The sequence below is a fragment of the Rana temporaria genome, chromosome 2, assembly GCF_905171775.1.
Source record: "Rana temporaria chromosome 2, aRanTem1.1, whole genome shotgun sequence".
Classification (NCBI taxonomy): domain Eukaryota; kingdom Metazoa; phylum Chordata; class Amphibia; order Anura; family Ranidae; genus Rana; species Rana temporaria.
Genome location: NC_053490.1, coordinates 221,891,722 through 221,951,176, shown reverse-complemented (window position 1 = coordinate 221,951,176; position 59,455 = coordinate 221,891,722). Strand labels below are relative to the sequence as shown.

Genomic DNA, 59,455 nt, shown 5'->3' with positions numbered 1-59,455 from the left:
TGGTTTATACAAATGTGATCACGTGCACACTGGCTTAAAAAACGTTGCTTCTACGTGAGTTTTGTGTTATGCCTGTAGAAGCAGCTCAATGTTATCCTATGTGTCCATGTACATTAGGACGTTAAGCAGCATATTTTGAGTTTAACGTTTAGAGGCAGAAAAAAAAAACTTCTGAATCGCATTCCCGATTGGAGCTTACTGCCAGAAAAAAAATGTAAACCTCTCCTAAACTCGTCTAGACTTTGTACAAAAAATACTCTATATGAACGTTTTTTATACCCAAGAGAGCAGACGTTTTTTAAGCCCAGTGTTCATGGAACATAAGACGTGACCATTCGGTACTAATTTGATCGTAACAAATGATGTGCAGGAAACCTGAGCATGTTGTACTTTTATCCTGCAGATTTTACAACTGCCCAGGCTGGTGTTGTGAAAAAAGGTTCCACAGTAGTTGGAAGAATGGCCTTAGTAAACTTTTGTGAAATGTCACAGATGAGTGACACTACAATGTCAGAGTTGGTATAGAATTCCGAACAGAGGTGTTGATGCACAACAGCAAAGTTAAGATGTTTTCCAAATGGAAAGAGCTCTCCAGTACAGAAGATTTTCCTTTCGTTAGGAATTGTGGGCAGAGCCAATAAAACTTTCCAATGACTTCCATGGTTCTGGATTTAAAGAAATGACTTCCATGGAAGTGAGGCTATGTGAAAGAATTCTGGGAAAACAATTGCAGGAACACAGTCCTTTTGCATCTGCATATATATATTTGTAATCTCTAATCATTAATCTCTAATTGTAAACAACATAACTTATCACCTGACCTATTACATCAAACTAAGTAAATAATACTTGAGGAATTTAAAGGGTCAGATGTCTAAGGGTAATCATAGACATAGATGACAGTAGGTCAACATGGATTCTACGCAGTGCTGCTGATTTCCTTCAAGCAGCCATTGATTGGGCCGTTTTTCTCATGTACCCACATTTCTGTTGTCCCTGTAAGATATATGCAGAACTGGCAGCATCCGATATCCCCTGTGACCTCTTCCCCTCTCTACTGACAATACTCAACAGCAACATTGTGTTGTATGCATATGCATGTTATACTGTAGGTTTCTGGATTTCGTACAGCACTTTGCATTTGCCATGCATGACCATAAGCCTCTTTAACATTTACATATATATTATCATACACTCTAAATAATTTAATGGTAAATCCACATTCACACATGCATTCTAAATCCCACTGAGTGTCCAATCAGACACCAGACTAGAAAGAGAGTATTTAGATAAATGGTTCAGTACAGATATATAGATATACAATATGTATATATATTATTTTACATCATGTATTATAATGAGGCTATTATATTTGTTAGTACGCAGTTACCGTGATGACATCTTCTGACTACTGGTTAGCGTTCCTTCTTATTTGCAGATGGATAAGTCATTGACTGACTACTCACCCTATCATTTGTACTATGTTCCATTTAACCGTTTTGAGTCCTGCAGTGGCACAGCCAGACCATTCTGACCTTAGACACCCTCACCAAGATTCCTCACTGATTGTTTTCTCCTACTGTTTCATCCTATTTCATTTTACTGTTTTGTTTTCTAATTCATATGCAATATTCTTTACTAAGAGATTGCGCCTTTTAATACTCCATATTGTCCAATATGCGTTTGACATAAGGTCAATATTTTGGTCCATTGTGGACCTACAGTACTTGCAATTGTTATCTATATTTTGTACATCATTATTTCTGTGAATCTTTTGATTATGTTATTTTCTTACTCTTTAATAGAAAAAATTATTGCAAAAAAATAATAAAAAATATCATAACCTGATCAGTAATGTTAACCTACAATAAAATGTCATGATCTGAACTGATGTACTTTTTGCCTATGATCTCTTTCTCTCTCTCTCTCTATATATATGATTTGACACTTGCAGGGTTTGTCTTCCACTCCCAGATATAACAGTAAAAATATCCAGCAGCAGCAGCAGCAACGCTGCAGCATAGCAAGCTCATGTACAGAAGATAAAGGCTGGGGATGGATAGAGGGGGAGGGAGGGCAGGGATGGGTGGTGAGCAGTATGTTTCTCCTGTATGCAGCTCAGTGACACAGCCCTATTGGAGCAGCAGCTGGTGCAGCATTGCAAGTGCACACACTGATAAACCAGTATGAAATTCCCTGGCTCGGTGCTGGTATCAGTCTCTCTGTTTGTGGCAGAGACAGTGACCGCCCTGTACATAAGCAGCACATACAGATCGGCCGGAGACCAGATCTGGCAGTCCCTGACCCTCCTCTTCTCCCTCCTGCCCTGTGTGCTGGTGCAGATAAGTCTCATCTTCATTCACAGGGACCTGAGCAGGGACAGACCGCTGGTGCTGCTGCTGCATCTACTGCAGCTGGGACCTTTAGTCAGGTGAGGAGGGGGGACATGGCAGGCATCAGGGTGGATCATGGTTTTGGCCTCTACTATAGGACCACATATAAATCACATGACTGATTGATACATACTTTGTTATATACTATCAGTAATATAAAGTACCACTGACTTGGCTTTCTTACACATGCTTTTATTTATAGCCTACCCTATTGCAGCCGGTATCATTACAACCGTATTAGGCTTAGACTTTGTGGGCATTGATCAAATGTACATTGCTGCACTAAATTGGTGACATGATAAAGGCCTGGGTGGGTTGTTTGTCTGGGCTACACCGGAAAGAAGCATGTGCAGCATAATTTGGTTTGCTTGTGTAATTGGGATAAAAGATATCAGGCTATGAAATGTGATTGGACAGAACTCTATATCTATGTTTGTATGTATGTATGTATATGTGTATCTATCTATCTATCTATCTATCTATCTATCTATCTATCTATCTATCTATCTATCTATCTATCTGTCTGTCTGTCTGTCTGTCTGTCTGTCTGTCTATCTATCTATCTATCTATCTATCTATCTATCTATGTATCTATCTATCTATCTATGTATCTATCTATCTATCTATCTATCTATCTATCTATCTATCTATCTATCTATCTATCTATCTATCTATCTATCTATCTATCTATCTATCTATCTGTCTGTTCTATCCATTGAGCTAAACGTTAATTGATTCATTATAACCAATATGAAGCACTGTATATTAAATAAATGAAAACTCTCTAGACATTTTTGTGAATGCAATTTTCCTAAATGTTATTGCTTTATTGTGCTTTATTGTAGAGGCTGGTGCATAAAAAGTATGCTAATATTAACATTTGTTGTTGTTTTTCGTTTGCCCCTACCAGAATCCTTGTTTCACTTAGACCTGAAATGCAGGAAGGGGTAGTTGGAAAGAGCGGGGCAACTAGAAAACTTTCCAGTGGCATACTTTTCATACATGAGCCTCTTAGTCGCTTTAACGAGTGTATGAAAAAAAATGATTCTTTTATTTATGTTCTAATTTTCAATAGGAATAGTGTTTCTGCCACATATAAAGTAAAAAATGAGAAATATCTGCATGACAGTATTATATTACAGTAAGGCAGGTCTGCACTTAGAAGTGAAGATACCGCTCATCCAGCTCCCCCGCCCTAACACAATGGAAGTGTTATTTTTTCGGGGAATGGGTAACTTTTTTCGACAGGTTTCCACTTACAGTTTTTCTCTATTGGTTTGGCTCATTTCTTGAAACAGAAATGACATTCTCAAAACTCTAAGATCATTTGGCAAAACAGTCTTACAGTTCAGCACAACACTATAACTCAGGTGCAAAAGCTCATATCTCTCCCAAAACTGTTCACTCATGCTTCAAAACCATATTCCTTTCCCATATAAAGAGTCAGTGCCCTCAAAATGGCAAATATTTTTCTCAATTGCTTTGGCTCATTTCTTGATACAGACCGGACGTTCTCAGCTCTCTTGGTACTTTTTCCAAAATAACCTGGATGGTTCGGCACAACACCATGGTTCACCTTCAAAAGTTCATATCTTTCCCAAAACAGTTCACTCATGTGTCAAAACTAAATTTCTTTCTCATTCAAATAGTCAGTGCCCCCAAAATGCTTCATCCCTTTGGCATTGTGTAAGCACTGCAAGTCAAAATGTTTAGATGTTTTGTCTCTATGGCAGAGGACCATTGAAATATCTAACTGAATACAATTGTGTATAAAACTGAAAAAAAAAAAAAAATTGGGGTAAGGGTCGCCTCCAAGGTTTGACATCACACATTGCACTCATACTGCCAAGGAAAAATTACTTTACAGTATTGTAACCATTATCATTCACACACAAAGTACCGTATTTATCGGCGTATACCGCGCACTATTTTGCCCTAAAAATCAGGGCAAAATCGTGGGTGCACGGTATACGCCGATACCCGCTTTCCCGCCACGAGTTTGAATACTGCGCCGGCAGTACACTCGTGTATCTTTGGGCAGTCTCGGCGCCTCTCGCGCTGACGTTCTGAGTGTACAGGACGTCAGCGCGAGAGTTGCCGAGCCTGCCCGACGATACACAAGTGTACTGCGCTCGGTATATTTCGGCGCAGTATTCAAACTTGGCGCGGGAAACGAGCGGGGAGGACGCGAGGACGCCGCAGAAGGACGCCGGACCCGACGAAGAGGACACCCGAAGCCGCAGAAGGACACCGGACCTGACGAAGAGGACACCCGAAGCCACAGACGGACGCCGAACCCGACGAGGCCGCCGCGCAAGACACCAAAACTGTAAGTAAAAAAAAGGATTCGGGGCAACTTTAGGGGTGCGCGGTATACGCGGGAGCGCGTTATACAGCGATAAATACGGTAACTTCCATACTTCAGAGTAAAAAGAAAATGTATACAGCATAATATATACAGAAATATAAATGCACAAACATGAAACAAGGAAAATTACATGTAGCCTACAATGCTGTAAATAAAGCTGGAGTTTTACAACTACTGTAACATCTCTTCACTGGTCGCTGTCCTCACCCTCCGTCTCCTGTCCACCGTCCTCACCCTCCCTCTCCTGGGCACCGTCCTCGCCCTCCCTCTCCTGGGCACTGTCCTCACCCTCCCTCTCCTGTCCACCATCCTCACTCTCCTGCCCATCCACATGCTGCTGTCTGTCTGGCCACAGATTTTCGTCAACATCACAGCGTATATTCTCCCTTGCGATGCAACGAGGGAAGAAACAGCGTGCATGTTGCAACCATCCCCTACACTGATCTCCTGTAATATCCTCACAGGCAGCGTCCATTGTATGGAGCAGGGACCTCTGATCTTGAGCCCGATGCTCATACACTCTCCACCTCCAAGCGGAGAAAAACTCCTCAATAGTATTGAGGAAAGGAGAGTAAGGTGGTAGGAACACCATATCCATCCTTGGATAAGCAGTGAACCAGGCCCTGATAAGCGGGCCATGGTGAAAATTCACATTGCCCCATACAATTATATTTTGTGGTAGGTAAGGCCCTATGAGACCTCTCTCATTTTCAGGGATCAAATCCAAATGAAGGTGGTCCAAGAAGATGAGGAGCTTCTGTGTATTGTATGGGCCAAGACTGGGGATGTGAGTGGCCACACCATTCTCAGAAATGGCAGCACACATAGTTATATTGCCCCCTCGCTGTCCTGGGACATCCACCGTGGCCCGGTGGCCAATAAAATTACGGCCACGTCTTTGGCCCTTGGCCAGGTTGAAGCCAGCCTCATCCACATACATGGGTATGTGAGAGGTCTCATTTCCTTCCAGTGCCATTATTCTCTACAATAGAGTAAAAAAAGAAAACATCAAATCAGTCATACAGAAGAGTCATACACTAGAGTTACAGACAGCTACATAGGAATGTTCCATGTTCCACAAGTTCAATATACTACTGGCCAGTATTCCAGTGGTTCCAAACCTGGGGTACATGTTCTTCTCAGAATTGGGGACCCAGTCGAATACTGGGGCCCCGCCACAGCTTTAAATTTTCAGGGCCAACATGGTCCCGGAACCAGGAACACTGCGTGGCACGCGCACCCCTGTCTGGTAGGCCATCTTGCCCGGGGGCCGTGATGTGTGGTCACCCTAAAGGTGGGTGCCACCTCAGGAAAAGAACCCCGCCTCAATGGCGTCTGCTCCAGAAGTACCCTCCCCCAGCATGCCCCGCGAGAGAAACTCCCTCCCGATTGGCTGCTGGCAAGAGGCACCCCAGCCTGGACTCCACTGTCGCCCCGGGGTGGTATGACACCCCAGCAACCACAGAATGGACCCGCAGCACAGCCCAGCTGAAACAGAGACCCTTTGTAAAATTGCAATCAGAATCAGAGTCAACTACACTTTGATTATCCCTTAACTTTTACAGTAATAGCACCGGTACTTGGAAGTGCACAGGCGCTACATCTACAATATTTTTCTTGTCATTGTTAGTATCATACGGAACATCCCACTGAGGTAAGATACTGTTATACTGTAGGCCTATCACACACACTAAATGAATATGTAAATGAATAAACATATTTGTTGCTCTATGCACAGTGTCCTGCCCTATACATTATATAATTCCATCATTGATTGTGAGGCCATGGCTGATGACATGGTCTATAATTGTGGCCCGAATTTCATCAGGGACAGCATGGTGTCTTCGTGCTCCTCGGCCTCTTCCCCCTATTCCACCACCACACACCCTTACTCCTCCTCCTCTTCTTCTTCCTCGAGCAGACAGTTGCCATTGTTCATTTACTTGGCCAGGTGACTCCATGTTCAGAAATTGTACTGTTCCTGCATGGTCAAGCTCTATATATACATGTTTGGCAGCATTCACAATCATGGACAGCACCTGTCAGGTACAGTAACTAAACATACTGTTTGATTGGTCATCTGAGACCAACTCCAACTCCTCCTTCGTTAGTCAAGTTCTAGTTGCACCTGACTGTCAATTGCTGTAATCATTTTATCAAATGTTCCAAGAGATTCATATATGGTATTCATGGTATTATGTTCCTGAATAATTTTGACAATTGAACAGACTATTGTGCATGTGATGACTTAAACAATGAAATGACGCTGACAGGTTTTGGAGAGAACGACCATTAGACTGAAGAAATGACAATCAGTTTAGATCAACAAGATCTATTCAATTGGAAATTGTGCTAAATGTAGGCTACTTGTACTAAATCATTTGAAAAATGTACTGAGACAGTGAGACATGTACTGAGACATTTGCAATTTGATGAAATGAATGAGAAATGCCATTCAGTTGTGAACAATTGCGAAGTGGTTTGGAGATTTGTCCATGTTGTTTTGAGAATGTCATTTCTGCTTCAAGAAATGAGCCAAAACAATGGAGAAAAACTGTAATGCATCATTCCGAAACATAGTGCATTCATAATTGTATCTCATCCATGTAATTGGCTCTACTGAGCCCTCAAGGATGTACAACCACCAGGGGTATCACAGTGACAAGCATATGTTGCACGAGTGATGAGAAATGTAACCATATGCTTTAACAACTGTAACCAGGCTAAGCAAGCCATACGCTGATTTATCAGTGATTCGACAGCGGATGATATCACTATTAGTGCTTATGAGAGTGTTCTATGATGGATGTATGTAAAGTCCAGGAGCACACTAATGAACTCTTGTTGTAACTCTGAGAAGCCTAAAGCCTCGTATACACGATCAGTCCATCCGATGAGAACGGTCTGAAGGACCGTTGTCATCGGTTAACCGATGAAGCTGACTGATGGTCCGTCGCGCCCACACACCATTGGTTAAATAACCGATCGTGTCAAAACGCGGTGACGTAAAACACAACGACGTGCTGAAAAAAATGAAGTTCAATGCTTCCAAGCATGCGTCGACTTGATTCTGAGCATGCGTGGATTTTTAACCGATGGTTGTGCCTACTAACGATCGGTTTTGACCTATTGGTTAGGAATCCATCGGTTACATTTAAAGCAAGTTAGCTTTTTTTTAACCGATGGTTAAATAACCTATGGGGCCCACACACGATCGGTTTTGACCGATGAAAACGGTCCATCAGACCGTTGTCCTATGTTTAACCTATCGTGTGTACGAGGCCTAAGTAGCTCAATATGTCATAATCATATTCGTATTCCAACCAAAAGTAGTTCATGCATTGTTTTATGAGCAGCATATAAGGCTCTTGATCTTGCCTGTTCCCACTGTGTGTGAACCAAGTCACTGACAGATAAATTCACGTGGTAGAATCTCAGTAATAACACCAATGTGTGAGTCAGTGGAACAATACCTTGAGCTCGCAATGAGGGTGCATGTTGGGGAGATAGAATGTAAAAGGGTAGGAATAGTGGCGCTGCCTAAGTGTATTGCTACACCTAAAGGTCCCGGTGCGGGTCTACCTAGACCAAAAGTGGTAAACGTGTGCTCCACTTAGTGCAGTATGGACTGAACTGACTAAGGTCTATGTTGGTAGGGGTCCCACAGAGTCAGAGGACTAAGGGAGCATGAGCTCAATGGCCAACAGCTACACTTAGAGTGCTAGGGAAAGGGTGTAACTGGGTGTAAACCCAACAACTGTGCACTGGAAGTGTGCTGCTGATCAGTGGGGTGTCTGGGCTAGTATACCTCTATGTTGTGAACACTAACACAGTATGCAGACATCAGTGAATAAACACACACAGATTGCAATAGGTGCTAATGAACAAAAGCAAATAATGTGAGCCCTATATTAGTCCAGCAAACATTGTATGTGCAAATGAACACTGTAAATAACTAAAAAAAAACACAATCTAGCAGTAGCCAAAAACAATTGCATAAATAACACATGCATAAATGTTGTATAATCAACCAACAACACCGGTCCACCCTGTGGTCTGCACAGGACGATGCTGAATGGAAATATATGCGGCTAGCTGGCAGCCTATGTGAGCCAATAGTATACAATGTCTATGAATATCCGAGAGGAGATAATATTAAAATGTGGAGATCTTGATGGAATAATTGGAGTCCAGTAAAGGGATCTGGATGGTGGAAAAGGGGTGCTCCTATAACACACTCCGGCGTGCTCCCGGTGCTCCCCTCCAGGTTCCCCACTCACCAGACAGAGGTCCCCTCTTGGGGTAACAGGCACGTATTTAGACGTTCCTCTGCTCCAATTTTTCTCCTTCCTTCCGATGGATTTCAGGCTTCCAGTGTCTCCACTCCTTAGCTGTCTCGATTCCTCCTCTGCTGCCTCTTCCAGCAACGTCTTCTCTCTAGTAGTAGAGAGAAGAGAGAAGACGTTGCTGGAAGAGGCAGCAGAGGAGGAATCGAGACAGCTAAGGAGTGGAGACACTGGAAGCCTGAAATCCATCGGAAGGAAGGAGAAAAATTGGAGCAGAGGAACGTCTAAATACGTGCCTGTTACCCCAAGAGGGGACCTCTGTCTGGTGAGTGGGGAACCTGGAGGGGAGCACCGGGAGCACGCCGGAGTGTGTTATAGGAGCACCCCTTTTCCACCATCCAGATCCCTTTACTGGACTCCAATTATTCCATCAAGATCTCCACATTTTAATATTATCTCCTCTCGGATATTCATAGACATTGTATACTATTGGCTCACATAGGCTGCCAGCTAGCCGCATATATTTCCATTCAGCATCGTCCTGTGCAGACCACAGGGTGGACCGGTGTTGTTGGTTGATTATACAACATTTATGCATGTGTTATTTATGCAATTGTTTTTGGCTACTGCTAGATTGTGGTTTTTTAGTTATTTACAGTGTTCATTTGCACATACAGGGCCAGATCCTCAAAAGAGATACGCAGACTTAACTGCTGTTCAGTCTGTGTCTAACTTTGGAAACGATCCTCAAAAGGCTTTTTCCAAAGTTAGGCAGAAGATCAGGCATGTGTAATTGAATTACACTGCCGAATCTTAGGATGCAGTACCGCATCCACCGCTGGGGGCATTTCGAGTCGAAATGCCGTTTCTAGTATGCAAATTAGCACTTAAGGCGATCCACAAAGCTTTCCAGCTTCGTTTTTTCGCCGTAAGTGTTATTTTGCAAGTGTAAAACTAGGGCTGATGTTACAAAGTGTAAACTAGTCACACCATGTAAAAGCCCATTCCAGCGACGGCATTTGGTATGCATTCCTGAGGGAGAACTCCATGCCAATTTTCAAAGAAAAAACCGGCATGGGTTCACCCCCCAGGAGCATACCAGGCCCTTAGGTCTGGTATGGGTTGTAAGGAGACCCCCCTACGCCGAAAAATCGACGTAGGGGGTCCCCTTACAATCCATACCAGACCCGTATTCAAAGCACGCTACCCGGCCGGTCAGGAAGGGAGTGGGGACGAGCGAGCGCCCCCCCCCTCCTGAGCTGTGCCAGGCCGCATGCCCTCAACATGGGGGGGTTGGGTGCTCTGGGGCAGGGGGGCGCACTGCGGGCCCCCCCACCTCAGAGCACCCTGTCCCCATGTTGATGAGGACAGGACCTCTTCCCGACAACCCTTGCCATTGGTTGTCGGGGTCTGCGGGCGGGGGCTTATCGGAATCTGGGAGTCCCCTCAAATAAGGGGGCCCCCAGATACCGGCCCCCCACCCTAAGTGAATGGATATGGGGTACATCGTACCCCTATCCATTCACCTGTAGGCAAAAAGTAAAAGTTAGTAAACACACAACACAAGGGTTTTTAAAATAATTTATTATTCTGCTCCGGATGCCCCCCCTGTCTTCTTTATTAGCTCTATTAGCAGGGGGGGCTTCTTCTTCCACTCTCCGGGGGTCTTCTCCGCTCTCCGGGGGGGGTTTCTTCTTCCGCTCTCCGGGGGGGGCTTCTCCGGACTCCGGGGGTGTTCTTCCATCTTCTCCCCTCTTCCGCTGTTGACTCGGCGAACCCCGGTTCTTCTGCAGATGTCCGGTGCCTTCTTCTTCAGCGCTGGCTGCCTGCTATCTTTGTGTGTTAGCTCAATTTCAAACAGGCAGCCGGCGCGGTCTTCTGTGACGTCAGGGTCTTCTCTTCTGTTCTTCTCCCCTCTTCCGATGTTGCCTCGTCGCCTGTTGTCGCTGTAATGATGGAAGCGCGCCTTGCATCCCATTTATATAGGCATCACCGTCCCATCATGCTCCGGCAGGTACCCACGTGGTGGGTGCCTACCCACGTGCACCCACCACGTGGGTACCTACCGGAGCATGATGGGACGGTGATGCCTATATAAATGGGATGCAAGGCGCGCTTCCATCATTACAGCGACAACAGGCGACGAGGCAACATCGGAAGAGGGGAGAAGAACAGAAGAGAAGACCCTGACGTCACAGAAGACCGCGCCGGCTGCCTGTTTGAAATTGAGCTAACACACAAAGATAGCAGGCAGCCAGCGCTGAAGAAGAAGGCACCGGACATCTGCAGAAGAACCGGGGTTCGCCGAGTCAACAGCGGAAGAGGGGAGAAGATGGAAGAACACCCCCGGAGTCCGGAGAAGCCCCCCCCGGAGAGCGGAAGAAGAAACCCCCCCCGGAGAGCGGAGAAGACCCCCGGAGAGTGGAAGAAGAAGCCCCCCCTGCTAATAGAGCTAATAAAGAAGACAGGGGGGGCATCCGGAGCAGAATAATAAATTATTTTAAAAACCCTTGTGTTGTGTGTTTACTAACTTTTACTTTTTGCCTACAGGTGAATGGATAGGGGTACGATGTACCCCATATCCATTCACTTAGGGTGGGGGGCCGGTATCTGGGGGCCCCCTTATTTGAGGGGACTCCCAGATTCCGATAAGCCCCCGCCCGCAGACCCCGACAACCAATGGCAAGGGTTGTCGGGAAGAGGTCCTGTCCTCATCAACATGGGGACAGGGTGCTCTGAGGTGGGGGGGGCCCGCAGTGCGCCCCCCTGCCCCAGAGCACCCAACCTCCCCATGTTGAGGGCATGCGGCCTGGCACGGCTCAGGAGGGGGGGGCGCTCGCTCGTCCCCACTCCCTTCCTGACCGGCCGGGTAGTGTGCTTTGGATACGGGTCTGGTATGGATTGTAGGGGGACCCCCTACGTCGATTTTTCGGCGTAGAGGGGTCTCCTTACAACCCATACCAGACCTAAGGGCCTGGTATGCTCCTGGGGGGTGAACCCATGCCGGTTTTTTCTTTGAAAATTGGCATGGAGTTCTCCCTCAGGAATGCATGCCGAGCGACGCTGTCATTTTTTTTTTTTTTCCGACGCAACTTTTTTAAGCCGTCGCGATCCTCAAAACTCGGCGTAACGTAAATTCGCGCATGCGCAGTACGGCCGGCGCGGGAGCGCGCCTCATTTAAATGGGACTCGCCCCATTTGAATAGGAACGCCTTGCGCCGGCGGAATTTTAGTTACACAGCCTGAAATTTCTAGATAAGTGCTTTGTGGATCGGGCACTTAGGTAGAAACTTTAAGGCAGTGTAACTTAAATGGGATTTTTTAAGTTACGCCAGGTTTTTGTGGATCTGGCCCACAATGTTTGCTGGACTAATATAGGGCTCACATTATTTGCTTTTGTTCATTAGCACCTATTGCAATCTGTGTGTGTTTATTCACTGATGTCTGCATACTGTGTTAGTGTTCACAACATAGAGGTATACTAGCCCAGACACCCCACTGATCAGCAGCACACTTCCAGTGCACAGTTGTTGGGTTTACACCCAGTTACACCCTTTCCCTAGCACTCTAAGTGTAGCTGTTGGCCATTGAGCTCATGCTCCCTTAGTCCTCTGACTCTGTGGGACCCCTACCAACATAGACCTTAGTCAGTTCAGTCCATACTGCACTAAGTGGAGCACACGTTTACCACTTTTGGTCTAGGTAGACCCGCACCGGGACCTTTAGGTGTAGCAATACACTTAGGCAGCGCCACTATTCCTACCCTTTTACATTCTATATTCATTCTGCCCTCTAGGGGACAGTCTTTTAGGAAGGCAGCAGCCTCTTAACCTCAGATATCCCAGCGCAGGTTTCTTTACATGCATGTTGGGGAGACTCATTGTTTTGCTGGCCTGGCTTTGCTGGAACCTGCTCCGTTACTGCAGTTCATCCTTTCAAACCTGCCCAGCTGGGGGATGCTGTCCGTCCAAGTTGCAAGAGTGAACATAGTCAGTGTGAGTCCTCTGCACTCCAGTTTCAGCATTGAGTCCGCACATGCATAATGGGTGTTGCTCTTGCCAATCACTACACTTGGTTATGACACTTGTAATGCCTTTGTGGGGGTCATGGAGAGACCCCAGGGCCCCGTGATGTGGAACCTGCGGTTAACACGTTTTGCCCACTTCTGAATCTAGCAGGCTTCTTCAGAACTTTAAGGAACACTTCCAGGTAACACATATAATCATTCCCAGACCCAGTAGATCCACTTAATTCACCTTTATTGAATTTCATACATTTTTTACCAACCTGCAGGACTGCAGCCTCTTGGATATTCTTGTGTGCTTTGTAACCTGCCTTCCTTCAAGTCATGTACTTGAGTAAATACATTTTTTTAAAGGCTTTTTTATTGGTTATATTAGTAACAATCTGAATTGCCCTTGAACCTCTTAGTAACAGTCAACATCTAGTTCAATGAGAGCTTATTATATGTGCATTTCACTTTCTTTTTATCTTTCCACATCATTTTTCCTTATTCCAAACTTCAATGGGATATTTAGCATTTTCGTAGACATTATCATTGTTGCTAGGCAATGAGCACACAGTCTGTCACTTCGCTTTCCTTTATATAAGCATGTGAAATTTAAGTTTTAAAAAAAAAAACACATATTGAAATAATAAATACAAGTTAAAAAGATTGTTCATTTTAGATAGTAGAATAAATTGAAATGGGTAAAAGAAACTATACTGGTTGGCCCAACTAAGGTGAGGATTTAAAGCGGACCTACTTCCGTCTCCTTTTTTAATTAAAGACCAAAATCAATGAGATAAATATGAAGACATGAATGTATGACATACGGGAATATTCCCTGAAAATTGAATATCTGCATTTTGGAATACATCTATACACTATATGCAAATGTACACGAGTATACCTGAGTTCAGATGTGTTCTTTCATGTCTATCGGTGGCTGTACACAGCACCCGGGCTTCCTGGGCCCAGAAAAAAAAAGAGTTTCATGCTGTACTACCTTAATGCACATATGTGCATGGAGCCTTACTTTTAAGAGCTCCAGTATAATGGGTTCACCAATGAACATTGTGAAATGCATGCAAATGTGCTTTTTATGCTTTGGAGGGAAAAGATACACTTTAATAGGTGTGTGGTTTTATCATTATTTATTAATGTTTTATAGTACTGTTCAGACAACATTGTAATCCAATTAGACAGATTTTTGTGCTGCAATAAGGGGCTAAAAAAGACCTGTGGTTTTTAAAGTGCAGTGATTAGCATATTTCTTTCACTTTACTAAGTGTAAAGCTCCCCTAACCTGCTATATGCAACTGTATAGGGATCAGTGCTGAGCAGGGCCGCCATCAGGGGGGTACAGGCAGTACACCTGTAAGGGGCCCGGATGGCAACCCACTTTAAATTTTTTTTTTTTTTTAATATATTTTTATTTTATTTTTTATTAAAGGGTCGAGAGGTATAGAGGTATGGCAACCCCCATTTTTTATATAAAAAAAATTACATTGTTTTATATATTATTTTATTTCTTTTTTTTTCTTTTTATTTCTTTTTTTTCTTTATATATATATATATATATATATATATATATATATATATATATATATATATATATATATATATATATATATATATATATATATATATATTTTTTATATATATTTTTTTTATATATATATTTTTTTTTTATTAAATGGCCTAGACGTTTCTTTTTTCGTTTTATTAAAGGTCCCGGATGGCAACCCTCCTTTTTTTGTAATTTCTTTTTCTTTTTCTTTTCTTTTTTTTTTACACACATATATATATATATATATATATATATATATATATTTTTATTAAAGGGCCCAGAGGTCCCCAGGGCCCTGGGTGGCAACCCCCCTTTTTTGAAATATTTTTTTATATGATTCTTTTTTATTTTTATTAAAGGGCCCAGAGTTTCCCAGGGCCCCGGATGGCTACCCCCTTTTTTTATATTTTTCTTTATTTCTTCTTTTTTTTGTAAAGGCCTCCCTGCTTCTCAATTTGTGGCAGCCCCCCGCTTCTCAATTTCAGACGGCAGCATCCCCCCCCCCCCCGGTTCTCTGCTCCAGGGGGCCCATGCCTGAAGCTGTGTAAGGGGCCCCATAATTCCTGATGGCGGCCCTGGTGCTGAGGCATGAACAGCTCTATTGCCAAACGTGTGCAGCAAGGGCGGATCCAGAGTCTAGTCTCGGGAGGGGCACTGCCAGAAAATAAGGTGTTGCTTACAGAACTCAATTAGGTGTCCGATGTGTCCGCTGCAATGTTGCAGTACCGCTAAAAAATCAATGATCGCCGCCATTACTAGTAAAAAATATTTAAATATAAATGCCATAAATCTATCCCATAGTTTGTAGACGATTGTCAGGGACTGCAGACATGGTACAAGAGATGGTCAGAGACTGCAGACATGGTACAAGAGACGGTCAGAGACTGCAGACGTGGTACAGGAGATGGTCAGAGACTGCAGACGTGGTACAAGAGATGGTCAGAGACTGCAGGCATGGTACAAGGGATGGTCAGAGACTGCAGACATGGTATAAGAGATGGTCAGAGACTGCAGACGTGGTACAAGGGATGGTCAGAGACTGCAGAAGTGGTACAAGAGATGGTCAGAGACTGCAGGCATGGTACAAGGGATGGTCAGAGACTGCAGACATGGTATAAGAGATGGTCAGAGACTGCAGACATGGTACAAGGGATGGTCAGAGACTGCAGACATGGTATAAGAGATGGTCAGAGACTGCAGGCATGGTACAAGAGATGGTCAGAGACTGCAGACATGGTACAGGAGATGGTCAGAGACTGCAGACGTGGTACAAGGGATGGTCAGAGACTGCAGATGTGGTACAAGGGATTTTTCAAAGACTGCAGACGTGGTACAAGAAATGGTCAGAGACTGCAGACGTGGTACAGGAGATGGTCAGAGACTGCAGACGTGGTACAGGAGATGGTCAGAGACTGTAGACGTGGTACAAGGGATGGTCAGAGACTGCAGATGTGGTACAAGAGATGGTCAGAGACTGCAGACGTGGTACAGGAGATGGTCAGAGACTGCAGACGTGGTACAGGAGATGGTCAGAGACTGCAGACGTGGTACAGGAGATGCTCAGAGACTGCAGACGTGGTGCAAGGGATGGTCAGAGACTGCAGACGTGGTACAAGGGATGGTCAGAGACTGCAGACGTGGTACAAGGGATGGTCAGAGACTGCAGACGTGGTACAAGAAATGGTCAGAGACTGCAGACGTGGTACAGGAGATGGTCAGAGACTGCAGACGTGGTACAAGGGATGGTCAGAGACTGCAGACGTGGTACAAGGGATGGTCAGAGACTGCAGACGTGGTATAAGAGATGGTCAGAGACTGCAGGCATGGTACAAGGGATGGTCAGAGACTGCAGACGTGGTATAAAAGATGGTCAGAGACTGCAGGCATGGTACAAGGGATGGTCAGAGACTGCAGACGTGGTATAAGAGATGGTCAGAGACTGCAGGCATGGTACAAGGGATGGTCAGAGACTGAACACATGGTACAAGAGATCAATGCAGCCTCATCAGTGCCCACCATTGCAGCCTCACTGTGCATATGAATGCAGCCCCACCTTTGTGTATAAATTCAGTCCCACTTTTGTATATCAATGCAGACCCACTTTTGTATATCAATGCAGACCCACTTTTGTATATCAATGCAGACTCACTTTTGTATATCAATGCAGACCCACTTTTGTATATCAATGCAGACCCACTTTTGTATATAAATGCAGCCCCACTTTTGTCTATGAATGCAGCCCCACTTCTGTCTATGAATGCAGTCCCACTTGTGTCTATGAATGCAGTCCCACTTTTGTATATGAATGCAGTCCCACTTTTGTATATGAATGCAGTCCCACTTTTGTATATGAATGCAGTCCCACTTTTGTATATGAATGCAGTCCCACTTTTGTATATGAATGCAGTCCCACTTTTGTATATACATGCAGTCCCACTTCTGTATATGAATGCAGCCCCACTTTGTATATGAATGCAGCCCCACTTTTGTCTATTAATGCAGCCACACTGTGCATGGCACTCACCATGGCATTGCCTCGATCACACACAGCAGGTATCTCCTCTCCCGAAGTGTGTCATGGAACAAACAGGAGCTGTAGGTCTGTGTTCGGCTCTAGCAAAGTCCCACCCTAGACGGGCTTGTGTGATAGACAAAACACTGATTCAATCAGTGTTCCATCTCCATCTACTATCACACAAGCAGATCTAGCACAGGCAGCACAGCCGAACACAGATCCAGCTCTCACACACAGCAAGAGATGCCCGATGTCATACACGCAGGAGAGAGGGGAGTGCTGCAGTCAGCTACAGCTCAAAGCAGCCTCAGGACAGGCCTGGTGATGAGAGAGGGAGCGAGAGTTAGAGACTCGGCAGCGGGAGCTGCAGGCACCGCAAAGCAGTTTAAAAGCCAATGTGACATGATTGCCTCGGGGGGGAGAGCAATTGCCATGTTGCCATGTTGCCCCCCCCCCTGGATCCGCCGTTGCCACAAAGCAGTTTAAAAAAAAATAGTAAAAAAAAAAAAAAAAAAAAAAAATTTTTTTTTTTTTTAAAGCCAATGTGACATGATTGCCTCAGGGGGGGAGCAATTGCCATGTTGCCCCCCCCCCCCTGGATCCGCCGTTGCCACAAAGCAGTTTAAAAAAAAATTGTAAAAAAAAAAAAAAAAAAAAAAAAATTTTTTTTTTTTTAAAGCCAATGTGACATGATTGCCTCGGGGGGGGGCAATTGCCCTGTTGCCCCCCCCCCTGGATCCGCCGTTGGTGTGCAGGGATTTAAATGTACTTTCCTAAGAATGAATGTTCGCTTAAAGCGGAGCTCCACAAAGAAAAAAATCAAAAATGTTGCAAAAAATTAAAACATTTTTTTTTTTTTTTTTATACATACCTGAAGTGCCTGTTGCTAGGCAGATCGTCCTAATCTGCCACTTCCTGATCCGCAGTCTGTCTTCTTTCTTCTCCTCCTCGCGCTGCCTCCTGGGGAATGGGGAAGCAGTGTCTTCTGGGACCTTGTGTGTGTCCCAGGAGACATCGCCCATTCACATTGCACCGCGCAGCTTGCGCATGCACAGTAGGGAATCGGGTGTGGAGAAGCCGCAAGGCTTCACTTCCTGATTCCCTCACAAAGATGACGGCAGAGCAGCCAAGACCCGAGCGATTGCTCGGCTTCGGCTGTCGTCATCGCGGGCACCCTGGACAGGTAAGTGTCCTTATTAAAAGTCAGCAGCTACAGTGTTAGTAGCTGCTGACTTTAATTTTTTTTTTTTTAAACTGGACCTCCGCTTTAAGGTAATCTCCAGGAATGTCACATATTTACTCCCAATTTGGTAGCTTTTCCCTTTATGTCCCTACATGAAACCTTGTATAGAGCAGGGCAAATGGGAATTGAGTCACTTCTTTGATTTATTGAAATGTCTATGTATTCTGAGCTTCAGTTATTCAGCTCTGTAAACAACATTTTTTTTCAGAAATCAATTAAACAACACCACCTGTTGGGCACAAGTACTACATATTAAGTAATGTGCAGTATTTACCTAACTAAAAGTATTGAGATTTTTTTTTTGACCTACACATAAATAAAGGGAAAAACAAATCATATAATGTAGGGGTTAAAGGGGTAGTAAAGGTTTGTTTTTATTTTCTAAATAGGTTCATTTAAGCTAGTGCATTGTTGGTTCACTTACTTTTTCCTTCGATTTCCCTTCTGTTTTTTTTCTTTGTTTTCTTTGTCTGAATTTCTCACTTCCTGTTCCTCCTCAGTAAGCTGTTCAGTAAGCTGTTCTGGCTGACTAACCACTGCTTGGATGATGGAGGCAAGTTTACTGAGGAGAAACAGGAAGTGAGAAATTCAGTCAAAGAAAAAAAACATTTAGAAGGGAAATTGAAGGAAAGGGTAAGTGAACCAACAATGCACTAGCTTAAAGGAACCTATTTAGAAAATAAAAAACAAACCTTTACAACCCCTTTAGGGTTTAAAACACCTGTCTGATTTTTTCTTTCTGAACAATTTGAAAACTAATGGGAGCACCATAAATCTTTCATAGAGTCTAGGGAAAGTATGTTTAATAATTCTTGATTAGTCAATTAAAGCGGAAGTCAGCAGCTACTAACACTGAAGCTGATGACTTTTAATAAGGACACATACCTGTCCTAGCCGTCAGCGATGTCGGCCCCCGCCGAGGCCGATCCTCAATCCTGGCAGCTCCAAGCGCCGCCATCCACAGTAAGGGAAACAGGCAGTGAAGACGTACGGCTTCACTGCCCGTTTCCTACTGCACATGCGCGAGCAGCACGGCACTTTGTGAATGGGCCGGCTGCTTTCTGGGACACACACAGTTCCCAGAATGCAGTGGGCCCCATTCACAAGAAGACACCGAGTGTAGGAGGAGGAAGAGAATCCACCGCGGAGGATGAAGAGGCAGATTCGGCAATTCCGCATAGCAACAGCTATTTAGGGTAAGTAAACATTTTTTTTTTTTTCATTTTTTTTTTCATTTTTGGTGGGAAAAAAAATTCAGATGTAAACTCCACTTTAAAGTGAAGGTTCACCCGAAAAGTAAATTTTTAACATTAGATTGAGGCTCATTTTGTCAAGGGGAATCGGGTAGTTGTTTTTAAATCTAAGCAGTACTTACCGTTTTAGAGAGCGATCTTCTCCGTCGCTTCCGGGTATGGGCTGCAGGACTGGGCGTTCCTATTTGATTGACAGGCTTCCGACGGTCGCATCTATCGCGTCACGATTTTCCAAAAGTAGCGGAACGTGGGTGCGCAAGCGCCGTATAGAGCCGCACCGACGTTCGGCTTCGTTCGGCTACTCGTGACGCGATGTATGCGACCGTCGGAAGCCTGTCAATCAAATAGGAACGCCCAGTCCCGAAGACCAGACCCGGAAGCGGCGGAGAAGATCGCTCTCTAAAACGGTAAGTACGGCTTCGATTTTAAAAAAACTACCCGATTCCCCTTCAAAATGAGCATCGATCTAAAGTTAAATTTTTTTTTTCGGGTGAACTCCCGCTTTAAGAAGATGGTTTGAAAAATTGTATGGATGCTTTATTTGCTGTTGTGATTTTTTTGTCAATGATATCATTATTCTGACCTGTCCAAAGCTGTTTCAGGAAAGATTTATAATTGTATTTTCATCCTACCTACAATGATAATGAAACCTGGAGAGAAAAGCAAGGCCAAAGGTCCCCAGATCATAAAGACACCCTTGACCACAGTTCTTTCTGGTATCAAACTCTGGCCAATCTACATGACCTTTTGATCTATCGTGGCCTGTATAAGAGTGCAGTTGCCTGTCTTTAAAGGGTCACTAAAGGAATTTTTTTTTTAGCTAAATAGCTTCCTTTACCTTGCTGCAGTCCTGGTTTCATGTCCTCAGTGTTCGTTTTTGCTTTGGTGTTGCTGTAAATCCTCTCTGTTTTGGACACTTCCTGGTTGCCTGTTTCCTGATAACCACAGTACTGGGAGATTTCTCACGGTGGTCACTAATCAAGGAGGTGTGATTACTGTGTGTAAAACGAAACTGGATTGGTGCTGAGGAGTTTTAGACAAAGTATCACTGCTCTCTATTGGCTGACTGCCCTCTAGTGGCTCTCTGTACATCAGAGAACCAGCAAACAACAGCAAAAACGAAACTACACTGCAGGCACATTATATGATTGTTTTTTTATCTATTTGTAATCATTTTTAAAAGGAATCAGTTAACTATTATGTCTTTATGCCCTGTAAACAGTCATTTCAGCTAAAAAATTTTTTTCCTTTAGTGACCCTTTAAATTGCAATGGCATGGAACTTCAGTACACAGCAGCATGTGATCATGTGAGCGGTGTATGAAGCAGCATGGGAACCTATAAGAAAGAACAGTAAAAAGCTCCCTGCACAAACACTTATATCCCTCCACTGCCAACTGGAGTACCTTCCAAAATGTCTCCATTTCCTTATAGTGGAGATTAGGTAGGCCTTTCACCTACATGCTACTTGGCCCAGCAATCTAACCATTGTCAGCTGGGGGTTAAAGGACATACCTATGCGTATGTACATAAAGATCATTAGAGATAACTGGCAGTGCTACTAAAGCCCCACCAGCTTCCACCAGCAGGGTGCCTCACAGGGAGAGAACTTGTTCCTGCTCCCTTCATGCAAAGTGAAGGGCAAAAGAAAGCAGTTGCTCTCCAAGATATCCTAAGCACAGGTAAGTTTTCTATTCAAGTGGATGACGTGTACCCTTCTGGAATATCACTTTCTCTAGCAAGTCTTGTAGAAACGATTAAGTCTATTTTGTATGAAACCATCATACAGAAATCCGCGCGTACACGATACGCGGTGACGAGGCTGCGCCGTCGCCGCGACGATGATGCGGCGACGTGCGCGGCCCTGGAAGTTCAATGCTTCCACGCATGCGTCAAAGTCATTCAACGCATGCGAGGGATGGCGGCCACTCGGACATGTACGGTACGTCTGTACAGATGACCGAACATGTCCGACGGACAGGATTCCAGCGGGCATGTTTCTAAACATGTTTAGAAACATTTGTCCGCTCGAAAATGGTCTGGCGGACAAATGTACGCTGGAATCCTGTCCGCTCGGCTGTACAGACGACCGAACATGTCTGCTGAAACTGGTCCGCGGACCAGTTTCAGCAGACATGTTCGGTCGTGTGTACGGGGCCTTAGTGGGATGCATGTTGTGCACTTGAAAAATAAGCATACCTGTGCTTGTCATGTCTCAGAGTGTGGACGATGTATTTTGTCCTTTGGTACTGTATTAGCATAGCTAGTCCTGTAGGGTTTTAAGCATTACTGGTAGGCATTATTTCAAAAGACATGGCTGCCTCTAGTTTGAGTTTTTTTTTTCTCTTCTACAGTTTTTTATTTTTACAAAAATACAGTAACACTTTAAATGGAGACTGAATATATGTCCTAAGACATAATTTGACCTGCTTTGTTATTCTACAGATGTATTGAAGTTCTCTTCATATACTTCACTGCTGGTAAAGTTGAGGAGCCCTATGTTAGCATCACCAAGAAGAAGCAGCTGCCCAAAGGAGGTTGTAGTGATGAAGTGGAGAAGGAGCTGGGTCAAGCAGAAAGAAAACTATATACACATAGGTCTGCCTTCAGCCGAGCATCCGTCATCCAAGCTTTCCTGGGATCAGCACCTCAAGTGACGCTTCAGCTATATATATGTGTATTGCAGAGAAATGTCACAACACCATTGTGTGAGTAAACAGTTTTCTTGCAGGAGTTCATGTGCCATTTTAAATCTGTAATGAGACATTAACAGAGGATACCATTGCTAACCTCTCCTTATGAAAATACTATTTGCCTGGCTTCCATGCTGTTTGAGTTCCTGATAAAGAACTAGTAATAAGTAGGGCTGTTACTGATTACAATTTTTGTGTTCGATTAATCGCTTTTTTTTTTTTATCGATTAATCGACTAATTTCGATTAATTATAACGCACATACAGATCCAACTACTTTTAGCTGATCTCCTTACAGGCTGATTCCCAGTGCAGCTACCAACCACTGGAAAAATGGATATCAGGATACAAAAAACACACAAAGGCAGCGCTCGATGGGAATAACATTAAAACATTTATAGTCTTCAAGTAGGTAGCAAAATAAATATTGCACTGGAGATAAAATCGATGTAGCTACATAAACTGTAAAAATGGTGTGAGTAATACCAAACGGTAGCAAAAACATGTAGCTAAGTATATTACTGGTATAAAAATGTGTACAATGATACCACTGCTAAATCCAGATGAGGAGAGGTTAACATTAGTCCGTCGGCATGTAGATGTCCCGCAAAGGGAACTATCACAACTCCCAGTGGATGGTTATAGAATCCCAGGTTGATAGAGGGAAGTGATAGAGGGAAGTGTAACAGCCCCTTGCGTGTGGCAGATAGTAAGGTCCTGCCGGAATGCAGATATGAAGGCACAGCAAAGGAGCCCTTCAGATGGACACGGCAAGCCCCGCCGGTGTCATCACCGGATCTCCGACGGAACTCCCTGAAGGCCCGGAAGCCGGTGGAGAGGTGAGTACCAATCAAAATAATTTTGATCGATCAAAAAAATTAAATATTAATCGATGAATTAATAGTTAATTTCCACAGCCCTAGTAATAAGAAGTTCTGGCACTTTTCTGACACTCAAGCCCTGTAAACACGGCCAGAATCTCGTCCAGAAAAAAACGTTGTTTTTCCTGATGAGATTCTTGGCAAGAATCTCTTGCCGCCCGAGTGTACAGACACTCCTTTCAAAAGAACCGCGGTTCCTTAGAAAGGCAAGAACACAGTGACGTTATTGCGTACGACGAGCATGCGCTCGTCACATTCGATGCCGTCGCCGCCATCTTGCTGCACCCTACCTATGCCTAATGCCGCGTACACACCATCACTTTATGTGATGAAAAAAAATGACGTCTTTAAAAACGTCACTTTAATTGACTGTGTGTGGGGGAAAACGTCGTTTTATGTCTTCTAAAAAACGATCAAAAAAAATTGAAGCATGCTTCAATTTTATGTGTCGTTTTTCAAAAGTGCACTTTTTACTTCACAGAAATTGACCGTGTGTAGCAAAAAACGTCGTTTTCTAAGACGTTTTTTCATCCACGCATGCCCAGAAGCAAGCTTCAATGGTAAAACGTGGTGGAACGTAACCTCACTTTGCAAGATCATTGTGAGAAAACGATGGTGTGTAGGCAACTTCGTCTTAGAAAATTGAAGTTTCAAAAACGTCATTTTTTACTTCACAGAAAGTGTCGTTTTTTTTCATCACATAAAGTGATGGTGTGTACGGGGCATCAGAAGCTACCGCGCATGCGTCAATTGGAGCATGCACAGGTTTCCATGGCGACAGGTAAGTATACACAGTCTCGGGTTTCTCGGCAGGTTCTCTATTTTTCTCGTTGAGATTTTAGTCAGTTTTCTTGACAAAAAAAACTAAAAGCCTCGTAAACACGCTCGGTTTTTGCAGAGAAACCGACTGTGTGTACGAGGCTTCACAGTATTTGCTGTATGCTTTTTCCCGGTTAGACTCAAAAGCAATAAAGTCAGAAACAGAGAGGCATCTAACATTTTAAGAACAAGGCCAGCAATGGCAGCTTATAGGTATCCAAAAAATGTCCAGTATGTTTATAAACTATATAATGTTTTCAAACCTCCAGAAGGTTTTAATTGCTACAATGCTTTAAATGAGAAGCAAACATCCCGCATGCATAGCATTCTATATCACAGATACTCGAGGCATCTTCAGCATTGATATCTCACTTATGTTAAAGTGTTTGTTAACCCCAAAAAATTAAATAAAGATCCTGCTCCTTTAAAGCATTTTATACAGCTTAGAGCTTGTGCTGTGTCATTTGGCCCTCTGTATAACCTGAAAAACCTCCCTCCCCTCTGTACGCTGACCGCAGTATATTATGGCTGCTGAGCCCTGACACCATGGTCAGCGTACATGCCTCTGTCAGCCACAGCCATGCTCTCTGCTATCCTGTGTCTCCCTTTGTTCTCCTCCCTGCCTGTCAGCTCTGTGTCATGCCCCCCCCCCCTCCAGTTGCTTAAGTAACTGTTAATGCTTTGCATAATCCTCCACTTGGCAATCACGTGACCAGCCGCCTCTTTCCAGCCGGCCGGTCACGTGATCGCTGAGTGGCGCATTAAAATCTGGTATATACAGCATTTTTTTAAAATAAACCACAGACAGTGGGACACAGGCTTAGGAAACCAAGAGGATTATGCAAAGTCTTGACAGTGGGTTAACAACCACTTTAAGGAGATTTACTTCTTATAATTATGTGCTAGTACGTGATGCATGCTAGCACATTATGCCTTTTCCTTGCAAGGAGAATATTTTTTTTATAAATAGTTATTTTATAAGAACACCTATGCTTATTTTGTATCAAAGTAAAAATACTTTGTTATATAAGGTGATTTACATATACATTTTTTTTTAGCAAGTAAGAAAGGGGGCACTTGTATTGGTTCCAGGAAACCTGTTTTGAGATAAACCTGGAGACCATAATTATTGAAAAAAAAAAGGAGGGCGCACCGACCTAGTGCATTACCACTTAAAGGAACTTTATTGAATTAATTAAAACAATAGTCATACTCACAAAAGGAGTTAAAGACAGCGCTTATCAGATAATGGAACTGGTACATAGTATCGCCTAACGGACACGGTGACAACACGGATCAAATGGCATCAAACCGGCATACGCGTTTCAGAACCTCCTTCATCAGAGCCTTGATGGTCAGTAGTGACCATAATTATTGACCACTCCTTGTGAAAATGTTAGTCATCTTACACTCAGTCCTGATTGTTTGCTTCAATACTTCAGGGTCATTGACTCATAATAAGTTGACACATAACTATATGTGAGCAGGGTTCAGCCTGGTGTGGCGGGCAGTAAACACACAGAATCCAAATTAGTTAATAGCAATATATTGTAGAAAGGTTCAACACAATACAGTTAGGACTGGTGGGTAGGTACAACCATCCGGAGCCATTTACAAAATGTAATAGTGGTCTGTTTAAAGACTTGAAAGATGCAACAGCATCTGCAACACATAGCGGAATGTGGCCTGGCTGGTCCACCCCAGAAGGAGAGGCTTCCTGAAGAAAGGTAAATGTAGTTCCTGTACCTTCCCTACTCCTCCAGAACCTTTTCCTACCACTAAGCACTGTCCCTGCCAGATGGGGAACCTGTCCCTATGCTAGCCACTCACATAATGTGTGCTAAACCCGGATGCTGGAGTCTTAAATAGCCTCTGCCAGACTCAAGATGGCCACTGGAGTCATATGGCGTGCCAATGTCCAATAAGACAGCTTCCTCTCTGTGACCACAGGAAGTCATAGAGAAATCACGTTTCTCACAACTTCCTTCCCCTTCTGCATTGCCTTTTCGTTTGAGCGCCACCTGCAGTGGGGAGTACAGATTGCACCTGCCTACAATAATCTGATGTTCCTCTGAAATTCTCCATACTTAACAGTGAACATATCAAAACCAGTGGGTTATTATAACATTCGGGCAACCAGAATTTCAAAAGGAGGCCAGCAAGACTTGAATTTCAGGCAAGACAGATTTATGTTGAACCAAAAAAATGTTTTATAATATTATTGCATAAATGCATACAATATCAAAAAGGGTTCATATAAATATTATTTTTATCAGGTTATACAAAATTTGTTAATAAACTCATAATTTATTAAGGTCTTATTGCGTAAATTGAAACACATGTCCATTTGAATTATTTTAATTGAGGATATATGTTAGAAAGTATAACTGTTTTTCTTAACCATTAATACTGGAATCTATCATCATTTATGTGTGCATTCAGAGAAGTAATACATATTGTAGATGGAGAAAATTCTAATACCTGTACTTCTATTTCAGGTGTTTTTATGAGCATCTCCTTACTGTCTATTGTTTATGGAGCAATGCGCTGCAACATTCTGGCCATAAAGATCAAGTACGATGACTATGATATCAGTGTCAAACCAGTTGCTTATATCTGCATATTCCTGTGGAGAAGTTTTGAGATTGCCACTCGAGTGATTGTCCTTGTTCTGTTCAGCTCTGTCCTTCAAATATGGACATTACCGGTGGTGTTATTAAACTTCATCGTGTTTTTCTTTTACCCATGGATTCTTTTTTGGCAGAGCAAATCTCCCTTTCCTGAAAACATCGAGAAGGCTTTGTCCAGGGTTGGCACTACTATGGTACTCTGTTTCCTTACTTTCCTGTATGCCGGCATCAATATGTTCTGCTGGTCTGCTGTTCAACTGAAACTTAACGACTCAGACCTAATCAATAAGTCCCAAAACTGGTATCGTATGGCTGTTTATTACATGGTGAGATTCATTGAAAATGCTGTCCTACTTCTGCTGTGGTATATGTATAGAACAGAGGTGTATATGTATTTATGTGCCCCACTGGTGGTGCTGCAGCTTTTGGTTGCTTATTGTTTGTCAGTTCTGTTCATGCTCATTTTCTACCAGTTTTGCCATCCCTGCAAAAAACTTTTCTCCACAAGTATTTCTCAGGGGCTCCTATCCTGCTTCAAGTTCCTGTGCTACCTTTGTATACCCTCTAAAGCTCCAAACAAGGGGGATAAATTTGGAGCCAAACTGTCTGATAGCTCTGATATGAGTGAGCATATGAGCGGCAAGGCTGTGGAAGTTCAAAATGGAAACCCAGAGCTGGGTGCGTCTTCCAGTCCCTAAGTGTGGTCTTGTTGATTTTTTTTGATGTCACTATACTTTCATCCTCACAGGATATATATGCATTTTTTTTTGCCTTAATGCATGTAAGTTACCTTATGTAGGTATTGCACTCAAGGCAATCTAAAGGCGGTATCTGTTATTGCTAAGGAGCAGGTCTGTTTCATACATTTCTTATGCTACTTACACACAAACGTATTTTCTGTTGGAAAAAAAAATCGGATGATTTTTTCGACGGAATTCCGCTCAAGCTTGGCTTGCATACACATGGTCACACTAAATTCCAACCGTCAAGAATGCATTGACGTATAACACTACGACGAGCCAAGAAAAATTAAGTTCAATGCTTCCGAGCACGCATCGATTTTTTTTTCGAGCATGCGTGTTTTTTTCCCGTCGGAATTCCATATAGACGAACAGAAAAATTGAGAACCTTCTCTATCTAAGTCCGTCGGAAATTCCGATGGAAAAAGTCCGATGGGGCATACACATGGTTGGAATTTCCGATGAAAATCTCCCATCTGACTTTTTCCATCGGAAATTCCGACCGTGTGTATGCGACATTAAGCAGATATGAGAGACATATGAAGATACATTCACAATAAATGGTAAAAATTCACAAAGCTGTAGACTAGAATTTCGTAAATTTCTTCCAAGTTTATAGACGCTCATCGGCATCATCTTGCCATTGCTATGATTAAGGAAATGGATAAATGTGATTAAAGGATACACATATTTATACTTATATATATTATATACACTTGTATCTTGTAAATAGGGCTTCTGGGAATTGCTGAATGTAGCACATTACTACTGTTTGTTAAAAGCAGACCCCCTGTTCCAACAGGCCTGGTTGTATGGCTACATCCTTAGCTGTACTACCTAAAAGGACTAGAACATTGAAAGCTGACTATGTAGGGTTTATGCCACTGATAGAGAGTAATCGTCATCGTTGTCAAGATGTTGTTTTTTCTGCCTAAACCTCTTTCCCATTGCCCGGAGTCATACTAGATTGTCAGCATTATGTAATGCAATAATACCTGATTGGCTCTGATAACTTCCCATTGTAAGCTTGATTCCTGCAATTTTAGTGGATTACTAGTATGATATAAAACATGGGTCTCCAAACATTCTAAACATAGGGCCGGTTTATTGTCCTTCAGACACTTGGAGGGCCAGACTTTGGCCAGCGGGAGTGGAAATTTTCCTGGCATCAGTGGGAGTAAACATCTGGTATTAGGGGGAGGAATAGTGCCCCATTGCTGGTATCATAAGAAGGAATAGTGCCCCATTAGTGGTGTCAGTGGGAGAAATGGTACTCCATTGTCGGTGTCAGATGGCAGAATAGGGTCTCGTATCAGTGGGAGGGATAGTGCCCCAAGGGCCTGATAAAGGCAAGCAAAGGGCCGCATCTGGCCCTGGGGCCGCAGTTTGGAGACCCCTGATATAAAATATAGAATTTAGGTAGTTATGATAGCGTGTAGTTATGCTAGCAGTATTTTGAAACACAATTTTAAATGACTTCTTAATTGGAGCTAGATAGTTTTTATATTTGCTCATTATGCATTACGACTGTTATTTATTTTGAAAAATGAAAATAATGTACCCGATTCATGTAGATATTGATTATTTATAAATATTAATACTAATACTATTATTATTGATGTAAATATTTCCTAATTTATTATTTATAAATGCAATTTCAAAGAGAAACTAGTCACATCAAATATGGTTTTGACTAACTAAATCAGGACTGAACATTAGCCATCTCTTTAATGATGGCCAAACCTATGCATATCATTTGTTCTAAATTACAGATTTATACACAAATCCAATGCTCATTTATAGAATTGTGATGTATTCCTTACACAACAAATATTCTTTTTTTATAATGTCATTTTAGGCAATCCTGGTGGATCAGTAAAACTGCTAAAATAAAATTACTAGCACTAGCTTGTTGTTTCAGTTTCGTCTTCCCCTGTAGCAGACCTGTAATATCCCTACATTTTACTTACAACATCCCAGCATGACTAGCCTGTTGGAAGGGCCTAGGCATTCCCATGTGGAGGTGCTCCAATGCCAATTCTGGCAGATAAGGACTTCTGGGCCCAGATTCACAAAGGACTTATGACGGCGTATCTCCAAAGTACGCCGTCGTAAGTTCGAATGTGCGCCGTCGTATCTTTGCGCCTGATTCATAGAATCAGATACGCCTCACGGTTGGCAAGATACGAGCGGCGTAAGTCTCCTATGCCGTCATATCTTGGGGTGCATATTTACGCTGGCCGCTAGGGGCGCTTCCGTATATTTCCGCGTTGAATATGCAAATGAGCTAGATACGCCGATTCACGAACGTACTTGCGCCCGTGTATTAAAATACGCTGTTTACGTAAGGCGTACGACTGGCGTAACTTTACCCCTCATAAAGCAGGGGTAAGTCCTGTTAAGGTATGGACGTCGGAAACGTCGGAACAGCGTCGTATTTGACGTAGTTTGCGTAAGTCGTACGTGAATGGGGATGGGCGTAGGTTACGTTCATGTCGACTAAGCATTGAGCCGGCGTAATTTAGGGAGAAAATTTGACGTGATACTGAGCATGCGCGCACATGCACCATTCGTAAGGCGCGTCATTTACGTGGGGTCACGATTCATTACCATACACCACGCCCCCTACCAGCCTACTTTGAATTAGGCGGGCTTACACCGGCCCATTTACGCTACGCTGCCATAACTAAGGACGCAAGTTCTTTGTGAATACTGCACTTGCCTGTCTAAGTTGCGGCGGCGTACCGTAAATAGGATACGCTACGCCCGCACAAAGATGCGCCTTCCTACGTGAATCTGGCCCCTGATGTTACTTTGACTTGTCTTCTGTACATCCATATTTAGGCCAGGTCAAGGAAACTATTATTTTCTGAAGGAGTCCATCATATTTTTATTCTATTATTGGGAGGAAATACAAACCATGCTGTGCCTATGTCTGTCTCTGACAATGCCCACTTTCATGGAGGAAAACAATCTGCTTTTTTTTTAGTTTTTCCACATGTGCCTGACTGTTAGTATCTTCAACACCTCCTAAAATTTTGTACAGAAAATGTATTCATTCTAAAAATTTCTCTGGATTTAGAGTGAAGTTTTTCTTTTAGCTGTCATGCTAGAGTATATTGAAATAAGTCAATTATGATGTAGTATGGAGGTATAGGCTCTTTTTCTCTGACAATTAGATATGGGGTGCAATCATGTGCTGCTTTGTACTTTCCAGGCTATCACTGCCTGTTGTGTTGGTGCAGTTCAGTATACCTTTTCCATGATTCCAAAGCAGGTGTTTGGAGTAGTAGTCCCAAGACAGAGTGGAAAATGTTGACGCTGAACTTTTACATGCTACAGAGGTGCCTAAATGCCTAGTCTGCCTTATATTACACTAACACTGCATTCTCAATAGCCATCATTTTATTATTGCTTCATCTGATGACTTCATGAAAGGGAGTACATAACTGGAGGGGATCCCCAAGAATATAATAAACCTTTCTATGAAACTAAGAAAAAAAATATTTTAATATACATAGCAATAAATACATTACCAGGCTGTTAACAAATTGATTTGATTCGTACAATTTGTATTTATACATTAAAAATATTTGTAGAATAAAAAAATATAGTAATAAATGAAATAATAAGTAACTGTATTATATATATATATATATATATATATATATATATATATATATATATATATATATATATATATATATATATTCAAATAAGATAAGAGTAGTATGTGGAAATAATATGATTTCAATTCTATAACAATATTAATAATAATAACAAATTAATAGCTAATAACTGGATAGTAGATTCAGCTAAATGCTGTACATATTTTAAGTGTGGAAAATTCATCACAGTGATTGTACATGGAGTCACATATGCTGCCTGAGGCAGACATTTTTGCCACCACCTCCCCCATGGTCACTGGTTACTAGGATGCTGGCGGCCAGGCTGCAAAACATCAATAGTTAATAGGATGCAGGTGGCTGGGCCGCACAGTGTCCTTGAATGTCATGACTAAGCACTAACAGTGTGCGAAACGCGTCGGCTGTCCCCTCATGTGACTGTATTTTTGGATTTGCATGTCCAGTTTTTATTAATAAAGACTACTTCTTCAAGTTCCTTTGGAGTGCGGCTGTCCATCCATTTCCACTTTTTCCATGTTTGCCTTGTGCATTGCCAGCACCTTGGACTCCTGAGAGGTTCCTCAAATTGTCTGCTTAGATCCACCTGGAGCGGTGATTCCTTTCCCTTTTCCTTGAATGTCATAGTGTAGATGACTGTCTGCACTATATAAACACAATGTGGCTCAGGGGCTGAACATGCACCAGAAATGGAACATCTGGTAGGTATGGACATCCCAGCCTCAGTGAGTGTACAGCTTGTATAACAGTATAAATTTGCTGTCCCCTCAAAATAACAACACACAGCCATTAATGTCTAAACTCTCCGCGGTGTCGGCATCACTACTGTGGGAACCCAGCTGTGACAACTTGTGGCTTCACAGCCAGGTGTGCACTGCATATTCGCGAGTTACGCTGCACATCCTGAATGGCCGGGCAATCTTCTGGGACCTGTGACTTGTCCCAGAACATTGCAGGGAAGGAGGGGCCACCTGGGCGGCCCAAAAGGAAGTGGAAGCTGGGTACCGGTCAAAACTAGGTACCCGCTCCCCCCCCCAACAAAAAATTCCAAATGTGGCATGTCAGGGTGTCAGGAGTCCTTAAAGCGGAAGTTCCACTTTTGGGTGGAACTCCGTTTTAAAGATATTAAATGTATTTTACCTGCTGTGTTTTGCAAAATGTTACCTCCTGTCTTGTCTAAAAAAAAAAAAAAAGAAGTTACAGTAAGAATTATTGATCTTCAAGTGCTAAGCAGATTCTAAATATGGGATCTTCACCTTATGTAAACAGGACTTTATTTATAGCCTGTTTTTGGTTAACCTGCCAAGTTCTACAGATATTACTGCAACTGCGAAAGCAGAACTCAAGTGGCCAAGACTATATTTAGAATTGAACAGGATTTGGAAGGGTGAGAACCTCTTATCAGGTTTTTTATTACTGTCTGTGTGCAGTTTGGGGAGATTTCTACTTTCTGTTGTGACAACTGTACAATACCTAAGAATATTCCCATGGGGAACTGAAAGCAATAAAAGTGCTTTTACTAGTTAACTGGGGAAAAGCTACAGTAGAACCTCTGTCAGCAGTTTGTTGCTTTGTATAAAGATTGGGGAAATTTCCGACTTTTTGTTTTGGGATAGGAAGTACGAGTGAATTCCTGCAATGGTGTTACAGGCAGCAACAAAAATGCAAGATTGGGTCTAACCTTTCCCCAATGAAAAATATATCCAGAGAACTGCTTTCAAATTCCAGCTGTGCATTGTTCATTTTGTATTGCATCTAGAATTAATTGGCTACATGCATTGAAAACTCACTAACAATAAATATACTTTGCCATGAACTGTGGTTATACGTATAAGAGAAAAAAAAAGGTTCAATTGATCAGCAAGTAACCACAAACTAGTATTGACTGTAATCATTATTGAAAGTATTATAGAACATCTATGATCTTCTCACTTTAAATGTCCATTTAAAATAAAAAGTATTTACAAAAGAAACAATGTGTCTTCTTGCTTATACATAACAAGTAAAAAATGTTCAAAAAAAATGCTCAGAAAAAAATCAGCATACATACTGTAATTAATAATGGAAGATACATTTTCCCAATTATGTTGTTTCTAAAGCTGGATATACACGCAGAGTTTTTTATTCAACAGAATGAAAAATAAACTCACCGATTCCTGCATACACACAAGTGATGTGGATGCACAAATCTCCCCCCCCCCCCACTTTGTAACTGTATTTTGCTACCAGGGACTCCTCCCCATGTCAGAAAATGACTGCAACAGCTGATTGAATGCTGATTTTCCAGCAGGTACGTTCAATAGAAGTTGATCTAATGACCGTCTTTTTTTGAACAGAGGGAGGGGTACACGGACTGAAAATGGGCCGGTTCCTGCTCAACTGGCCAAATTTTGATATGTGTATACTCAACTTAAGATCTTGCTCACTCTACTCTTAAAACTGAACATGTTAGTATATTTCTGCATTAAAGGGTCAGTTCACCCTAAACCGATATTATAGTTTATGGTAGATACTGAAAAGTAATCTGTTGACAATATTTTTCCGAGACTCTGTTGGTAAGATATTTGTCTTTGAGATTTAGGTCTGCACACCTTATATAGCCAATATAAGGGGTTCCTGCCATACTTATAGGATTTCTAATCAATTTCTAATATAAAGAATGCAAGAGAAGATGTTGAAACATGCAAAAGTAGGTGGAAACACCAAAAACTCCCAGCTGGACAGTAGCAGTCAGGAATGGGGAATTAAGGAAAGGAGATTTCACTATTTGAGTCCTCAAGACTAGAGATAAACTTGGTCATGTTTGGATGCTCTACTGAACCCATGTGGTTGTGCCTGGAAGATGTCACCAGTAGGGATGAGCTTTATGTTCGAGTCGAGCATGAGTTCAACTTGAACATTTGCTGTTTGCCCGTTCGCCAAATAGCGAACAATTTGGGGTGTTCGGGGCAAATTCGAAAGCCGTGGAACACCCTTTAAAAGTCTATGGGAGATAGACGGCCAGGTCCCCAAACACTTTTTATGACAATAATTTGCATATTAACCTTTAAAATAAGCACTTTAGATTTTTCATGTTCGTGTCCCATAGACTTTAATGGTGTTTGCGTGTTCGAACAAATTTTTTGCCTGTTTGCATGTTCTGCTGCGAACCGAACCGGGGGGTGTTTGGCTCATCCCTAGTCACCAGCAATGGACCAATCATCTTCACAGGTTCATTCCCCCCCAAAGCCATACATACAGTATATGTGGGATGGGGAGAGCGTCAGCTGTAGATGATTGGCCTATTACAAGTGGTACCATGTAACATTATAAGTTATATCTTATGAAAAAACAATATTTTATCAATAAAGATCATTAAACAATAGTCCAATATGTCCATATATTCTCATTAAATGCGCTTTCCCCTTTATGTGGGGTCACAGCTGTTACCTCTCACTCCAACACCCAGATTTTCCTCAATCCGTCTCCATCCTCTACAATTCTTTGGTCAATATTCATAATTTCATAGTTAGTAAGGTTGAATAAAGACACTAGTCCAACCAGTTCAACCTGTGTGCGTGTATGTGTTCATATTCGTTAGGAACTGTAAAGAGTGGAGACCAGTGGCTAGAAACTTCAGGCTAAGCAGAGTTCTTAGTGAAAGAGGAATCAAGTAGTCCAGATCACAGGGCACAGAGTCAGCTTTATGGTCACAAACTAGGGTTGGTTTCGGAGTAACAGGCAGGATAATCCTTTTTTCTTCTCTGTGATACCTCTATTTCTGCTTGTTATCAACCTTGGCATTTGAGCCTGACAATATTTCTCTGGTACCTGCACTGACCCCAACTTGTGACCTCAACGACTGGGTTTATCAATTGAAAACTGCCTTCTTCTATCTTTTAATATTCTGACATAAGGCAGTGCAGAGAAAATACTTTTTACAGTCATTATTTATCTCCTCCACTTGCCTCTTTCTGCTTATCAGCACACAGAGGGGGGTAGCAATTGTGGAGGAACGCAGAGACATAGGTCAAACTAAAATAGCTTCTGTTTTATTGTTCATGTCCACATACTTTTTATGAGCACTTGACCAATATTTGTTGAGGGCCTATTATTTTTAAAATGTCAGCAACATTTTGTTACCTTTAATTAAATGTGTGCAGTATGATGAATGTTGCATTTCTGCTCTAAAATACAGTAGCTTACCACAATTCTAGGATAGACAACTACTTGGTATTTATAGACATTAGATCAGCCATTTAATCAGCTACAAAAGATTGTTCATACAAAATATAATTTGCAGATGAATGTTGCAAATCATTGTGCAAATCTGTAATTTATATGGAACAATCATTTTTAAGCTTGCCAAGGACTTATATTTAGGGACGGCTCTAGCGCAAGGCAACATGGGCACTTGCCTTACGGCGCCGTCAGGGAACAGGGCAGAAAATTTCACCCGATCGAGGCCGTCTAACATACTCAAAACGGCCGCTGTCTGCTGACGTGTTTTTATTTTTTTATGCATGAGGTCGATCTTGGCAGCTGCTGATTGGCTGTGTTGCTCCCGTGCTGCATTCTGGGAGTTGTAGTCTGGACCGTGCTCAAGTTCCTGGTGGCGATGGGTGGAAAGAACTGAGCAGCGGCACGCAGCAGCCATAAATTACAACACCTGCAGACGGAGTCTTCAGAGGCAGGCAGAGGGGGGCGTGACTCACTGGCTCAGGCTGGGAGCTATATGGCTGGAAGGAAGGGCGGTACAAGGGGTTGGAGGGGGCACCAGGTTGTGAAAAAGAAAATCTGCTCACAAAGTCTAGTTGTGACACTTGTATGCCCCTCTTGCCAGCCCAAAACAAAATTTGTGCCCCTGCTCGTTGCTCTGTGGCAGCAGATACACCCATTTCCAGGCTCCCTTCTTGAGTTCCTGAGTCCCCCCCCCCCCCCCAGATCAGAGTTGGTACAGTCCCTGCGGGGAAAGATGAACCTCACACTGCAGCATCAATCATTGGGTCCTGCCCAGCACACAGCAGAGACCTTCTCCAAGATTGTGTACAGCACAGAAGGGAGACTGGATCCTCTTCTACTTACTGTTAGGCCGCGTACAGACGAGCATACATGTACGATGAAACCGGTCCGCCGGACCGTTTTCACCGTACATGTCTGCCCGGGGATTTCTGTATGGTGGCTATACTCACCATCATACACAATACGCGGGGCATGGCCGCGCCGTCGCCGCGACGATGATGCGGCGACGTGGGCGGCCCTGCCAGTTCAATGCTTCCACGCATGCGTCAAAGTCATTCGACGCATGCGAGGGATGGCAGGCGCTCGGACATGTACGGTAGGTCTGTACAGACGACCGAACATATCCGAGGGGACAGGATTCCAGCGGGCTGTTTTAAAACAAGTCCGGAAATATTTGCCCGCTGGGAAAAGGCCCGGCGGGCAAATGTATGCTGGAATCCTGTCCGCTCGGGCCTACACACGACCGAACATGTCTGCTGAAACTGGTCCTGACATGTCTGCTGAAACTAGATGTAATCCACATACACATTATATCTTCTAAAAAGAATGATTTGTAATTAGATATAAGGGGCTAGATTCAGATAGGTTAGCGGATCTTAACATACTTAACATAGGATACGCCGCATATAGCAGGGGTAACTATACGCCGGAAAAAGCCGAACGCAAACGACGTAAAAAAAAAGCGCCGGGCGGTCATTTGTTTCTGAATCGGCGTAACTCCTCATTTGCATATTCCTTGCGTATACAAACGGAAGCGCCACCTAGCGGCCAGCGTGAGATTGCAGCCTAAGATCCGACAGTGTAAGTCACTTACACCTGTCGGATCTTAGGGATATCTATGTGTAACCTGATTCTATGAATCAGGCGCATAGATACGACGGCCTGACTCAGAGATACGACGGCGTATCAGGAGATACGCCGTCGTATCTTCTTTCTGAATCCGGGCCAATATGTGTATGTTGATTACATGTATGTAGCACCTGAAATGTCACAATAATTCCTAACCTGTTCAAGAATATAAGAACACACAGCAAAGCATGTGATGATATCCCAGCCCAACTCCAAGAAAGTACAGAAGTCCACTCTTGCAGTGTAGGGGAGGGGGAGAAGGGGGTATAGCCTTTTTTTTAATGTTCAATTTGTCTGAAAATTTGGGGGTGGGGGGTTCGGCAAAATGCACCTTCGCCTAAGTTGGCAAACATCCTTGCACCGGCCCTGCTTATATTTATAGATTGACTGTTACAGCCCAGTTTACAAGGTTGAGTTAGCTATGAATAAGCACTGTATGAGAGTGTGAAGCGCGTTAGCCCTTTTCCTGATTTTTTGCTGTGACATCCATGTTGTGACCAGTTTTTATTAAAAGGAAAAAAAAAATATTTTTGGAGTGCGGCCGTGCCGATTCTTTCTTATATATTTTTGCGTTGAGTGAGATCTGTCGGCAAAATATTGTAGCACACCCCTAAAGAGCCACAAGTAATTTGGATCCCCCACTCCTGCAAAGCCAGGCACACAATGCCTACTTGACTTCAGCAACAAAACGTTGGCAACATATTCAGGGACATCTTCCTATATGTAGTCTCTATATACAGCTTAAACTTCCTCCAGCACACACTTGCTTGTTCCAGCTATGTCACTCTGATGATCTGACAGGCTCCAGTCAGATGTAGCAGTGGCCCATTACAGGCAGGAGCTCGCAGCCCCTATGAGTGTAGTTTAGTAGAGTGACACAGCTTATACTTTCACATCACTTCCTCCCTGTGGTCACCGAGCCCAGCACCACACCTTCAATGCCAACCCTCCTGGCTGCATCTGCCCCTTTACACCAATCCACCCAACTGACTTTTCATCAGCCCACCCGGCTGACTCTCAGGAGATCTCTAGGGAAAGACTGAAGACTTAAGCACACTTCGATCGAATCTTTTCTCTCTATAATGTCAAGTCTTTTCTCTCTATAATGTTGAATCTTTTCTTTCTATGTCGAATCTTTTCTTTCTATGTAGAATAATCTTGGACTAATAGAGTTAAGGTTAGGCACATTCGACCACAGGTTCGATAGACACAGATTGTTATTGTCAGCGTCATGTCGAATCTCCTATCTATATCGAACTGTTGTAGCAACGAAAACGAAAATAAAGCATTTGTTAATGTAGGATCTTTTGTTTTTCGTATTCTGCGCATTTGTTTTCGTTTGTTAAAACGATAACGAAAATACCTGAAATTCAGACGAAAATGCATTTGGACGAAAATGAATGCACATGTCTACTCTGTCCTCTCTTGCTCCTGTGCCTCCAGGAAGGGCTTCCTCCCTTGTGTTGTAGATGGATCCTTCCAGCACCTGAGCCCCGGCCCAAGGTCACCCCCCCCAGACTAGGGAGCACCCTTGAGGGCCACCGACAGCCTCCTTAGCACTGCATTTTCATCTTGCAAGACTGCCCCTGCTGGCATGGCCCATGTCTATTTATGAGGTAAATTCTATCCTATGCCAGCCCACTCCTGGGAATTGGCTAAGGCCTCATAAATATTCCTGGAAGCTACTCCAATGTTCCAGAAACAGGAGGAGGTACCAGGGGAGCTCTCAGTGTGAGTCATCCAGCCCTGACTCACTGAACCCTGACCAAGATTCACAGCTCAGGCTTAGCCCTTAGCTAACTAAATTTAGCTACACTAACAACGCCTATACTACTTCTAGCACAAACTAGAAGGTGCTACAATAGTAATGAAAGGGTAAGTTTACCTTTTCATGGCAAATTAAAAAGTGACTTTGAAAATCTTTATGTCCTACTGTTTTTTGTTTTCACCTTTCATTTTTCCAAAGTAACTTCCTTAAGTTTCATTTGATACTAGGCATGACTAATGCCGCGTACAGACGTTCGTTTTTTGTGATGAAAAAAAAACGACATTTTAAATCATGAAATAAAACGACGTTTTTAAAACTTCATTTTCAAACATGCTTGACGTTGCCTACACACCATCGTTTTTTCAAAATGCTCTAGCAAAGCGCGGTTACGTTCAGCACTCTTTTCCATTGAAGCTAGCTTCATAACTTGCTTCTGAGCATGCGCGGGTTTAAAAACGTTGTTTTAAACGTCGTTTTGCCCACACACTATCATTTTAATTGACACAAAAAACGACGTTTTGAAAAAAGACACCAAAAATTCAAGCATGTTCGATTTTTTTTTTTGTCGTTTTTCAGAAGACATAAAACAACATTTTCCCCACACACGGTCATTTTAAATGACGTTTTCAAAAACAACGTTTTTTTTCATCACAAAAAACGACCGTCTGTACGCGGCATTACTGACTACCAAGTGAGTGAAATTGCTCTAACATTATGTGCTAGTATGGCCCAGTACTAATGCTAATGTGGCTCCTCGTTGATTATGTTTACCATAGAGACAGAACATTTATGGTTAACTATATAATTGTATATGTGTAGCACCCTCTAATATGCTATTAGTTTAGTGCAGGCAAATGTATTGACTCATGGTAAGTGTGAGTCTGGAATTGCGTCAGGGTTTATTGCAAGTCAGGCTGGATTACTCAAAGAAGAAGGTCTCTGGCACCTCCCGATGGGTATGGAAGTTTGGAGAAACTTTTAGAAGTTAGTGGGCAGATGCCAGGAGGACTGATCTGCATACTTGAGGGAACCTGGGCAATACCCAGACAGAATGTTCTGGCAAGGTGGCTGAGTGAGCCCTTAAATTTAGTGGAGCAATGCCAACAGGGGAGTCTGGTAGAAAATGGATTGCTGAGGAGGCCATCGGTGGCCTAGGAGGGTCCCCTCCGTCTAGGGGGGCCTTTACCTTCAGGCTGGGTTTGGCCAGTCTTAGGGAGATCCTTTTAGCATTACAGTTTGAACAAGATTCTTTCCTTGAGAGCAGTGGGAGGCAGAGGACAGAGTGAGTACATCAGCACACCTAGGGGTTCCCAAAGGGAGAGACTTCCACATGTAGCAAGCTTAAAAAGCACTGTTTTTAACCCTTTAACCCTTGTCCTGGTAGAACAACGTTGGAGAAACTTGGAGATACTCCTGCATGCAGCTTTTCAACATACTTTGCAAGGGGCTGAGAGCTCCTGTCTGTAAGGGACTTTGCCACTGATCCAAGAGTCTGGGTGTTTCTAACATGGAAAGCAGTCTAGGATTTGTTTTCCACTGTAAACAGGAAGGAACTTGTCCTCATCTGTTGTTCATCAAGTCTGGTTGGGAATCCCATAATTCCCATACCCTATCCAAGTTGATTTCCTCAATGAAACAACAAAAACAAGCCCATGGACTGATTTATTGTGCCTGGATGCAAGTTGGAAATGCATGTCACCTGGCTGTGCAGGAATAGGGGAGCCAAGTACCTGCAGCCCTTGGCGGAATTAGTGCTACATATGTATCTGTTTTTGTTTACTGCAACCACCATTGGTAAATCTGTGAATTATGGCCATTTGTTTATCACAGTAGTAAAGCTGCACTGCAACAAATTGCGAGCAGGCAGACTTTTTGTTGCACAGGAGACATCCAATGTCTCCTCTGTAAATAATGCACCTACTGGCCTGCTTGTTGTCTTCTCCAGCGATGTAATTTGAGCTACTCATGTGCAGTTCAGTTTACAGCATTGGCCTCGTCTCTGTGTACCAGAATGATGGCCTCTTGTGCATACAGTGGAGTGATGTCATCCTTTGCCAGCCAAAAAAAACAGACGAAGACTGGCACACAGGAGGGACAGAACCATTGGAGGATAGGTACGTTTCAGCTCATTTTAGCTCTTCCATAATTATTAATGCTTATATGTAGGCTATTTAAGTCTGATTCACACCATTGATCAATGCAAGCCCAACTCTAATAACAAGTAAAAATACATTGTTTTTAAAGTGGTTGTTACACCTACAGGTAAGCCTAGATTAAGGCTTACCTGTAGGTGCTTGCAATATTTCCGAGACCTACACGGTCTCAGAGATATTTTCAATTTCCCTGAGTGACGACTTCAACGGCGCAAGCGCTGTCTTGAAAGAGCTCCAGCCAGTCAGAGAGCTGGAGCTGGCATCCCCCAGAAGAAGAGGGGTGAAGATGGATGCTTGCTGCCAGCATGGAAGACGGTGACATTGCAGGTTTCTACTGCAGGTAAGTGTCACATAATGGGCCACTATGCGATGCATAGTAGCCCATTATGCTTTACCTTTGCAGGGAAAGATAGAGGAAGTAATACCCATCAGGGTTCATGTTGGTGTGCATTGTGTGAAAATAGAACATGCTGCATTTAAAGTGGTTGTAAAGCGCTGGATGCTTTTTTTTTTTACCCTGCAAGGTTATTATAGGCTTACCTATAGATAAAAGGGATGCATAGAAGTAAACTTCCACTTTAAACACAGTACAACACACTGTGACACGCGTTAAGTAAGTAAATAAAAAAAAATATAACAAAACAATAACAAAAAAATAACAGCAATAAGAAAAAAAAATTTGGTTCCTGCTCTGAAAAAGAAAAAAGAAAATAAAAATGCACAGCAACACATGTACAATGCAAGCAATATGCATCCCGGGTTGTTCTAAAAACTGTCTGCTGTGAATACAGATTAAAGCCTAAGCGCAGTCAAAATAAAATCACAAAATTCAGTACAAGGGGCATCATTTACAGGATAAATATAGAAATGAGAAGTGACAGGCCCTCATCAAAAGAGCTTGACTATGCCACCCTTTCCACCCACCTCTGCCATTCAAAAAAGCTGTAAGTACAGCTTCTATGAATGAAAAACAATCTATGAATGGAAGATGATTGAAAAGTCCACCCCCTCCATTAATGGATCACATTTCATCCATGATGAGTGTCTGTCACCGCTCTATTAACTCCACCGCACTGGAAGATTATGGCGGTGGGCGGGGTAGGAGTTGGGGGATAATGTGGCATCAATAGAACATGATTAGAGCTAAAAAGAAGAGACACATCCTATTGACTGTAAGTTATGTCCTTTGTAGGCAAAAATTTGTTTTTCATTTTGGATAGGGTAAGAGAGGGCTATAATCCCTGTCAGAAGGCTGTTCACAAGGTTTAGGAGTGTGTCTATGGGAATGTTTGACCCTTTTTCCAGAAGCACATGAGACGAGAAGGCTTGGCTTGCAGTCTCTGTTCTAATTCATCCCAAAGGTGTTCTGTTGGGTTGAGGTCAGGGTTGTGCAGGCCAGTCGAGTTCCTCCACCCCAAACTCGCTCATCCATGTCTTTATGGAGCTTACTTTGTGCACTGGTGCGCAGTCATGTTGGAAGGGGCCATCCCCAAACTGTTCCCACAATGTTGGAAGCATTAAATTGTCCAAAATGTCTTGGTATGCTGACGCCTTAAGAGTTTCACTGGAACTAAGGGGCCAAGCCCAACCCCTGAAATACAATCCCACCATAATTGCCCCTCCACTAAATGATTTGGACCAGTGCACAAAGCAAGGTCCATAAAGACATGGATGAGCGAGTTTGGGGTGGAGGAACTTGACTGGTCTGCACAGGTCATGACCTCAACCCAATAGAACACATTTGGGGTGAATTAGAGCAGCGATTGCCAGGCCCTCTCGTCCACATCAGTGCCTGACCTCATAAATGCGCTTCTGGAAAGAACAGTCAAACATTCCCATAGACACACTCCTAAACCTTGTGGACAGCCTTCCCAAAAGAGTTGAAGCTGTTATAGCTATAGCGGATTTACCGACTCCTACCGCGCTCTCCATCCTGACATTTCCAGAGGGTGGAGGAGGAGCACGGAAGGGGAGAGAAACATGGCGGGATACACGGGATACACGGCAGCATACACGGGACACAAAGCGGCATACACGGGATACATGGCAGAATACACAGGATACATGGCGGCATACACGGGATACACGGCAGCATACACGGGATACACGGCGGGATACATGGAAGGAGGGAGACAGACTGCAGCAAAACGGAGGGGGGCTAGAGGAGGACAAGGGACAGTCAGCGGTGATCGTGTGTGGAGGAGTTACAAGCACCGATCACCGCTGATTTTAATGCAGCTGAAAGCCGCGCGGGGGGAGGGGTGTAGAGAGAAGCGGAGAAATTAATTTTATATCTATACAGCGGTGATCGGTGCTTGTAACTTCCCCACGCACTGATCACCGCTGACAGTACAAGTATCGGGGGAAGCATCGGGAGCAGTTGCCCGAGTACAAGTACTCGGGCAAATGCTTGGTATCGGTCCCGATACCGATACTAGTATCGGTATCGGGACAACCCTACTTCAGACAGGTCTCATCGGATGGACTGATCGTGTGTACGAGGCTTAAGGTGGCAATTCCTCTGACTGATCAACAAAGTAAGAGTAATTTTCCCTACTGACCCCTGATGAATTGACTTTAGTAAGGATTCACAGAGACCTGAAACTTATTTAGGGGTTCTATGGGATAAAAAAGATAAAAAAAATAAATACTGATTTAAATTGAAAAAAAAAAAAATGGTTTTTAACATCCAAAACTTCTACTGTTTTTTTTTTTTTTTTTGCTGCTTCTTATACATATGTCAAATTAATTCCTTAAGGTTATGTCGAAGAGCCAAATCCCTGAATGATTTTCTAGGAGGCAAGAGGTGGAAGAGGTTGGGAAGATGGGGTGGTGTGGGGGGCACTTCTAAACAGCTCTGTTAGTTGCAGCCTTCCAGCAGGTATACTTCTGTTTTTCACAAGATGTTTCACTTACAAGTATGTTTTATATCCACAGGAGGGAGCCAAATCCACAAAATCAAATGCAACCATTCATACATTATACTGAATTGTTGCTGCCAACAAAGTTAATGTGCCAGCACAAGCACTTTACATGTTACACACTCGTAAATGGCCAGTTTAATATTCCATCTAGCTGAGGAAAAAGAAACACCTTATAGTGACTATATTTTTTTATTTAAAGACATGCTTTTACCTAACCCCAATGACTTAGGATAAACACAAATGCTTTATGCACAATGCATATGAGTGAGTGAGTAACTTTTTATAGCGATACAAATGCGAACTAAATCGCCTCAAGGCGCTGTAACCAATGTGATAGTCCAGCCATGCTTCAGAATATATGAGTCTTAAGCTTTTTTCTGGCTGAATGTTGGCTCAAACTTGTGTTGCATACAAACGGTCACACAAATCTTGTCTGAAATTCCGACCGTCAAGAACGCGGTGACATACGACAAGCCGAGATCAATGAAGTTCAATAGGCAGTTCGGCTCCTCTGCATGATTCTGAGCATGCATGTTTTTTTGCGCGTCGGAATTGCATGCAGACGAGCAAATTTTCGACAAGAATTATTTCCGTTGGAAAAATAAAGAACCTGCTCTCAATCTTTTGCTGGTGGAAATTCCGACAGAAAATGTTGGATGGAGCATACACATGGTCGGAATTTCCGACCAAAAAGCTCACATCCAACTTTTTTTTGATGGAAAATCTGATCGTGTGTACAGGGTATGAGTAAAAAAGCAAATTACTTAGCGTTATGAGCATCTCTTTCTTTTTTTTTTCATTTTCCGATCACATTTGTTATGTGTTTTTATGCTTTTATATCATAACTCTGACAGCAAACCCATTGACATTTTGTTTAGATTTTCATTTGTTTGACTTTCTTCTTCCCTACTCTATCCAAATTTGGATTTATACAGCATATATAAGCAAAGAAAATGTTTTTTTTTGCGGCAAATGGACCATCGCGGTACCAAGACAGACTTTACAGCATATTAAGTGTTAAAAAACAGTATTCTTTATCACAAAGTATATCATTTAAATTGCCTAAAACATAGTTACATGTTGCAAAGAACTCCCTCACAGTTATGCCGCATACACACGATCAGTCAATCCGATGAGAACGGTCTGATGGACCGTTTTCATCAGACCAAACCGATCGTGTGTAGGCCCCATCGGTTATTTATCCATCGGTTAAAAAATGTGAAACTTGTTTTAAAATCAACCGATGGATACCTAACCGATAGAAAAAAAACGATTGTTTGTAGGCACGTCCATCGGTTAAAAATCCATGCATGCTCAGACTAAATTAGGGGACGGAAACGCTCGTTCTGGTAAAACTAGGGTTCGTTATGGAGATGGCACATTCTACATTTTGAAAATTAGTGCCTCGTTTATTGCAGCACATTTTTTTCTTCGTTCTATTGCTAGAATTAAGACATTGTTTTGCTGATGTTATTTAGAGATTTCTCCCGTACTGACTTCTTTTTGTTTCTCATGAATAATATCCCTTTTTAAAAAAAAAGCCAGATCTCCAAAATAATTTTTTGCACTCCACATCTCTTTTTTTTTTTTTTTATCAAGTTATCAAGTTTTTTTAATTCCCCCCCCCCCCTCAAGGAGGTTGTGTGCTTTGTTAATTACACATTGTATTTCTGAAATGTTTTAGGGCTATTCACCAGAAAAACACAATAGACAAGTATTTAACTTAAATTAAATCTCCATTTATTCTGGACCAAAAAATTAAACATGAAGGGCAACAATTGAGCAATCAGCCAAATATATGCAGGCTTTGGACCCCAAAAGCAGATTTCACAATGATAAACAACAAAATCAATAACATGAGGAGTCCCTCTAATTGGGGTCACAATGTGGTCCCCAAATCCCAGAAATCAGAAGCAGCAGCAGATGTCATACATAACCCCAAGCTGTGGTACTACAACAACCTCCGTTTTCTGGCAGATCAGCTTGAAGCCAGGGAATTACTTTCTGGTCTTCCTTGAAGCCTTCCTTTCACGGCTCCCTCCACGGCCCCTTGCAGGTGGTGAGAATGTGGCAGCAGGAGGAGGAGGAGGAGGAGGAGGAGACTGGGCCGGGTCACTGAGTTGTGTGGTCTCAGTCAGCATGCCCCTTCTTCCCCTCTGAATCACAGATGCAAAAAGACCCTCTGCCAGGCCCTGTTGTCGCTCCTCCATATTTTGCAACTGGTCAGCAAGGTAGGAGCTGTAGCTCTCAACAGGATTAAGGGGGGCCAAGCCAGTATGGCCAGTGTCCAGGCCAGTAAGGTTCTCTGATGATTGTCTGGCCTCAGGCCCAATGTTTGAAATGTAGGTCTCAGAATGACTGCGCAAAAAATTATGAAGAATGCAGCAGGAAAAAATTACAGTGTTCAGTTTGTATTCCGCCATGTGTATGGCTGTCAGGAAAAGGCGGAACCGGCTGGCCATTATCCCGAAGGCATTCTCGACAACCCTCCGGGCTCTGGCTAGCCGGAAATTCAAAACCCTCCTCTCCGGAGTGAGGGTCCTCTGGGGAAACGGCCTCATGAGGTGTGGTCCAAGCTCGAAAGCTTCATCCGCGACAAACACGAAAGGGAGTCCCTCCACATTGTCTTCATCCCATGGCAGTGCCAGACCACCAGTCTGGAGACGTTGGGCAAACTCCGTCTGCACGAATACTCCGGACATCCGGCCGTTCTTCCCCACGTCCACATACAAAAACTCATACTGTGCCGACACCACCGCCATCAACACAATACTATGAAAACCTTTATAGTTGAAATAGTATGACCCCGAATGGGGTGGTGGCACTATGCGGACATGTTTCCCATTTATTGCCCCTCCGCAGTTAGGGAACTCCCACCGCTGGGCAAATTGGGAAGCCACAGTCTGCCATTCCTGTGTCGTGGGAGGAAACTGTGAAGTCAAACAAAAAAAAAAATTGTACTTTTGCACATAAACATTGCAAGCACAATACAAAAGACATCCTTGTGCAACATCAGTATAACATTTATTGGAGTGAGTATTTCATGCCAAAAAAAAAAAGCCCACTTATCAGACTCCTCACCCCTCTGATGGGCCATTGAAGTTTTAAGGGGGGGGGGGGGCAGAACTACAATGGAGCAGGCAAAAAACAAGTTGTAAACAGACTAGGTTAGGTGTGTTTTGGCCTAGGATAGCATGCTGGACAGGTTAGTGAAGGAAAATAAGTATGTAGGCCAAAAAAGGAGCTTACAACATGCATGGGGACAAAGGAGACATTCACAGCATATTACAATCATGGTAATTAGGGAATGGTGCAAGAAATACAAGACATTAGCATACATTCAAGACATAAATTGTGATGTTAAAGGAGAAAACTTACCTTAATATAGTCCTTCTGCATCACTTGTATGATGGCAGAACACGTCTCCGGGATGATGATCCCAAGCGCCTGGGGGGAGATGCCTGTCGAGAACTTTAGGTCCTGCAGGCTTCTCTCAGTCGCCAGGTACCTCAACGTGGCAAAGAGCATCTGCTCGGCCGTGATGGCTTGGCGCATCACAGTGTCCTGCCTCGTGATATAGGGGGACAGAATATCCAAAAGACGGTGGAAAACGGCGTCCATCATACGGAGAAAGTTCCTGAAATCATCAGGGTTATTCTCCTGGATTTCCCTAAGCAAAGGCATATGAGAGAATTGGTCACACTGGCGCAACCAATTCTTGGCCCATAAACTCCTCCTCGCCCTGTTCACGGCCACAGATCAGGAAAGATTATGAACTGCAGAAGACAGCCCATATGAATGAATGAATGAATGAATGAATGAATGAAAAACTTATAAAGCGCGGCGCATGCGAACTGAATCGCCTCTGGGCGCTAGTTGTTAGTGTCTCATGACATCAAAAGAGCAGAGTTTTGATCTGTCTTCTGAAAGTCAGGTGGTTTTCCTCCAACCGAATGCTGGTTGGTAAAGCGTTCCATAGTCTAGGACCCTGAAAAGCAAACCTTCTTTCTCCTTTGGACTTGTATTTGGTTTTTGGTACCCTGACCAGATTTTGGTCGGTGGATCGCAGAACGCGATTCGAATTGTGAGGTTCTATCTTGTCGCAAAGATATTGCGGAGCCTTCCCATGGATGCACTTATGTGTCAGGCAGAGTGCTTTAAATGCAATTCTGTCTTTTACTGGCAGTCAGTGAAGGGTTCTCAACGAAGGTGAGATTGATTCCCATTTTTTTTTCCCAGTCACCAGTCTGGCGTTTTTTTTTTCCCAGTCACCATATGCAGCATGAACTCGAGAATGAGAACGCACTTCCAACATGGCTTCAAACCGGTCGGCTGGTCAGAACGCACTTAAAACAGAAAGCACCCAAGTACAGCAAGGCCTGTAAAGAACGACCTGAAAAACAGAAATCGAGTGGACAGGAACGCACTGCAAAACAGATATGACCTGACTGCAAGAACTGAAAGACAGATACGAACCCACAAGCACAAACTGAATACGAGAAAATTATCTGCAAAGCACACAGACTGAAAAGCGCGAATCGGCTTGAACCAAACTTTTACTAACACGCGGTAACACGGAATCAGCAAAAGCAGCCATTGGATTTGAATTTCGCCTTTATAGTGCTGTCGTACGTGGTTTACGTGACTGCGTTCTGACACGATCGTTTTTTTAACCGATGGTGTGTAGGCACGACTGACCATCAGTCAGCTTCATCGGTTAACTGAGGCCGCGTACACACGGTCGATCCATCCGATGAGAATGGTCCGACTGACCATTTTCATTGGTTCACCGCTGAAGCAGACCGATGGCCTGATGTGCGTACACACCATCGTTCCAAAAACCGATCGGGTCAGAATGCGGTGACGTAAAACACACAACGTGCTGAAAAAAACAAAGTTCATTGCTTCCAAGTATGTGTCAAATTGATTCTGAGCATGCGCGGGTTTTGAACCGATGCTTTTGTGTACTAACCATCGGTTTGGACCTATCGGACAGCGGTCCATCGGTTCGATTTTAAAGCAAGTTCTCTAACTTTTGTCCGAATGACAAAAGACTGATGGGGCGTACACACGGACGGTTTGGACCGATGAAACTGGACTTCGGTCCGTTTTCATCGGTTTGGACCGATGGTGTGTACGCGGCCTGATGGAAAAATCCATCAGACCGGTCTCATCGGATTGACCGATCGTGTGTACAGGTCATTAGGCTATTTTCATAAAAGTACTTGCCAGTTCCATATATTTGTTATAGACGAAAGACATCCACAGCGCGGCTCTCAAGTGGCGAGTGGACGTCTTTGGATGTCCTGTTGTTGACATTCCCCAATGCGCCTCGCTGGGGGCGCGCAGTGGGGAAACAACGTGCCCGGCGCATCGCTGGGAAGCCGATGCGTGTGCCTGGCGGCTGCGATGTCCGCCAGGTACCCGCGATCGGCGGTGACAGCAGGAACGTGGAGCTCTGTGTGTAAACACAGAGCTCCACGTCCTGTCAGGGAGAGAGGAGACCGATCTGTGTCCCTTGTACATAGGGACACAGATCAGTCACCTCCCCCAGTCACCCCCCACACAGTTAGAACACACCCAGGATTTAACCCCTTCCTCACCCCCTAGTGTTAACCCCTTCACTGCCAGTCACATTTATACAGTAATTAGTGGATTTTTATAGCACTGATCGCTGTATAAATGTGAATGGTCCCAAAATTGTGTCAAAAGTGACCGATACGTCCGCCGCAATATCGCAGGCCTGACCAAAAAATCGCAGATCGCCGCCATTACTAGTAAAAAACAAAACAAAAACATAAATCTATCCCCTATTTTGTAGGCACTATAACTTTTGCGCAAACCAATCAATATACGCTTATTGCAATTTTTTAAAACAAAAATATGTAGAAGAATACGTATCGGCCTAAACCAAGGGAATTTTTTTTTTTTTAATTGGGATATTATTATAACAAAAAGTAAAAAATATTGTGTTTTTTTTTCAAAATTTTCTGTCTTTTTTTGATTATAGCGCAAAAAATAAAAATTGCAGAGATGATCAAATACCACCAAAAGAAAGCTCTATTTGTGGGAAAAAAATTATAAAAATATAATTTGGGTACAGTGTTGCGTCAGCGCTGAAAGCTGAAAATTGGTCTGGGCACGAAGGGGGTTTAAGTGCCCAGTAATGAAGTGGTTAAATCAAATGTATAAACACTGGTAAACAAAACTAATTAACACCCCCTAGTAACTTTCTAAACCACCACTGCGCACAGGATAAACTTGATTACCTACAGCTGCTACCTAAATAGAAATGTATATAGTGAATCTTTAGTGAAAAAAATAGTAGCGCTCTGTTTCATAAAACAGTACTAGTAAAGCAGTGCTTTAACTGGGCCGGAACGCGGCGGTACTCAGTACCGCCACTTCCAAAAATGGCCCTGGAAAGTACCAGCACCTCTCCGTGCGCCCAGTAAGTGGGTTTCCCGTACTGGAACGCAGCCCCAGGCCAGGAATATGATGATCAGTGGCGGAACTACCCGCGGGCCCGCAGCCGAGTGGGGCCCGCTGATGGGGAGGCAGATCGGTGCGCTTTGACAGTTACAGAACCAATGCTGTGTATCTCTCCCTCCTGTCGGCATCATTTCTGTAACTGTCACAGCGCACCGATCTGCCTCCCTGTTCTAGCCACACGTGATCCTCATATAGGACACTGTGAGAGCGGGGGAGGGCTTTCCTGTCTTAATGCACAGGCACTTCTGTGAACTGCCCAGGGGTCCTAGGTGCATGGGGGGCCTTTGAAGTTTCCTCCCAGCAGGTTCGGGCAGCAGTGGTAACAGGTCTCCTCACGTTGGCTTTACAGGTCAGTTCTGGCTGTGTCTGCAATGCTCTCTCTCTCTCCCTGGCATCTTCCTCCCTTCCTCAGCCACTATCTGGCCGGCCGTCCTGCTCCCTGTCGTCCTCACACAGATCCATTCATCTTTGCCTGTCACACTGCTCCTCTCAGATGGTTGTTATATCTCCCCCTCCCTTCCCTGACTTTTCCCTGCAGACACTTTACCTTCACACATGTGTGTGTGTGTCCCAGGATCTACAAACATTACAAATGTCTGGAACAGTGGCGGCTGGTGCTCAAAATTGGGGGGGGGGGGGGGGGGGGAAAAAAAAAAAAAAAAAATGAAGCCTCACTGTGCCCATCACATGCAACCACTGTGCCATGCCACCAAATGCAGCCACTGTGCCATCAATTGTCACCACTGTGCCATGCCATCAAACAGCAACTGTGCCATCAATTGTCACCACTGTGCCATGCCATCAAACGCAGCTACTGTGCCATCAAACGCAGCCACTGTGCCATCAATTGTCACCACTGTGCCATGCCATCAAACGCAGTCACTGTGCCATGCCATCAAACGCAGCCACTGTTCCATCAATTGTCACCACTGTGCCATGCCATCAAATGCAGCCACTGTGCCCCTCAATTGTTGCCACTGTGCCAATTGTCACCACTGTGCCCTTTAATTGTCACCACTGTGCCCTTTAATTGTCACCACTGTGCCCTTTAATTGTCACCACTGTGCCCCATGATGCCACTGTGCCCATTGTCACCACTGTGCCCCATGATGCCACTGTGCCCATTGTCACCACTGTGCCCCATGATGCCACTGTGCCAATTGTCACCTCTGTGCCCTTTGTCACCACTGTGCCCCATGATGCCACTGTGCCCATTGTTGCCCCTTTCCCTGTAAAAAGCACTTACCTGAATTTAGCATTTATGTTCAGTAGCTCTTTCTACAGTAGCTCTTTTTCAGGGTACTTTCTAAGGGTATTTTCATGTTCAGTATTGGGGGGGGGGGGGGGGAGAGCACCGGCGCCTAATAGAGTACCGGCACCTCTTTTGGCCCACTTAAAGCACTGTAGTAAAGTGATTATATTAAAATAACATAAATGTTAGTGGTTATATTAAAACACATACAAATTAGCACATAACAAGTGAAAGTGAATTAATAGTGCATGTGAATGATCCATAAACATATAAAGAAAGTTGAAAAGAAAATAAATTCATATAAAAGTGTCCATAAATCACACCAATCTTCAAGTGATTAAGCAGTGATTGATCAATGAATGGTATCTTTCTTGAAGAAATCTTGATACAAACTTTCCACCACACCTCATGTGCTTGTGAATCCACTCCCAAAGGAAAAAAACTCACCAAAACAATATGCCTCACATTCACATGTTCGACACAATAGCTTGATAACCCACGCGAGTTGATAGTCAATTCCAATGGTGATCACAAATCACGAAAAAATTAATAAAATGCTTCCAATGGTAAAGTATGTAAAACCAATTTATTAAAAAGTGCTCACAAATCCTCACTCATTGTACTCACATGTTATAAAATTCACACAGACACTTCAATCAAAAAAGTTCTCTAATGAAGGAGACTTGCAGTAAGAGATTAGGTTATTGCGGTCACAGCAGACACAGAACACCAGGGCCGGACTGGCCTACCGGGATCCCGGGAAATATCCCGGTAGGCCGTTTTCATTCAGTCCCCTGAGGCCGCTTTTGCCTGCCTGTCACCATTCAAAAAGCAGCGGCAGGCCGGAGAGCTGCGGCCGCCATCGCCGCTGTACTGCATCTGATCTGGCGCGCGCATGCCTGAGGAGATGCAGAGTGATCATGTGCCCGAGGGGAGGAGCCGAGCAGCAGAACGTCAGAACGCCGCGGTGTGGTGGCGCTGCTTTCCCCGTTCCATCTGCCCGTGAGGGGCTGCGTTAGCACCGCACCAGTGAGGGAGAAGCTCGAACAGTGGGCGGGAAGAGGGGAGGTGCCACGCCTGTGTTGTCTCTCGAGTCTCGGCTCGTAACTTCAAACAGTGGGCGGGAAGAGGGGAGGTGCCGCGCCTGTGACGTCACTCGTGGGATCGCAACTTCAAACAGCGAGCGGGAAGAGGGGAGGTGCCGCGCCTCGGAGACGGTAGCTGCAGAAGACAAGAAATGATCTAGTACAGAGGTAAGATGCTGATCATGTTATTGTGTTGCACAACACTGAGAAGCACACTACAGGGGAGATGGGGACACCTCTGATGGGGACACCACTAATGGGGACACCGCTAATGGGGACACATCAGCGGTGTCCCCATCAGCGGCGTCCCCATCAGCAGTGTCCCCATCAGCAATGATAGGTATGCTGTTGATGGGGACACCACTGATGGGGACATGGCTGATGGGGACACCGACATCCCCATCAGCGGCGTCCCCATCATTGGTGTGCCCATCAGCAGTGGGGACATGGGATCACTGCTGATGGGGACACTGCTGATGGGGATGCTGTTGATGGGGACATGGGGTCACTGCTGATGGGGACACGGCTGATGGGGACACCAGTGACCCCATCAGCGGCGTCCTCATCATTGGTGTACCCATCAGCAGTGTCCCCCTCAGCAATGATGGGGATACTGCTGATGGGGATGCTGTTGATGGGGATGCTGCTGATGGGGACACCGCTGATGGGGACACCGGTGACCCCATCAGTGGCATCCTCATCATTGGTGTACCCATCAGCAGTGTCCCCATCAGCAATGATGGGGATGCTGTTGATGGGGACACCACTGATGGGGACACTGCTGATGGGGATGCTGTTGATGGGGACATTGCTGATGGGGACACCACAAATGGGGACACCGGTGTCCCCATCAGCGGTGTCCCCATCAGCAGCGTCCCCATCATTGGTGTACCCATCAGCAGTGTCCCCATCAGCAATGATGGGGATGCTGTTGATGGGGACACCACTGATCGGGACATTGCTGATGGGGACACCACTAATGGGGACACCGCTGATAGGGACATGGGGACATTGCTGATGGGGACACCACAAATGGGGACACCGGTGTCCCCATCAGCGGTGTCCCCATCAGCAGCGTCCCCATCAGCAGCGTCCCCCTCAGCAATGATGGGGACACTGCTGATGCTGTTGATGGGGACACTGCTGATAGGGACATTGCTGATGGGGACACCACTGATGGGGACACCGGTGTCCCCATCAGTGGCGTCCTCATCATTGGTGTACCCATCAGCAGTGTCCCCATCAGCAATGATGGGGACACTGCTGATGGGGATGCTGTTGATGGGGACATGGGGACATTGCTGATGGGAACAACACAAATGGGGACACCGGTGTCCCCATCAGCGGTGTCCCCATCAGCGGTGTCCTCATCAGCGGTGTCCTCATCAGCAGCGTCCCCATCATTGGTGTCCCCATCAGCGGTGTCCCCATCAGCGGTGTCCCCATCAGCGGTGTCCCCATCAGCAGCGTCCCCATCATTGGTGTCCCCATCAGCGGTGTCCCCATCAGCGGTGCCCCCATCAGCAGCGTCCCCATCATTGGTGTACCCATCAGCAGTGTCCCCATCAGCAATGAAACAAATAATTAAAAGTCAGCAGCTACAAATCCTGTAGCTGCAGACCTTTAATAATGGGACACTTACCTGTAAGGATTCAGCACTCTTTACCCAAGCTGGCTCTTTGTTGGTCCTCTGGCTCCCGGCACTGGAATGCTTACCCTTGGAAAACCAGCTGTGCTTTACAGCCAGATTCCCACTGTACATGTGCAAACTGCGATGCACTTTTGAAATGTTCCTGGTCTGGGGCCTGTGCCGTGTAACCAGAAAGCTGCAGGGGGGGGGGGGCTTGTCCTGCTTGGGTTGCCCCCAATCAACCCACAACATTTTTTTTAAAGTGCCAAAAGGGGGAGAAGGCAGACAAGCAGAACATCACTTTTTGGGTGAAATTTTGCTTTAAGCTACCTCTTTTAACTGTTCGTTGTCTCTCTCTCTCTCTCTCCTCTATCTCTCTCTCTCTTTCTCTCTCTATATATATATATATATATATATATATATATATATATATATATATATATGTACATATATCCCTATATGCTTTCATATGTGTCGAATCTATACATAATACACTCTTCAAATGTGCTTTAAAATGTATGATTTTCCCTTTAATGAACAAGAAAATAATGACGTTATGCTGTTGGGCTGGTATAATAACGCTATGGGGCTGGTATGAAATTATTTCCAGGGCTGGTTTTCATTCCCAGTCCGGCCCTGCAGAACACCCAGCAGATCTCACCCTCCACTTACTCGCTCACTTCCCCAGCCAGAACAGCTACCTCCCTCGGCGGTGATAGTACGTATAGGGATCACAAAAAGTTGCCGTGCAGGCCCCGCTCAGACATGTTTCGTCAGTATAGACTTTTTCAATGGGATTGGATTATGGATCATTCACATGCACTATTAATTCACTTTCACTTGTTAATTTTTATGTGATAATTTTTATGTGTTTATTTATTTTAATATAATCACTTTACTAGTACTGTTTTATGAAACAGAGCGCTACAATTTTTTTCACTAAAGACTCACTATATATGAATCAAATGTATAGCCAGCTCTTCTCAACAGGTTTAGCAGAACATTTGCTTCTTCAGTAGTGTTAGAGGGAGTACATTTTCTACAAAAAGACAAATATAACATATCATACAATTAGGGCCAAACAAACTAGGCAGCCACCTAGGGTACACTGCTGCCTAGAGCACAGCCATGGCTGCTGGTTTCCCTACTCTCTGCTGCAGGGGCATAGATGAAAGAGGGCTAGGGGGATCTGAATCCCCCCAGAGCACCCTGCCCAAATGCCCAGTTAGTCCCTACTGCTGCATAGAGCCTAGCCATTTAGCCTCAGCAATCAGATCTGTCAGAGAAAATAGGCTGAGCAGCAATGGCGATGTGGTCCCCAGACATCCCCCTCCTCCGTTCTTGACCTCCTCCTTCTCTGAAAGTTGGGGCCTGGGGAGGTGCAATCACATGCTTTCCCTGCCCTGAGGGCCTGACATTTAGAGAGGGAGGAGGGCAAGAACTGAACTTCCTCCATGAGACCTACCCAGCCAGGGAGTGACATCACTGCAGGAAGTGAACTGGGATACAGGGCAGGCTCTGCACAGATATTTCAGGCTGACTAGCGGCACTAAGGGACACAGGTGAGCTAAATATCGTGCCGCTGGTACCTTTAAAAATGTCTTCCCACCTCTCCCCCTCCTCGCCTACCCTCTATACTGCCCCACCTACAGCTCATACTGTCTCCCCCACCTCCCATACTGCCTCACCCACCCCTCATACTGCCTCACCTATCCTACATACTGCCTCACCTACAGCTCATACTGCCTCACCCACCACTCATACTGCCTCACCTACCCTTTATACTGCCTCACCTACCCTTTATACTGCCTCACCCACCCCCCATACTGCCTTACTCACCCACCATACTGCCTCATCTACCCTTCAAACTGCCCCTCATACTGCCTAACCCACCCCCATCCTGCCTCACCTACCCCTCATCCTGCCTCCCCCACCCCCATACTGCCTCACCCACTCCTCATACTGCCCCTCATACTGCCTCACCCACCCCCATACTGCCTCACCCACCCCTCATACTGCCTAACCCACTCCCCATACTACCCCACCTACCCCTTATACTGCCTCACCCACCCCTCATACTGCCTTACCCACCTCTCATAATGCCTAACCTACCCCTCACCTGACTCACCCACCCCTCATAAGGACCCACCCACCCCTCATATGACCACACCCACCCCTCATACCACCTCACCCACCCCACACACAGCCTCACCCACCCCTCATATGGCCTCACCTTCCCCCATACTGCCTCACCTACCCTCCCATACTGCCTTACATATCCCCTATTCTGCCACACCCAGCCCAGCCCCTATACTGTCTCACCTACCACCCTATACTCTGTCACCTACCCTTCACCCCCCTTGCTCATGGGAGGGGGGTTCAAATATTAGGTCTTGCCTAAGTCGCAGAATATTCTAGCGCTAGTCATGAGTACAATAACGATGCTGTACAGATCAAATTGACAATGTTCTATATGCATGGCACAACATAACTAAGATAGGGGATAGAAATAGGTATACAGCATCTAATATTTTTAATCTTCTTTTTAAAGCAGTTTTTGCTGTATTGCTGTTTGGTGATTTTTACCTACAGGTAAGCCTATAGGCGATTTAGTTCGCATTTGTAGCACTATACAATTTACTCACTTACTCACTCACTCACCTGTAGGTAAAAAGAATATCTCCTGAACCTGCAAGGTTTGGGAGATATCGACCCTGAATGCAGCCACTGACATCAGCGGCCCATGCGCATGCAGGTTTGGCGTATCCTGCTGAAATGAAGGGCTCCCATGCGCATGCCCGGGAGCGATGTCATCATGGCTCGGGCTAATACAGCTCTGCAAAGATGTGGCTTACAGGACTTTTTTTACCGTCCTACCAGCGCACCGCTACAATGTGAAAGCACTCAGGCTTTCATGCGCTATGCAGGTGCTATTTGTAGCGCTATAGTGCCTGTGTAGCGTCTCAGTGTAAAAACAGCCTTATGTAGACACTATCATTATAGAACTGATTGAATAAACATTGTAAAGGAATAAGCCACTGTACTCTGTTACATTTTCTAGCAATAGTAGAGGTGAATATGTTGGTATAAGAACACACTTAACACCTGTTTTACATAATTTAAATCTTGATTAAAGCTCAACTTCGAGATCTACCAACCGCCAATGGCATCTCTTCCCTCCCCCCTCCCTGTTCATGGGCAATATGTTACTTTTTTAAAACTTCCATTTCTCAGATGTCTTTAGGCTGGTCACGTACTACACTGGGGCTTCCTCTTTCTCTGTATCTCTTTCTACATACTTGTGCAACCAAGAAAGGATGTTTAAGAAAGGATTAGAACAGTTGATAGTTAGGTAATTTGTATTTTGTATTTGTAATAAATTATCCTTTTTACAGTGTTCCCCCCTAGCTGGTTGCTCTGTAAAATACTACCTAATTATTGTGAGAAAATGTTTGCAAATTAAGCTGGAAAGGTTTTTCTATGGATAGTATTACAATAAAATGACACAAATAGTTAGGTGTCATAGCGCAGAATAAAAGCATTACATTTAAGAAGACAGCAAGCAGGTCAGAACTAGGAACACAGTTATCTTGAATAGACAGGTTCACTTTACTTTGTGGAGTTTTCTTTTTAGAATTGCAGATGATCATGCAGACAGTTTCGATGTTGTGAAACAGTCGTACTCGCTGTTTCAGAACTATTTGCAAGAGTTTCAGCAGTACTTACAATTGTTTTTTGTTGCCAAGGATATGCCAAGGCACATTTCCTAATTAATAAATAGCTTTCTTTTAAAACTTAGAAGTTCAGGCAATATGGACGATTTGGGGGAGTTTTTCTAAAACTGGAGCACTCAGAAGCTAGTACATGTGCATGGTAGCCAATCAGCTTCAGCGTGTTCAATTAAAGTGATATAAACGTCTTGTTTATTTGTTTAAAAATAACAAACATGTTATACTTACCTGCTCTGTTGCAGTGGTGTTGCACACAGTAGCCCAGATTCTCCTCTTCTCAGGTCCCTCACGGGTGCGCCTGGCCCCTCCCTCCTGCAGAGTGTCCCCACAACAAGTAGCTTGCCATGGCGGGACCCGCCCCACCCCCTCTCTCTTCTCATTGGCTCACTGACTATGATTGACAGCAGCGGATGCCAATGGCACCCACTGCTGTGTCTCAGCCAATCAGGAGGGAAAGACAGCCAAAGCTCTTGGGTAACATCGCTGGATCGAGTTGGGGCTCAGATAAGTATGGGGGCTGAGGGAGGGTGGGCGGGGGGCTGCTGCACACAGTTTTTTTTTAAACTGTTTTTAAAGGGGTATGCATTAAGGTGAAAAAACTTCTGCCAGTCACGGCCCCCCAGCCCCCTGTTTTACTTACCTGAGCTGTGAAATTCACTTGGTGGTGACACACTCTCCCTCTCTCCATGGGGTACTGGCTCTTTATTGGATAGATTGATAGCAGTGCAGCCATTGGCTCCCGCTCCTGTCAATCAAATCCAATAACGTGGGCGCCGGGGGGCAGGGCTGAGTCATACATTCGGCAGCTATGGACGCCGAATGAATGACCTGGGAGCGCACCCTCAAGGTAACCGCCTGAGAGAGCTCTTCTCCTAGGGGGTTATCTGATGTGGGGAGGAGCCATGAGAGCTGCCAAGGGATCCCAGAAGTTGCGGGATAGGTGCAAAACAAGCTTCACAGTGGAGGTAAGTAAGATGTTTGTTATTTAAAAAAAAAAAAACTTTACAATCACTTTAATGCATAGAATGCATTAAAGGATCACTAAAGGAAACATTTTTTTTTGCTGAAATGACTGTTTACAGGGTATAGAGACATAATAGTTAACTGATTCCTTTTAAAAACGATTAAAAATAGATAAAAATCAATCATATAATGTTCCTTTCTAGATGCAAAAACGAAAGTGAAACTAATTTAGTCTTTGCATGTTATTTCATGCCTCTGTGCTGGACAGTGCCATAGAGAGTCATGGCTAGGAAAACGAAACTAAACTCTCCCATGACTTTTTTCATACGGAGCCAGACAACCAGGAAGTGTCCACAACAGAGCAGTTTTACAGCAACATCAGAGCAAAAACAAGCAATGAGGACATGAAACCAGGACTGCAATAAGGTAAAGGAAGCTATTTAGCTAAAAAGAAAATTCCTTTAGTGATCCTTTAAGATAAAAAGCATTCTGCCTTTAGAACCACTATAAGCTTTGATAATAAAACCTGAAAGCTGACTGGGTTCTATATACAAAAAAAAAGGGTTTTGGT

At 44.0% G+C, this 59,455-nt stretch overlaps 1 protein-coding gene across 1 annotated transcript; it reads left to right on the top strand.

Annotated features, from left to right (window-relative positions):
• The first annotated feature begins 1,973 nt into the window (after positions 1-1,973).
• On the top strand, positions 1,974-27,607 carry XK (X-linked Kx blood group). The gene is made up of 3 exons (XM_040336484.1): positions 1,974-2,431; positions 22,076-22,338; positions 26,521-27,607. The coding sequence occupies exons 1-3, from the start codon at positions 2,187-2,189 to the stop codon at positions 27,348-27,350; spliced, it is 1,338 nt and encodes a 445-aa protein (XP_040192418.1). The 5' UTR covers positions 1,974-2,186; the 3' UTR covers positions 27,351-27,607.
• The last annotated feature ends 31,848 nt before the right edge of the window (positions 27,608-59,455 follow it).

Excerpts from the sequence above, each read along its gene's own strand:
- XK (XM_040336484.1), top strand. The coding sequence starts at position 2,187 with ATGAAATTCCCTGGCTCGGTGCTGGTATCAGTCTCTCTGTTTGTGGCA. Across the intron at positions 2,432-22,075 it reads CAGCTGGGACCTTTAGTCAG|ATGTATTGAAGTTCTCTTCA; the intron begins GTGAGGAGGGGG and ends GTTATTCTACAG. Across the intron at positions 22,339-26,520 it reads AAATGTCACAACACCATTGT|GTGTTTTTATGAGCATCTCC; the intron begins GTGAGTAAACAG and ends CTTCTATTTCAG.